Source organism: Chiloscyllium plagiosum, unplaced genomic scaffold (assembly GCF_037043375.1).
Source record: "Chiloscyllium plagiosum isolate Xiang-an unplaced genomic scaffold, Cpla_swu_hap1 HiC_scaffold_35, whole genome shotgun sequence".
Taxonomy (NCBI): domain Eukaryota; kingdom Metazoa; phylum Chordata; class Chondrichthyes; order Orectolobiformes; family Hemiscylliidae; genus Chiloscyllium; species Chiloscyllium plagiosum.
In genome coordinates, this window is record NW_028270173.1 from 41,446,356 (window position 1) to 41,518,444 (window position 72,089).

Here is a 72,089-nt window from a genome sequence, read left to right on the forward strand (position 1 = left end):
ATATTTCCACCTTTTAGAAATAGCATGACTTGAAGGCGGAGTGTGAAAGTAAAGTTACAATCATTTAGATTTGAGAAGAGGAGAATTTTCTCAGCCCGGGAATGATTATTCTGCAGAGTTCATTGTCGCTGGAGGTCTTTGGGGCTATAGTCAAGCCAGAGTTAGATAGCTTCTTGAGTATTCTCGGAGACCAAGGATTAAAGGGAGATAATCAGAAAATGGGCTGAGAAACATATCAGTATGATCACGTTCCAGGATTAACTGGACGGCCTAAACGGCCTAAACCTGCTCCTACATTACATGGTCTTCTGGTCTTCTGTCCCGTTTTCCACATGTACTAGAATTAGATGAGAATTTGCGTATTTGTTTTTGCGACATTGTGTTTTCTTCCACTTTGCTGGCAAGAACAGGAAGGCAGATTACTACCTAAATGGAATCAATTTAGGTCAAGGGGCAATACAGAGAGATCTGGGTGTTCTTGTCCACAAGTCAATGAAGGTAAGCATGCAGGTACAGCAGGTGATCAAGAAGGCTAATAGCATGCTGGTTTTCATAACAAGAGGGACTGAGTACAGAAGCAAAGAGGTTCTTCTGCAGCTGTACAGCGCCATGGTGAACCACACCTGGAGTACTGTGTGCAGTTCTGGTCTCCAAATTTGAGGAAAGACATTCTGGCTATTGAGGAAGTGCAGCGTAGGTTCACGAGATCAATTTCTGGAATGGCGGGATTACCTTACACTGAAAGACTGGAACCACTGGGCTTGTATAGCCTTGAGTTTAGAAGACTGAGAGGGGATCTGATTGAGACATATAAGATTATTAAATGATTGGACACTCTAGAGGCAGGAAACATGTTTCTGCTGATGGGTGAGTGCCGAACCAGAGGATGCATCTTAAAAATACGGGGTAGACTATTTAGGACAGAGATGAGGAGAAACTTCTTCACCCAGAGAGTGGTGACTGTGTGGAATTCTCTGCCCCAGAGGGCAGTGGAGGCCCAGTCTCTGGATTCATTTAAGAAAGAGTTGGATAGAGTTCTCAAGGATTGTGGAATCAAGGTTTATGGAGATAAGGCAGGAACAGGATACTGATTAAGGATGATCAGCCATGATCATATTGATGGTGGTGCAGGCTCGAAGGGCAGAATAGCCTACTCCTGCAGTTATTGTCTATTGTCTATCGTCTATTCCAACACATTAATTAAATATCAAAATTAATCATGGCACTTCAAACCCACAAAATAGTCCAGAGTGTTTCGATTTTCTGATTGAATATTTTGATTGATTTGAAAACCAAGGATGTCAGAAAAACTGATCGTGGGTCGAAGACTAATTTTCCATTTATGTCTGTTTTAGCCATTTATTTGAATATTGTACCTTAGGAAACAAAGACACTTTGCAAATGATTGAGCCGCAGATGCTGGTTTTGCTTAAATACTGTGTCTGCTTGAAATCTAGAATTACAATGAAAAGAACAAATTGTATAATCTAATCAAATTTTGAAGTTTCTATGTAGAGAGAAACTATGTTAATGTTAGCAAGTTTTGAGAAATTTGTAGCTCAGGTTGAGGTTCTGGATGTGGGTTTGCTTGGTGAGCTGGAAGGTTCATTTCCGAACGTTTTGTCACCCTATCAGGTAACATCTTCAGTGGGCCTCCGGATGAAGCACAGCTGATAATTCCTGATTTCTATTTACATGTCTGGGTTTATTTGGATTGGTGATGTCATTTCCTGTTGTGATGTCATTTTCCTGTTATTTTTCTCAGGGTGTGGTAGATAGGATCTAAATAGATGTGTTTCTTGACAGAGTTCCAGTTGTAATGCCAAGCTTCTAGGAATTCTTGTGCCTATCTCTGTTTGGCTTTTCCTAGGATGGATACATTTTTCCAGTCAAAGTGGTGTCCTTCCTTGTCTGTATGTACGGATACTAGTCATGTCGTTTTGTGGCTACCTGATGGTCATGTACCCTGGTGGCTAGTTTTCTGCCTGGTTGTCCAACATTACATTGTGCGAGCAAACCTATATCCAGAACTATGTTAATGTTTCCAACTGTTATAATTTATTTAGAATGGTGAGTCTTGAACTGTTGAGATTCGGCTGCATTTTCTGCTTTTATTATAAATACAACTTGTGCTGTCTGACATAATAGAAGGTCTGGGGTCTAAATGCTATCTTTCTCTTCATGTATCATAGAACATAGAACAGTACAGTACAGAACAGGCCCTTCAGCCAACGATGTTGTGCCGACCATTGATCCTCATGTAAGATAAACCTAAGGTATGAACCCTCAAATTTCAGTGACCTTATGCATGTCCAGCTTTCTCTTAAATATCCCCAATAACCTCGCTTCCACAACTGCTGCTGGCAACGCATTCCATGCTCCCACAACTCTCTGTGTAAAGAACCCACCCCTGACATCCCTTCTATACTTTCCGCCAAACAGCTTAAAACTATGACCCCTCGTGTTAACAATTTATGCCCTGGGAAATAGTCTCTGGCTATCAACTCTATCTATGCCTCTCATTATCTTGTACAGCTCAATTAGGTCCTCTATCTTCCTTCTTTTTTCCAATGAAAAAAGTCCGAGCTCAGTCAACCTCTCTTCGTAAGATAAGCCCTCCATTCCTGGCAGCATCCTGGTAAACCTCCTCTGAACCGTCTCCAAAGCATCCACATCTTTCCTATAATAGGGCGACCAGAACGGGACACAGTATTCCAAATGCGGTCTAACCAAAGTTTTATAGAGCTGCAACAAGACCTCACCGCTCTTAAACTCAATCCCCCTGTTAATGAAAGCCAAAACATCATACGCTTTCTTAGCAACCCTGTCCACTTGGGTGGCAAATTTAAGGGATCTATGTACTTGCACACCAAGATCCCGCTGTTTCTCGACACTGTCAAGAATCCTGTCTTTAATCCTGTAGTCAATTTTTAAGCTCGACCTATTAATGAGCAATAAATAAACAACAAAATAAAAGATTGTTCCACTTTTTTTGTAAATTTCTGTTTGTATACTAGATTGTCAATATTCTGGTATCCTTTCTGTGCTAGTCATTTTAAAACACCACTTCCTAAGGGTTGGTTTGCTATAATTTAAATGTTCCCGCCAATTATTTGCTATTTTATAGGTTGTTAATATTATTTGTAAGTTGACAAGACATTAGCTCTCACCCATGCACTCACTGACGAAATTATCATCCAAACTTCAAGAATACAGCAATCTACTTCATTTGAGTAAAGTACTTTATAATGTATAAAATTAAACTGAAATACATATGGATAACAGTCAAATGGCAAACATCAGATTGCATTGGTTCTCAAGGCACACCCCTCACTGCTTCATCCCAGTGATAGCATGCAAATCGAAATCTGAATTAAAAATGTTCTTCTATTTTGAATAAATAGCTTAATAACTGTCTTAAAAACACTCTTTAATAGACTATGTCAAGCATTCCAACCAATCACATAAATAAACATACGTTCCTTCAGGCAAAAGTGAGGACTGCAAATGCTGGAAACCAGAGTTTAGATCAGAGTGGTGCTGGAAATGCACATCAGGTCAGGCAGCATCCAAGGATCACAAGAGAGGACGAGAGCTTCTTCATGGTCAGCATCCTTGCAAGAGGATTCGCAGTAAGGTTAAAATCAACTAGACTCCTTGGATGCTGCCTGCCCTGCTGTGCTTTTCCAGCACCACTCTGATCTAAACTCTGGTTTCCAGCATCTGCAGTCCTCACTTTTGCCTGAAGGAACGTATGTTGACTTTAACCTTGATTTTAGTTGATTTTTACCTTACTGCGAATCCTCTTGCAAGGATGCCTACCTTGAAGATGTTCTCCTCCTCTCTTGTGCTCCTTGGATGTTGCCTGACCTGCTGTGCTTTTCAGTACCATTCTGATCTAAACTCTGGTTTCCAGCACCTGCAGTCCTCACTTTTCCCTCGTTGATTTTAACCTTACTGCAAATCCTCTTGCAAGGATGCCTACCTTGAAGAGGGTCTCCTATCTCAGGCCTCTCTTCCTGATGAAGGGCTTTTGCCGGAAACATCGATTTTCCTGCTCCTCGAATGCTGCCTGACATACTTTCCTTTAATCCATTACATTTTGGAAATTCGAGTACTGCAATTAGACATGGGCATAGCTCCACCAATTTAAAAACAGCCATCCTTTCCAAGAAGTTCAAAGTTTGGGTGAAGATTTGTAGCTCGGGTGCAGACGACAAGCAACATGAATTCGACTGGGACAACACTACCATTTTCGGGCAAGCCAAACAACGAACAGCCAGGGAATTCCTAGAAGCATGGCACTCATCCACAAACTCCATCAACAAACACATCGACCTGGACCCAATATACCGGCCACTACAGCGGACAGCTGAAACTGACAACCGGAAGCGGCAGGGACAGGCCACTATAAATGCCGGAGGAAGCACCATAGAAGCGCTTCACAAGAGGCTCCCGAGCACTGAGGATGTCACCTAGACAGGGGACGAAACGTTTGCAACAAAAATTTCCAGCTCGGCGAGCATAACCAGAACATTTCCAAGAGGTAATGCACTTCATCTGAGTTCTATTCCTTCTCACCTGCACCAAGTGAATGCTTCCTTGGGTCATAGAGTCACAGAAACAGACCAAATGTCCAACTCGCCCATGCTGAACAGATATCGTAAATTAATCTAGTCCCATTTTCCGGCACTTGCTCCATATCCCTGTAAAGTATTCCTACAAGTGTACTTATCCAGATGCCTTTCAAATATTGTAATTTTACTTGCCTCCACCACTTTCACTTGGAGCTCATTCAATACTTACACCAAACTTTGCGTGAAAAAGTTAACCCTTAGTCCCGTTTAAATCTTCCCTCTCTCATCCTAAACGAATGGATTTCATTTCTGGACTCCTCCAAACAACTGAAAATACTTTGTCTATTTACCTCTACCTACGCCCATCATGACATTAATAAAAATATTTAAAGGTCACCCTCAATCCTTAGCTTTAATCAAACACACTTTATATTACGACTTAAAATACAAAAGAAAAATAACTGGCATAGCTTTAACTTGTTTGAAATAATTAACAAGATAATGCATCGCTTAATGACTAGGCAGCATTCGATAAGCAAAACCTCAGCAAGACAATTTAGCAAAACAGTTAACGTTCTCACGTGCTGCCTGTTTCCAGTGCAGCAGAACGGAATATCGACAGGAACAGTCTGCACCTCTCCTTTAGAAGAGGAAGCCTCTGGTCTAACATTGCAGCAGCACAGAACTCAGGCTGTTCGCTCAGCAGCAGTAGAAATCTCCTCACTAACAGAAAACACAACTAAAAAACGCTTCTTGAGATCAATCATTCTTCTTTTATCTTTATATATATTTTTAAAGAAACACCAGTAGAGAATTCACATGCAATTTAACGATTGCCTGTTTGAAGCAAACATTCTGACTCCTCTGTCACAACATCTCAGTGCAAGAGAAACAGACAGAACACATCTCCTTTTAAGACACAGTAGCGTCACACCTGCAACTTGCAAGAAATGTGAAATATTTGCCAACAGAATATTGTAAAGCTCTATGTTACAATACCGTGTTGGTATTGTGATATTGTTTCCCACGTGCTTATTTTCGCTAGACTACATCCTCAGTCTTGCTAAGTATACATGGTTAGACTCAGATGATATTTTAATTCTGACAAAACATGAAGTTAACTTGGAGCAGGGATGTGAGAGAAATTGTCGCGTTTACATGTTAATCAATTGAAACCTGCACCTTCATTCTAACCGATTAAAGACTTAGTAACTATCTGGGTTTGTTCAATGCATTCGCACAAGTCGCATGACCCTTTGATCTTTTACCAATACATTCTGTGTCCAACGTATTCTCTCCCACTAGCTTCCTGAGGGAGGAGCGGGGTCTCCAAAAGTTTGCAGTTTCACACAAACCTCGTGGAGTCTCACCCTGTGTTAATTTTTTTAATACTTAGACAGAACAGGTTAAGAGCTATTTCGAAGATTTTAGGACATTCATTTGCATATCAGCTGTTATTTTGTTTATAACTTCCGGGTCTTAATCAGCATTTTTGAGCATAGGTATCTGTCTTCACTATTCGGAAGAAGTTTTGTACCCAACAATCTAGAATCCATACACAGCACACGCTCTATATGAACCTCAGGGCATTTTGTGATTCTCACCAATGTTGTCTAGAATAGTACATGTTGCAATCTTTTGCCAGTGAATGGCAGGCACAACTGCTTTCCGTGTTTATTACTCCAGGGTAATTATTGTCTCATGGAAGTGATAAAGAGGAAATAAATCAATTGGAAATTCAATTTGTTCTCGAACATGATTCACTGCTGATTTACTTAAGAGATTGATTTTCATGGGCTCTTTAATTTCGATGGCGCATGCTAAGTGGATGGAAAAGCGTTTAGCAAAACTTTAGATCACAGCAACAGTGGACGAGATCGTTGTTCGATTATGATCTAAACCATTCTTTCATAAGTTTAATTCAGTCAGTATTTTGCTTTACTTATTTTTAATATCCCAATATTCGTCATCCATTTAAATAATTTTCTGCACCAAGTAACATGTTTTAAAAGATAGCATGGAAAACGATTGTTATGTGAATCATTTACTACAGTGTGGAAGGTGATAATCTCTGAAGAACCGTTTGAGGAACGTTCAGCTTTGGATTTACACAATAAAGGAACCCAAGAATGCAAGGTCAAAATTATGTATTAAATTTCAAGCGAGACTCCTATGCACTGTCTGTGTTACCAAGCATACCTAACATTCAGTGTGATGGATGGCCGCGTTGAAGTTTTTAATATATATCTGCCTATGTCAAAGAAACAAAAACGTTCGTACTTATAGATTAAAAACTAGGACACGCATACTTAAAACTAAAAATCATACAACACCAGGTTATAGTCCAAAAGGTTTAATTGGAAGCACTAGCTTTCAGAATGCTGCTCCATCATAAGGTAGTTGTGGAGTGTAAGATACTTCATATCTCAATGTTTTAATGACTGTAAGAGTATCGTTTTCAACCTTTCTTTTTTAGACAACTCCTCCTGAACAGTAACAACTTAGGGTATCATCTCTGACCTGGCTCTATTGTAATTAGTCTTTTACTACATAAAACAATTAAGCTCCAATTCAGATGCTGCCTTGTCATTAAAATAGAAAGTGGTTGATTCCCAACACTTAGAACATTTCTGGATATGCTTTATTATGTGAAACGAAACATTATAATATCTCTTCACAGCACATTTGATATCTAGTACACTGGAAATACATAGGAGATTCCTCCCAGTTAAAAAAAAATGCTTCCGTTGGTGTCGTATCCTATTTATGTGGCAATGTCTAAGGTATCTTTTGGAAATTCTGAAGTATTGAATGCATTGGTGACTTTTAATCCTCCCTTTTCGATATATGGTCAAAAGACAAACAATGACTGGGGGGGCGGGGGGGGGGGGTGGGGGGGGGGGTAGGGGGAAGTTTGTTGGACGTGGAATGTTTATAAATACTGAAATGTTGATTGATTATGGTTTATGTTTTGCTTATGCTCTTTGTTTGGAATAAAATAAACGACAAACTGCTTTGTGAAATAAATTTTGTCATTTCAAAATGAACAACTGTTGTCTGGAAGTAGAATTGAAACTATTTTAGTCAAGTTCTCGATCAGTGAAATATAAATGTGAATGAAAAACAAAGGTTATTAGGAAAGAGGCGAGATAGGGAACATGGTGTACAAAATATTGTGTAAATGTATGTCATATTTAGATGATAATTTGAGTATTCCAATAATTGCAAATATTCCAAGTACAAAATCATTCTCAATTTCCAATAATTTATTTCTTCTGTGCGGATCACTGAACGAGATGAATTTATTTTTCAGATTGGTGAAATTGTTTGGAAGTTATTGCTTCCATCAGATTCGAATTATTCCTCACTGAGTGAGCTACGTTAATCAAATTCCATTAATAACTATGATAATTTATCTATTTGTTTGGTGACTTGTGCATTATGGTGCGATGCATTATTTCCTCTGGAAATCAATTTGAAACTTTAATCTGCTCATTTATCATATAGCATATTATATTCCTTTTTCTATTTGCTACAAGTGAAATTGAACCTTGGCTTGCGCATTGTGATACGGACATGAAAAGTATAAAGTGTAATGTCATTGACCATATTAAATATGAAAGAAGTGAACACAATGGATGCTGTTACCGAAACAAAAATGAAGATAACAATCCTGAGTCAATGTGTGGCTTCAGTCTAAATTTACTTGACGTTTGTGATTTAATCAATTTTCTCCAACAAACATTCACAGAATTACAATGTACTGAGTCAAATGAAAATGAAAAAAAATCTCAATTCTTAAAATGACCTGATATCATTCTAGTGTTGTGGCTGACTGGGGAACATCGGAACTGCCCCTTCAGTAAGTGTACATACATCAGCCTACAACTTGTAGAACCACAGGAAATCACATCACTTTCATGTCTCTAAAACAAAGAAAAAATTCCTTTCGCACTGTTGTCAAAATGGTGCACAGAACTCCAGATACGACCAGTTATTCATGCTGCTTGAGTGTTTTCTTTGAGTTGGGGCCTGTTCCATTTAATGAAATGGTAACAAATATTCTGCTTGGATGCAAAAATTAAAGAAGTTCAGATATTTAAGGTCTGTCATTGGGAAAATATTGGAAGCTAATTTTCAACAACTAAATAGAAAAACATATGGATAAGTTGAGAAATCAGCATGGTTTTGTGAATGAGAAATCGAGTTGACCAATGTTGCTTCTGGGCAAGAAGGTGGCAGAGTAGTGTCCTCACCAGAGATTGTCTGCTTCGACCACTGTTCTTTCTGCTTTGATCGCTTTTTTAAACTTTATTTCTGTTACGTCTTTAGTTTTCTTTCTCTCTACTCATCTGTTGCAGAGAACTTAGTCGCTGGTGGTGACAGCAGCGAATGCGGGCCTTTGACCATCAGTCCTGATATTGCTGGTCGTGGTGAACACTTCATCAATGTTGAGAGTGTTACCAGAGCAGGATTCTGTAGTGAGGCAGCTAACATGGCAAAGGAAGGTCGCTGGGGCACAGCGTCAGCCTGGATTATGGCGTAGTTGAGGTGGTGGCCAGCATCAACTGTTGCCTGCCACTGACCTTCTGGCGGTCATTAATGGGTTAGTGTCAGTGAAAGATGGCAGCTACTAATCACGAAGGATGGTGGCATCAACAGCAAAGCCGCAGCTGGGTCTGAAGCCTTGCAAATAGTGGTGAAGCCTTGCATAACTGATGGAGGTTAGCAGCGGTGGTTAGCAGAAAAGGAATCCGGTGCGCATAAAGGGGGTCTTAGCCCAGTGTGGTGAATCATGCCAGAGTAGCGGAGAGTAAGCCCAGTCTGTGTAATCCGCGGTTGGAGCGTCTGCAGGCCCATGGCTTCAGAAAGGACTATAATGTTTGACGTTTTAACTTTGTTACTTTAGTTTTATGTTTTTTTTATATATAATGAGATTGTAGTGTTGATTTTTAAAAAAACTTATTTCTTTATTTTTCTCCTTCTACTACCAAGATTATGTACCCAATTGTTTTGTACCTAAATAGCGCAGGGACTGGCGCAATTGTCCAATTTTCACTGTACTCTTGTTCTCTACTTGTGTACACTTGACAATAAACGTCAGTCGAAATCTAAAATCCAAAAAAAAACCTGTTGCAGTGGGAGGTAAAACCTGATGCATATAATGTGCAACAAATGTGAGTACACTAGTTAACTTTCAAAAAGACGTTTGGAATGGCAATGCAAACAAAACAAAAACTTTTTAATGACTTGAAAGATTGATTGGTTGACAGGAAGTAGAACCTCGGCAGAAATGCATTTTTCTTAGCAAGATGCAAGCTACTGTGTGTCAGGAAATGTGGTTATGTCTCAATTACTTTTAATATAAATAGATTACTTAGATGAAGGGACATAATACATGTGTGATAGAATACATTGCTAGGCGAAGTGATGCGGCAAGTGGAGTATACTTAAGAAAACAGGACACGATACACTTTGAGAAGATTAATATAAATCAAATTGTACCAATGATGAGAAATTTCAGAAGACACATATGTAGACAGATCTGAGTGTCCCCTACAAGATCACAATGGGTGACATGCGTCTACAGACAAATTATAATGAAATCTCATACAATATTATCTTTTATGACGAAGGCAACTGAAAATATAATTGATCATGTTTTCATTGCCAAATTACTGGTGAGTTGGCACCTAGTATACTGTATGCTATATTGATCATGTTATTCTGCGCTTGACGAAAGTGCATTGGCTGCATTTTAGAGGAGACTTCATAGACTAATGTCTGTAATCTGGTGGACTGGCAGTGGTAGTCTTGTTAGGATAGTTTGCAGTGACTTGGTAAGTTGCCACTGGCATTCAGAGAAATAGGATGTGATGACATTTAACAAAAAAGACCTTTTTATCTTCTGCATGATATGAATATAAAAAGGTTGTTACATCGTCTGAGACAATTGAGAACCAATGATAACCACTGAAAAATATCTTCGATTTTGAATGGATAAAAGGGCGAGGTGTTTTATCTGAGATTGCTGAGACTGTTTGGAACGCACTTCCTGAATGGGGGGATGTGGGTGTTAGTGGTGTGGATGCTATGTACTTGAATGCTTTTGAAGCAGGGGTACATAAATTATTGCTTGCACAGCCGGTGAAAGATTGTTCGGGTAGGGCTTAATACGTACATGCAATTTCAATAAGGCCAGAGTTGAATATACTCGGGATGGGTGGGATAGGGTATTGGTGCATGTGTCTGAGACGGTGCTTGTATACTTTCAGGTTTTCCAAGAAGATTCATATATTTCAGTTTATGAAATTTCAGTCGAATTTGATTTTGATTTTCAGATTGCTGGAAGCCATTTGCCAGTCAGTTCAAATGGTGGAACAGATTACTTTTAGGTCACCAATTCCAGTCACTTTCCAAAGCAAGACGTGGCAATGCTGCTCCGTTATAAGGTTTTTGTCCTTGTTCTTTTTTCAGAGTTGTAAAAAAGTGGGTTTTCGAGCCAATTTAATTATTGTTAACACGCACTGCCTCAGGCAAAAGGCTTTCAAGTTTATTAAAAACTTGTACAATATATGGTGAGTGGCCAATTCTCCCAGTTCAGATTTACTCTGGTTTGGTGTGGTACGGCTTGGGTTTTAGCAGTCTGGCTGTTCAGAACAATCAGTCAGACAGTATTGAGGCAGCTGGTCAAAGAACAGCTACATGGACGAAAGTGTATCATGCTGAATATCTTTGACATCTCTCTCTCTCGCCCTCCCCCCCCCCCCAACCCCCCCCCCCCCCCTCTCCCTCCCCTGAAAGATCTTGTGTTTTATTTAACCTTTTTTTTTTGCCAAGGGGTGTTTTTGGGGATTGTTGGAGGAATTTGGGACACCATCATTCGGTTGGAATAGTCTGTTGGGTTTTTGGATTGATTAGGTTATTTTGTATTCTGTTCTATTTTGTTTGTCTTTCAATCAGCAATGTTGCAAATACGTTCTATTTTGTTTAAACCAAAGTGGTTAGGCAGGCTGCATCATTCTTGAAATATCCATACTGCACCTGCTTAGAACAATGAGCAAAGTTAAGGTCTGGGCTACTTACTTGAAATTTTTTGAACGGTTTGGCTTGTTCCATGACGAAGGTGAACAGGGTAATCATTAGAAGGTCTGTTGAATTGTGAAGAAAGCTGCAAAAATTCTGTCTAGTTCCTGTTTCAAGAGGGACATGACGCAAACAATCAATTTTGCCTTAATTTGAGTAATAACGAAGAGACTTCCAGACACGGGCGGCACGGTGGCACAGTGGTTAGCGCTGCCTCACAGCGCCAGAGACCCAGATTCAATTCCCACCTCAGGCGACTGACTGTGTGGAGTTTGCACATTCTCCCCGTGTCTGCGTTGGTTTTGTCCGGGTGCTCTGGTTTCCTCCCACAGTCCAAACATGTGCAGGTCAGGTGAATTGGCCATGCTAAATTGCCCGTAGTGTTAGGTAAGGGGTAAATGTAGGGGTATGGGTGGGTTACGCTTCGGCGGGCTGGTGTGGACTTGTTGGGCCGAAGGGCCTATTTCCACACTGTAATGTAATGTAATCTAATCTAATCTAATTCACAACTTAATGCCTGCAGCTTCACCAATGGGCGTTTGAAGAGGTGTGTGTGTGTGAGCGCGCGTGTGTCTGTGTGTGTGTGTCTCTATGTTTGTGCAGAGTGAATTTGAACATGAAAGGGAGACACTTAGAGTTGTAAAAAAGTAATTAATTTCTTAAGTAAATGATACTTTTATCTCTTGGTAACATCTCAACCACTGTCCCTTTCTACCCTGGGTTCTGCAATCAATACCAAAAGGTATTGCATCGGACAGTAGGCAGCTAGCCAGAATGGAAGCTTTACTAGTGTTGTCAACATGTCGCCTTACGTAGGAGACTTCTTCACATTTGTTCGTCATGGAGTCAGTGTGAAAATGACGCTTTTCCAAGATACCTTTGTCACAAAGCTGGTCCTTCTTTTTTGAAAAGCTTTTCCTTGGTTGAACGAGACTCTGTCTTTGATATATTTCAGAGGGGCAAGAAATCTGGCTGGACTCCGATCAACATGGTTTGGTACAGAGATGGAAAGGCTTTTGAGAGGCCTTTAGTTCACAAGAAAATAGATGAAACTTCAGGCCCAAGTGGTCATGCTTTAGCGATGACGTGTACAAAGAAAGGGGAGTGATCAGGAAGAAGGGCTCATGCCCGAAACGTCGATTCTCCTGCTCCTTGGATGCTGCCTGACCTGCTGCGCTTTTCCAGCAACACATTTTCAGCAGTTAAAATATATTAGTCAACTTTGTCATCTTATTCTGGGTAATTTTCACTGCACATATACCGAAACGAATTGCAAAGTTAGGTCTTGGGCTGTCCGCTTAAGAATCTTTTAAATGGTCTGGCCTAGACCATAACAGATTTGAAATGTTTGCGGGATTTTAAACAGTGAGTGGTAAGTGCTCGTGTCTTTATTTCGGGTGTTGGTTTGGTTGGGTAGACAAAGCTTGGGATAATAATGGCTGTTTCAGTCGCTAAAAGTTTTTTGGATGTTGATGCGGTGACTTTGGAAATTTTGGAAAAAGTGAATAAGACTAAGTTGCAATATTTAGCAGAGAAACTGGGATTGGAACTGTGTGCTTCTGCGAGGAATGGAGAGATAATTACATCAGTAGTTCAACATTTAAACTTGCTGGAAAAACCATCAGAGTCTTTGTGTTTCATTGTGGAGTTTCGTGAATTTTTTTTGTCTGTTTTAAAATCTAGTCGCCCACCTAGCTATCTTACTCCTGGTAATTACGAATGCACACTTACCAAAACCAATTGCAAATTTAGGTTTAGGGCTGCCTGCTTAAGAATGTTCTAAGTTGTCTGGCCTCGTTCATAATACCTTTTATATAGCTCAGATCTTCCAAGTTGGATTCCTGATTACTTTAATTACAATTATTTGTGAAACTTGTCCAATTCCAATTGTTTTACGAGTGTGAGCAATCGTCAGATTCTTTTGATTTCTGCAAATCCTTCTCCTTTTTAAAACCTCTGCCATTTTTAGCCCCGTGATTGGTTTTCACTGTGTCTGGCTTGCCATTCTGTTGATTCTTCCTAAATGCTGCTGAAAGTTGAATGAAGTAACTAGACTACCTCAGAGAACAGCTGTCTACACTGTCTCATGGATGGCTTACAACTAGCGCTTTACACATCTGTTTAAAGTCACATATCAGGTCTCATATTTACAGCCTTATTCAACTGAAACTTTCAAAGTCTCTCGGTAGATACATTGTGCAGACTGTTTTTAATGTTGGCATATTGTTGAGGTCAGCAGACACGTGGGCCTTCACGTAATTTAGATCTAATTCTAGGAGAAAGTGAGGACTGCAGATGGTACAGTCGAAATGTGTAGCGCTGGAAAAGCACAGCAGGTCAGGTAGCATCTTAGATGCAAGACAGTAAACGTTTCGGGCATTTAGTCCTTCATCAGGAATGTGGCACGTGGGGGAAGGGGGCTGGGAGATGAATATGAGGATGGGGTCGGGTGTGGATGTGGTAGCTGAGAAGGCAATAGCTATATGCAGACGGGGTTAATGGCGATAGTTCGAATGGGAGACTGGAGCAGAAAGGTGGGAAGGAAGATCGACTTATAGGACATTTCAAGAGGGCATACCAAATTGGAGGGTTGGCTCTGTCTTGAGGTCCAGAGAGGGGAGTGGAGGAAATTGGTGAAGTCGACATTGATGCTATGTTGGCGGAGGGTTCCAAAGCAGAAGATGAACCATCCTTCCTCCAGACGTGGGTAGCGTAGATTTGTCAGCAGAAAAGGCGCAGGACTGCATGTTCTTGACGGAGAAAAAGCAAGAGTTAAAGTAATCGACCCCCGGGTCGTGGGGCGATTCGGTGCGTTTCCCAGAGATGTTCCCTTAACGTTCTTATTAAAGTGTTTAGTCGCCTGTTCTCCCGACAGCAGCATTCTTCATCAGGTTTCACAGCTGTTGACAAACTCGAATATTTTCCACTTATACCACCATGCAAGATTTGTTTTGTATTGTATTTTGTTTCGAATCCTGCCATGATTTTATAATCATGGGGTCTCTGCAACGAGTTGAGAACTCGTGGCAACACAGCCCTCTGTCTCAACAAAACAATAAAAACTGACAGCCACAGTAATCGTGTAATTGATTGGAAAACATATCTTATATAGTGTTACCATGTAATAATAAAGGCAGAAAAATGTTTAAAGTAAATTGCCATTAATCCATCTCCAATCTGTCGATTTACTTTGACTTTCACCCTTCACAAACCTTGTATTTAATCTGGTCAGATTCAAACGTTTGCACTACTACTTTTGGAGTGCAGATGTTAAAATATTTTGCTTCCAAATATGATGACTTTAATGTTCTCAACTTCATCATTTTTAGAATGAGTATATTTCTGTAAAATATAATTGCTGAAGATGCAGGAGTAAACACGTTTCTTTCCACATGTTTGTTCAGGACAATCAAACTAATTGTAATTGCTTTGCAATGTTTGTGTTGCCGCTTGAGATTTCTCCTAAGCATAAAAGAGGCGACAAATTGACAGCAAGAGATCTGCGTAGACCGAAGACAGAGAAAAATATTCCTTCTGAAAATGGGAAATCCAGCAATCATACAGATAGAAAACATTTGTTACCCTGTTCTTGCAATAGTTGGGGTTCCAGGTAAGTGGCGAAAATTATTGAAATGATAATATTGTTACGATTACTTTTTAAGTGAATAACAAACTCTTCTGTGGCAAAATGTTCTGTTTAATTTTGATGTCATGATATTAGTTATCATCATCAATGAACCAATGTCAAGTCTCCATTTAGCTATCATACTGCAAATTGAATCATTTGAATTGCAAGACAACTTATTCATGAATTTGGAAGAATTCACATTTAAGTGCATTTAGAAGGAGATATATACATTAACGAAATAGTGGCTTCTGCGAGTTTAAACTGCAAAATGTTTGAAAAACTCTGATGGCCAGTAAAAATACGGTGTGTTCATCGCAAGTATTATGACATGGGATAATCGTCCTGCTGAATTGTAAAAAAGCAAAACAGAAAATATTTATCCAGTGCAGTAATCGGTAAATGTTCGAGTGGCCAAGAACCATTTAAAGTAAAAATTAACAACTTTATTTATTAAAGTACAACAAAGAATAATTACCTGACAAATGTGTGCAAGTCCTTACTCTAACCTCGCTTCTATAATACTAGTCCGATAAAACTCACAGTTAAGATTTACAACACAACACTTCTAATCTAAAAACAAGGCTGTTTTCGGTTCTTCTATTTGGATTTACCTGTGTCTTCTTTTCTTATTCTTAGGAATTTCATTTTCACCGATTACTGAGCAAAAAAGGTACTTTTCAGGCAGCTATTTTTTCAGGCAGTCTTTTACACGCTGGGGCTTGTCAGTTCTTCTCCCAAGTGTTCAGTTTTCCCTGGTCTATTCATCTCAAAGCATCTGATTATTTTGTTGATTTTAAGATTGTCAATACAATAAATTCAAACTAGATTTAAGTTTGGTATTTTTAGGGGTATAATTTAAACTGATTGTTCGAATTTGCATTTATTTTTTTGTCTCCAGGCAACGAGCTAATCGAGTTGTTCGACCAAGTGTTACATTGTCACATACTGTGAACACTTGTTGCTGTGTCCATAGTTCTGCTGCTTTTAAGTCTCTTAAGTACATCTACGTCTGCGTAACAGTAAGGGTGATGATTAAAATTAAAAACATTGTTCACAATTCCAGAAAAAAATTGAACTGGATGAATAATTATGTTTAATCGTAAAAAAAGGGGAAAAATGTCACAGTCCTCATGTGATTATTCTTCCAATACAGCTTCGACCAATGAACTCAAAAAGATGATTTTCTTTTATTTCATTCTTATGACATTTAATTCTACATTAGGAAAAGACTTCTGTTAATATCGTTTTTATATACATTTCACTACTAATACGTGAATGAGCACCTTACATCTGAGTCACGAGATTTGTCCGTGCTCAATTTGTTCAACTATCAATTTTTTACGTTTCTTAATGCTTTTAGTTTGTAAGAGTAATTGCTGAGCATGCCTGACCTGGTCTAAAATAGCGTGCCACCAGTTGACTCATCATCCTGCCTTGGAAATGCTTCAAACTCGCTGGATCAATGTCCTGGAACACACTCCCTCACACCATTTTACGTACCCAAACTAAATGAATGTCATCGGTTCAAATAGGCTAATTTCAAGGGCATACACGGATGAGCAAAAAAAAACCTCAGGCAGCAATTCTCATATGTGTCATATGGTTGAATATATAAACATTCAGAAACTAAATGTTGTAGCAAAGATCGACTCACAATGATTCAATGATTTGAGAAACAGTGTCTTTGATGACTTAAAAAAGTGACTACTATGCTGAGTTCCGCAGCACCATTTTATGCTGGACCATTTCAGCTGGCTTTCAACACCAAATGCTTTGGTGTTGAAGCAATATTTCTGCAGAAAGGGAAGATAGGGTCGAAACGACCAGTCATTTATATTTCTTGTACGTTAATTTCGTGACAAAATAAGCATTTAATTGCGGAGAAAGAGCCTTTTAAATTTGTTATTTGTGCTGTTTATTGTATAGAGTATTAATTTTGTAATTATCAACAAAATTCTTCATTCGCATTCTGTCTTGATATTTTCTGTCATGTTCTTATAAGAAGAATTTCTGATTATTTTTCATCGAATATTAATTTTTGAACCATGTTAACAGATGGTAATTCATAGCATAGGAACTGCCAATATCAATAGGGAGGAAAATGGAGCTCGTGATCCAGTGCAAGTGAATGATAAGTTATGATTGTTACTTAATATGTTATGTGAATATGGCTACCTTCAGGCTGACTTATCATTGAAAAAAGGATAAGTTTTGTGATTTAAAAAAAGAATTGCAATACAAAAGTTAAAATGTATATCAAACTTGTGTCTTTTGTTTAGGAAACTGTGCATAATAAACTGTTATAGCCCAGCAAATGTATTTGGAAGCACTAACTTCCTGAGCGCTGCTCCACTGGGTGAAGGTTCAGCGCTTCTAAAGCTAGTGCATCCAAACAAATATGTTGGATTATCACTTGGTGTTGTGCGACTTTTAACTTCAGACACCCTACTCTGACACTGGCATGTCCAAATCATGCGCAAAATAAGTATGTCATAAAATGGTTTATAAAGTCGACCGCCTTACCTACTTGCACTTCTCTATGACTTTCACTAAAATGGAAGGAAATCATGACAATTAAAGGTTGTATTTCTCTGCGTGGTGGAATGTTATCTGAATGTATTTATACATCGATTTAAATCAGATTTATAAAGCTCTGAGGATGATTTGTTTCAGTTTCCTCGCAATATTTGTAGATATGGGATTTTACAAGCTGTTCAATGAAACAAGGGACAGAAACCCATTCTTTCAGAACAAAAGAACGATCTCGAAAAAAAAAAACGTGAGTGGCCTGGTTCCTTTCAGCGTAGTGTACAAATCCTGTTAGTTTAAAAAAAAACTTCGATCTCAGGAGTGATATTAGCCTCGCAACTTGCGATTGAAATGAATCATGATTCGCCTTAATGTATCAGTGGGGAATATCAGATATAACCAAAATGAGAAGTCGACCATTCTATCCCTTGAGTCTACTAAATTTCCGAATGAACTTGACATTCAGGTTCGAATTCCACAGTCCTATGCACACCTGAAAAACGTTGATCTCTTTACTTACCATCTGTAAGTTACATTCCCGGAGCTCTTCCGCGGCCATTTGAAGAGGAGAGCTCAAATGCATAGGTCTATCGAAGAGACGACAGGTATATCCTTATTCCTGTCTGTAAGTAATGAAATCTAAGCGAGGAAATCTTATCTTCCCTTCTTTAGGTCCTTGATGTGCTTGGTAAGAAATTGAGATCCGAGCAGAGATCTCTGCAGGACATCACTTGTCACAGACAACCAATTAGATAAAGCCCAATTTATGCATTAACTCTGCTTATGGGCATCTACCCAATCGTCTATCAATGTGACTGTGTCACACCTGTGATGCAGACTTTTATTAATCACAACAATGTTTCTTGTCGCAGCTTATCAAATATCTCATGTAAAATCCAACTCCATGAAGTTGTGAATTCAGTTAAAAGCATAAGTTTAAGAAACCCAAGTCAACAATATTTAAAGGATGTTATAAATTTGTTATCAAAAAAGGGAAATTAGCGACAGACCAGTGCCTTGAGTGAGTGCAGAGTTTCTAGAAAGATATCAAACGCACACAGTCTCTGATTCCATGAAAGTCGTACTGTCTTTGCAGGTTTACAAAGTACATCGGCAATTGGTGTTAATCTCAACTTCCACTGGGTATTAATCTCGGGTAACAAAAACTTCTGAAGATCCTTCTGAACCTCCTGCGCCATTTCTTTTATTTTGCTCTAATCATTGATTCCTCCTAATCATTCTCTCTTTGTAGTTAAAATTTTCCAGCCCAGAAAATATCTGAGTAAGTCTCCGTTGCGTCCCCTGCAGTGGAATCACATCATCCTCTAATGCTGGCTGCACAAACATTGGACCACAAGTTATGCTTAACTCATCAGTCATTCTACCAGAGAGTACAGATAAACGTTGAACTTCTAAGTGTGTTGATTTTTTATTCATTCATGGGAATAGGGCAGAACTGGACGGTTTTTGTTGCCAGCTGCTAATTGATCAGAGAGTGTTAAGAGTCACATGCAGGCCAGATCAGGTAAGGATGGCAGTTTCCTTCCCTAAAGGGCTTTAGTGAACCAGTTGGGTTTTTCCAACAAATGACTCAGGGTCATCATTAGACTCTAAATTCCAGATTTTACTGAGTTGAGATTACATCACCTGCCGTGGTGGGAATCGAGCCCGATTCCCAGACCATTACTTGTGTCTCTGGAATAAGAGTCTTACGATAATATCGCTAAGTCATTGCCTTCCCTTCCAAATCAATATGAACACTATCAAGCGAAGGTCTCGTTTCATATTTCAGCGTTGTTACTGTATAGTTGAAATATTTTCATTATGGGATTGATGTTGAATGAAGTCAATATTCGACCAGTATCATTCTTCTAATGGATATCTTAAATTCATCAAGTCCAATGCGAACTGCATATATTTTTGCAATGAAAGTCAGTGTCGACTGATTTTCTTGTTTTTTTTGTCAGAATTACAAACTAGTTTTATGCTTGTTTGCAGCTAACATTGTAACAATTGTGATTCTTTCCCGTGGACGTTGCAACCTCTCCAAATGCATCACCCAATACCTAGTTGCCATGGCAGTCGCAGATTTATCTGTAATGGTATTCGACGTAATATTGTACGAGATTAAGGATTCATATTTTCCGTATTCATTCTTCAACTACACACCGATTTGCTGCGTGAACATATTCCTGATTATGGCTTCAGTTGATTGTTCTGTCTGGTTAACAGTCGCCTTCACCTTCGATCGATTTGTGGCCATTTCTTGCCAAAAGCTGCGAACAACCTACTGTACCGTTAAAACAGCAACTGTGGTTATTGCAGTGGTTTGCTCTCTGAGCAGTTTACAGTCTGTTCCGGGCTATTTTGCAGTTGAACCCCGAGAAATAATTGATAATGTACCATGGTCCTGCTCCATCAAAGCGAGCTTCTATACATTACCCATCTGGCAGGCATTTTGGTGGCTGGACACGATTTTAACTCCATTTGTCCCATTTGTTCTGATAATATTGTTTAATGCAATGACCATCAAACATATTCAACAGGCTAACAGAATCCGACGTGCACTCCGAGGAAAATCTGGTGATCAGAATTGCAAAGATCCAGAAATGGAGACCCGCAGAAAGTCAATGATTATATTGCTTGCTATATCTGGCAACTTCATAATTTTATGGATTATAACATTAGTATCTTATGTATCTGTGCAATTTACAGGTGCGCAATTGTTAGTAGCAGATTACAACGACCCATTTACTATTCTTGAACAATCTGGATATATATTGAGAACTTTGAGCTGCTGTACAAATACGTTTATTTATGCTGTTTCCCAGAAGAGCAAAGAAGAGTTAAAGAGTATGATTAAATGTCCTGTGGCTGCAATGCCTTTTTCACATAAGTTAGACAAATAATTTCACAGAAACCAGATAATAAAGATCATAATCTTATCAAATTACATCTCATTATACACTGGTACCAGGTTTCTTTTGCTGTGAGGTATTGACAAGACAAGTCGATAAATGCTTTAAAATTGGCTACTCTCTTGCTTTCACACATGTTGTTTGTTGGATGCAAGTAAAATGTGCTTCTTTCCCCCAATCCATTCCCACCAAATCTAAACAGAAACATTTTGTTAACATGGATTGGCACAGAAATATATACTTTTTTGATTGTTCATGTGCGTTGGAATTAAATGTGGTGATTTGCATGATTTTCTTTGTTTTACCTATGAGGTTGTTTAATGTTGTTGTTAATTTAAAGTCTAAATGGATTACTCCCAGATGATACACTGTTTCCAATCCATGTACAAGTTTTAGCGTTTCATTGTCAGTGTAATCCCTGTTCCCATTAGTATACGTTCAAATAATTTAAATCAGAAATATAGGTAACAAATGTTATATTGATGTTGATAATTTCTGTAAAGACGCAGTAAACTCATTGTGATAGTGATGCCTTATGAGAAATGCAGCTGCCACTGACTTGTGCTACATTGAGGTGGTAATTTACATATCATTTAACACATACTGTCGACAGTTACAAATATACTCTTGAAGGTTAAACAGATAATCTGTAGATATAATCACAAAGAAACAGCAAACACATCAATAAAAGACCTTTTTTCCATTGTCTGTGCGATTTCTCTCTGTAGGACATGTTGAATTTTCAAGGAAAAGAAATCCCTTGATCCAATTAACATCAATTGGAAGGAGCTTTGTCGTAGTGTAGTTTTGTCCCTAATGCTGAGTCAATTGATTCAGATTTAAGTTATACCTGCTCCAGAAACGTGTACACGTCTGTACAGTTCAATTAGAAAATATGCTCACTATCGTTGAAGAGTTGTCTCTTCAGTCACCAGCTATTCTATGCCTTGTCCATTGCAATGATTAAATAAGGAGTAAATGTAAAGACAATTGTGAGGTGATCAGTGATATGTAGACATATCTGTTTAAAACTTATTGAGGCACCAGGCAACATGTTTCTGCAAACATAATTGGGTAACTATTACAATAAGACCGTAAGACCTTTTCCAGCCCTCCAACAGTATTTTAAAGTTAGGAATATTTTCAAATTGCTTTGGCCCCTGGGTTATCATTTCTTGGGCATATCGATCTCTTAATTAATTCCCACAGAGTCAAATGTCATGCGACTTCGAGATTTTCCCTATGCCCAACTCCTGTAATGCTGAAACGACGACAATCTTCAAGCTTTCAAAACAATGCATTGGAACTTTTCAACAGATAATTGAAAGTGATTCTTATGTACCTCAGCGTCACAAACTTTCTGTACATTCACTAAGATTATTATTGAAATGTGATTGAAATACACATGTCGAATTTTCAACAGATACAAATACAATTTTTAAATTGGAAACAACGAAACACAAGGCATGAATTCTTTGATTATATTGTCAGGCTCAAAGCGAGTGAGCGATATTAGGGTGAACAAAACGTTCAGGGATGCAGTCTAGCCCCATTATTAAGCTGGATACATTTCCTTGTGCACAAAGTTTCCTTGCTGGCCGTTTGCACTGATAGTTGATTGTGCACATTCTTCAGTGGCTGAATTCCAGAAGTGCCCTGTAATTCATAAGTGTTCAAAAAGGTTAGTTCATATGAACATGCCAATGTTCATGTATGAAAATTACATGTGGTTGATGGACAAGTAGCATGTCACAATATTGGTGCCAATGTTGCGGTCTTCCTCAGCAAGTGGCGATTTGAACACGCCAAAAACATATTCTGGTTTCCACGTGGTATTTTAACGACAGCTGGTCTGGATATTTTTAATCAATCTGCACATATGTGCTTTGACGCACCTCTGATGCTTGTGGTAAATGATCCAGACCGTTTTGGCTCAAGTTAGAGACATTCCCATCATTCCACAAGAGCCTTTCTAACCAATAGTTTGCACAGTGAGTTTCATAAGGTCACAGCTAGTGGTGAGGTGAACTGCGAATAAAGAGCGTTTAACGAGGAAAAATGAGCATCAATTGGAAACTCTAAACAACCGCTTCCAAAATATGCACATAATGTGGGTAGGTGATCTTCATCGAAAAACGCTCCACCATTTCTACCACTCAACTTGCATTACCCCATATGGCCCAGAGCCTGGTAATCCGATAGTCTAATGAAAGATCGTGGAGTTTGAATTCAATTTATTTTTGGCTTACAGGTGACTCTAGATCCACTGAAATGTGGTTGACTCTTAACTACGCACTGGGAAATTACGGATAGACATTATATGCTGACCTATCCAGTAATGTTCTCATCCCATGAATTATCGCAAAAAAATGATTCTGCACATGGTCCTATGACGTGGGCATTTGTTTTCATTACGCTAGTTGATATAAATTAGCATATCTCACAAACATCGTAACTCTTACGTCAAAATATTTTGATGTGATTCATGACTGTTTTCTTCGACTAATTGACCATCTTATACAGAAAATTATGACTTTTCCTTATTTTATCGTTATTGGGTGGATAAGCTGTCAATTGTTTTCCTTCGTTGTCAGATTAGTCGTCTTTCTAAATGTTTCGAGAGTTATACTCCGGCCATTGGCAGCAGCAGATCTACTCTTTCAATTATCTGAAATAATTATTTTTTGAATAAAAGAACATTGTCCGAAATTACATTTTGAATTACACTTTTCTGTGTTCCTTTAATTATGTCCTCACGTCTAATATAATTATTTACTCTGACTATTTCTACAATCGCGTTCAGCTTTGAATATCTATTTTCATGTGACTCCAAAATCCAAGAATCAAATAATCCACAGGAAAAAAATCGTGATCATAGCAACAATTTATGGGCTCTTTATTTTGCATAACATTGCATCTTCTTGTGTAAATAAATCAATAAAAGTAATACATAATGCACTGGTTTTCTTTTTTAAACCTTACGTGCTACAGTGAGCCCGCTCAGATGGCTTACGTCTGCCATCAGTCATATGTTATTGTCAACTACAGTCAGAAAAATACGAAAGATGCAGAGGAATTGAGCCATAGGAGAGCTATTGAAATGCGGCTCAGAACGTAATCTTGTGGTTTTAATTTATTGGAAGATATCTGTCAAATTCTGTGAACAAATTTGACGACAGTGACTACGACCATTGCAGCAAATTCGAATAAAATTGTTCAGCTTTTCTGTTGTTACACTAACGGAGGCATTTACGCAGTGACACAGACAAAATTTAGAAATTACCTAAAGAAAGTGATTAGGACTCTCTGAAGTGAACAAATAAGCAAAATAATTACCAGTCCCAGTAACTTGAGAGTCTAGTCGAAACCTCGCTGTCTAGTGCTTCAACTGTCAAATCTGAAAATTTCTGCTAAATAGTCTCCAGGGTACAGCAAAATAAAACGCAGACTGTTTCTTACTAAAATTGGCAACATTGTTGCTCTTTCAATGCACAACATTTATTTTTAACCATAGTGTTTCATCATCATAATACCCTGACGCTCTGTTATATGACAGAGAATAAATTAAATTATTTAAGTTTCCCCAAAAATCTGCATCATTTGTATGTGGCCAGAAAATTTCAATGATGCAATCTCTCTCTCTCTCTCTTATTATGAACATGTAACATGCAGAACCACACTAAATTCTCAGCGACGTAGGCTATGGCGAGCTGAGTTATAGAATTGTGCACGATATAATCTCATGGCAATTTCCCCAATTTGCACAAGCTAAAGACTAAACATTTGAAACCGATCAATGATTTCCAAAGTGAAGCACTTATTTTAGTTGAATGCGTGTTTATCATTCAGATTGCATGCTTTACCAAACTCAACATGTAAACTACCTATCCGGAAAATTCCAGTTGGAAGCCAGAGAAGGTTGCTGATGGATCCTAATCACCACTTGCTCCAAATGATATTCGTTCAAGTGGCATTCAAGCGGAATTCACCAGGCACAAATATCTCCAGAAACCTTCAAGGGCACTGATCACATACACCACCCCTTCTTGGACAATGATTTCCAGCATGTGCCAATCACTAAGACACCTCAGGGTACATGTGGAATACATTTGTAAAATGGTATTAATCTTCAATGCTTCAGCTCGGGCTGCATCCACATCCACAATTGTAGTCCTTCAGCAATGGCACTTTGCACTCAGGGCAGCCAATGAAGTAATGGTCTGAACCAGGCTACATCTTGATGTCATAGCATTCACCGATTCTAAGTCTTTTTGAATCGTCATAAAATCACTGATTAAACTTGTTTGGCTGTTTTCATTTTCCTCACTCAGCCAGCGATACCTGGCTCACTTATTGCTGACTTTATTGACGTTAGCATAACCATAAAATATTGGAGCTTGTCATGCTTGCCAGCAGGCCTTTGTCCAGTGATGAGGAAACAACACTTGCTTCGGGTTTTCTGCTGCATCAAGTGAAGTGGAACTCCTGTTTTGGGCAGTCAGAATCAGCATCCGAATGACAGGCAGCACACAATCCATTTTGACACTGATTGTCCTAATATCGGGATTATGGACATGGAATAAAAATCAAACATCTTTATGGAAGATTAGATCAAGTGGTTTCGCTGTTGAAGTTGTTCCGGAGCAGAGGCTTAACAAGTGAACAAGTAGGCAGAGCAGAAAACGTGCCGAATGAGTAATATTTCAAGTTTGGATTAGGTAGTTTGTGGGGGGAATATGCGATATAGATTAGCGATAGTAGCAAAACACAAGACTTGGTGAGGAACTGGTGCAATATGAGGCACAGATGGAGTGTCAGTTAACAGAGAGACGTAATGTCATTTTGGCAGAGCGCAAACTGACGTTGAACCTTTTCCAATAGGTCTGGGCATTTTTTTCAAAGCGCTGAGACAAATCCTACATGGCGAACAAGCTCGGAACAGAATGGCATAGCACGATGGCACTTCTTCCACAGCTCCTCTTGAGAAAATCTAACTGTCCACCATTCAGTTTCAGCTGGATCTCCAAGTTCTTAACGTAAGATAGGAAAAAAAACCCTCTGTCTGTCACTGCAGATTGACCGTGCTTGTCGAGGTTAAAGTGAGGATTGCAGATGCTTGAGATTAGAGTCGATAGTGTGGTTCTGGAAGAGCGAAGTAGGTCAGGCAGCATCCGAGGAGCAGGAAAATTGACGCTTCAGGCGAAAAGCCCTGCATCGGGAAATCCTGCTTGTCCAGCTGCACATCAGCCTATTAAAAATAGTGACACCACCAAGGATTTCGTTCACTTCTGCGATCTTCAGTGAGTCGCCAGTTGTTTAGGAAACACAGCGTGGCACGTTGCTCCTTTCAGGGCTCAAGTTGCAGATAAACCGAGAGTTTGTTCACACATGGCAGAAAACTCGCTCGACCTCACTGACAGTGTCAATGCACCAAACTCGACTCGACACACACTTCAGCAAAATAGGTACACTCTGCTCTAAGTAGCATGTCCTAAGCTATCTTAATACCTCATTTGGAACAAGTTGCTATTCGCTAGGCCCAGTGATGGTCAGTGAACGATTTTTTCCGCCATCACTGCATATTGTGTTCTTTAAATATGTAGCAAAATTATAAATTACTGCAAACGAAATTTACAGTTTTTTTTTTCATTCACATAATTCACTGGCACTAGCAAGACCGTCTCCAATTACTAATTGCCCAAAGGAAATTTTAGAGTCACCACATTCCTGTAGACCTAAATAACATGTATGCCAGACCAGGTCAGGATGACAGTTTTCTTCCTAAAGGACATTTGTGAACCAAATGAGTGTTTCTAAAAATCGACAACGGATTCTTGGTCATCGTTAGCTTTAATTCTAGATATCCATCGAATTCAAAATCCAATATCTGCCATGCCAGGACTTTAAAGTAGTCCCCCAGAAAATTGCTTGGATCTCTGGATTGGGAGCTAGCGAAAAGATCACAAGGCCATTGCACCTCCCACCCCGCCCAAACTTTAATATTGTACTTAGTAGAATAATTAATATAATAATTTTATGATTATAAGTAATATATACATATGATTTACAGATTCGACAGCAGTGAATTAATTAAACATAATCTGTTGCTGAATAGTCTCCTCCAATCCCTCTGTTGCCACGAATTACAGGGTCGTGACCTGCCACATGATTTTAAGATTGAGATTATAAGATTTAATTCCATATTACCCGTGAATTTCGCCTTAACGCTAAGATGACAAATTCACGAGAATGTAATTGAATTGGAAATTGATTTCTAAATGAAAATAAAGGCGAGCATTGGTTTGCTTGACTCAGTGGCAACTTGCACTGTGGCCATTATTGCTGGCATGACAGCAAAGTAACTCGGAATCATGGAATAAATAATTTGAATTTAGAAGTGATATTAACTTTTTGAAAATGTAATCATGCAATGTAAATCAAAAAAGAACAGTATTTTGGCAGGAGGTTGCAGCAAAAAGACAACAAATGAACACAGCAACTGCATTTTAATTCCAGATGACATGACAATTCCATACTTTCTTTCTGTATACAAAAAGTTATCATGCGGTGCAAGACTTCAATGGATCACACCACTTCAATTGCGTACACAATGCTCTGATCCATTTTGTTTGGCAATTATGGAAGTTAACAAGAATGGGCTGAGACTTCCAGGTGTTTGGTAAATTTCACATCTAATATTTTTTGTGAGGAGCCGAGATCACAACAGACTAGTTCCTATATTTAATCGTGTCAACATCTCGAATATTGCAATATGTCAGTTCATCGCTTTCACACTGTTTAACATACTGTATACCACCTTCTGGACATAATTTTGGAAGCTTCAATCTCACGTATCTCAAATATGTCCTTCAACAGATTTATTTTGTGTTCAAGGCACCAGAGTATGCTCCTTATTTTTAAGCAACCAATTGCCACGGACACTCCACAAATCTGAATGTTTATTCAAAATAGAACATAGAACATTGAACATTACAGCACCGTGCAAGCTCTTCAACCCTCGATGTTTTGCCGACCTTTCATCCTACTGTAATATCAAACTAACCTTCAGGTTCAAATCCCTCTAACGCTGTTTTTCAAGGAGAGGGATTAAAATAGGTGAAATCAAAAATACAACCACAACAACTTTCTAAGATCTCATATTTGAAGGTGATGTAATGAAGCAAATATTCTCAAGACAGTCGAAGTGAAAATGACTCATGCTCAATGCGATTGTTCAAAAAGTTGAAACTAATGCCAGTCATTGTGGAATTCTGCAATAGTCCTTTGAGGATTCTGCAGACGTATAAGAAATCCTTGCGAACACTGAATACCTGCCTGCATAGAATCGTAAAACAGCTACTTTCAGTGCAGCAATGGAACAACCGATTATCATACACATAGAACGTATTTATTACCCTATTCTTGCAACCGTCGGCATCCCGGGTATGTCTCTGAAAATCCGTTGTTAATTGTTGTTAATTCTATTTAATGCGATCACAGCTCCTGCTGACGATCAGATGCTTCGTTTTTAAAGTGTTTGATGTGCAGAAAGTAATTGCTATCATTCACCAAACAACAACAACTTTTACATCTCAACTCGATTGATTTAACTGGCAATATTATCTATTCCAATGTTGGAATGTCACCTGTATTTTATTTTCATTTGTTGACAGAAGTTGACATATTAAATTTACCTTCGCTTTTGGAAGAGTAAATGTAAACTTTAGATTGTTATAGATACTCAGATTGTCTAAAAGAATGTGCTAAGGGAGAAGTGAGAAAGAGCAAGTGTCACATTTCCTGAAAGAAATCGACCTCAGTCTAGAATTTTACTCCACTCCTCAGAGAAGCTGCTGGAGCTACTGTGATTGTTTTTCGCATTTTATGAGGAATGCAACATATTTCGAGCACATGAGCAGGGGAATGAGATCAACAAATTCCACTTCAGTCAGCGACTTGTTTACACAGTTTTACCTTGAATGAATTTATACTATTCACTATAGCTGATCTTTGAAACAAGTGAATCTACATACTTCTTTTAGCTTGTAAAACAAACACTGTCTTCAAAGCAGCTTAAACTTAATACTTTTCCTTCATTTAAGTCTTTTGATCATGTTGTCACTAGCCTCCAGTACAGGTGAGATTAGAATGTGGATGTACTGACTTAGAACTGGAGTCTAACACTGCAGCAGAACACCTGTTTGCAGATGTAACCTATATAGTTCAGGCGTGTGTATTTGACAGTCATCCATGTGGGGCCTGAACAAAACACTCTATCAGTTTGATCTACTTTGTCCACTTATTTCAACTCTGCTGAAATGAAACCACGCAATTTTCGGCTTTTTTAAAATCCTCATGAGTTCTTTACTGAACTGCGTATATCACCAGCTGGATCTTTCAGTTACACCATGCTGATTGGATATTTCCGTGAAGATGTTTCATCTGTATGGGCTTTTCCATTGTTGCACAGGAAGTGGCTGTCTGTTTTATGATTTCATAAAAGGCAGGTCTTCAGTTTTCACTCGGGTCTCTTACATATCTGGAGAATCCTAAAAACACTATTGAGAATTTCAGAGTAACAAGGAACGTATTGGTTCACATGATCTCAACATTCTGCATTAAGTCACAGGTATATTGTAATGGGTTTCCTTTGCCATTTTTATGCCGTCGATAAAACGTCCTCTTTTTTAAATTTTACCATCAGTCTTTAATAAAGCATATCATCAACGTTTTGCCTTTCCTTTACAAAACCAGAAAGTGGGGTATTTATAATTGCCAAGTGTGGGTTTGTTTATTCAATTGCCTAGTAGCATCTTTCAAATGGAGAAGCTTCTGGAATATCGGATACGTTCTAAGTTCAACTATGGAAATTGATACAAATATCAATAGGCTGCAGTCAGAAATGATCGAACTCATTTAACGTTAACCAGATCAATACAAAGCAATCTGAAGTCATTGAATATCCTTGGGTTGTGGACACATTATCGATTGAAATTAACATTTTCGCCCTTTTACTCGTAGAAAATCATGGGAACAGTCTTTCCAGAGAACAAAACTATTTCATCTGATTTCATTATTTTGAAGCTCTCACAGAAGTGTAAGCACCAGAATAAACCACACTTGATTCCTTAAAGAGCATAAATGTTCACTGATTAATAACTCACTATGGTAAGAGTGACATTTTTTTTCTTTGGTTCCTTTCAGCTAATGTGGCAACAATTACGATTCTTTGGCGTGGACGTTGTGACCTCTCCAAATGTGTCACTCGATACCTGGTGGGCATGGCAGCTGCGGATTTATCTTTGCTTCTATTTGCTGTAATACTATATGAGATTAAGGATTCTTATTTTCCACATTCATTCCTCAACTACACCCCAATTTGCAGCCTTAACATCGCCCTGTATCTGGTTTCTGTTGACTGGTCTGTCTGGTTTACTGTCGCATTCACCTTTGATCGATATGTCGCTATTTGTTGTCAAAAGCTCCGAACAAGCTATTGTACTGTCAAAAGTGCAAATGTGGTTATGGCAGTGATATTTTCTTTGAGCATCTTACAGACCATGCCACTCTATTTTATATTCAAACCTCGTGAAATAATTGATAACTTACCGTGGTCCTGTGGTGTGAAAACAAGTTTCCACACGTTACCAGTATGGATAGCGTATTGGTGGTTGGAAACTATTTTAACCCCGTTTCTTCCTTTTGTTTTGATATTACTATTGAATGCAGTAACTATCAGGCACATAGTGCAGGCAAACACTGTCAGAAGGGGGCTCTGGCGAAAGAACAAAGGTCAGAATCTTGATGACCCTGAGGTGGAGAGCCGGAGAAAATCAATGATTATATTGCTGGCCATATCTGCCAATTTTGTACTTTTATGGAGTGCATCTTTTTCATTCTATATTTCTGTACAGTTTACAGATGCCGAATTTTTAGTAACAAATTACAATGACCCATTTACTATTCTGGAACAATCCGGATATATTCTCAGAACCTTGAGTTGCTGCACAAACACCTTTATATATGCAGTTTCCCAGCGAAAATTCAGAGATGAGCTAAAGCTAATGATTATGCATCCCCTTACTGTTGTATTGCATTTATGTAAGTTACGTTTCTCACTGAACTAAATGACAAGTCTTAGAATCTTAGTAATTTGTGCCTTGGGCCGACAAATCGTGCCATCTTCTGTCCCTTCTCTTCTTCCTGTCCAGATACATAAATCCTAATTTTCCAACATATCCCTTTTGCCATGATTTCCCAATCACAGTGCATTTTCTGTCCCTTTGGCGACATTTTGCAGCCGTCCAAATTCTTCCTTTGTTATCTTTCTCTGTAGGTTCACTAAAGGTGAGATCAAAGAAATCGGTACAATCTATCAATTTGTTTCTATATATCGTAAGTAATTAAAACTCGTGCGGATCTGAACAGTGCTGCTACAATTTCAAACGTGAAATGAAATTATCTGGGTCTTTCGTTCTTCTCAATTAACTCGCAAAATATCGATGCAAATGGGGGTCGGACGTTGGGTGGGGATGGACGGGGAGTGGTGTTGGTGCTACGGGGTTGGGGGCCGATTGCGGGAAGAGGTTAGATGGTGTTGGGGGCAGGCAGGGACCGGGTCGGAGTGGACGGGATTTGGGAGAGGGCGGTGGGGCAGGTTTGGAACATATTGGGTGGGGCGGGCAGGCGGTGCGAACGGATGGGGCGGGGTTTCACGCTCAGTGTACTTTTGCCTCGTCTCCTGAACGGGGAGCAGACCTCACAGAAAACTCCGAGCCCCAGGGAAAATCAATTAACTCAATAATCAATTACGCACACAAAACAGTGCCGACCCATTTCATCCAGATGATCGAGCTTCCTCTATACAGTGCCATGGCATGTGGATTAAAAACTTTGCAGCACTTTCATGGAGAAACTCATCCTATCTCAATTGTAAATGGACGCTCTTTTACTCAAACAATCCGACCCATTGAGCTCGTTTCTGCCCCGTCCTTTCAACATTTTCACGTAATTTGTGACATAATCCTCACTATATTCTCACTATAAATTTATTCCTGATCAAGGGCTGAAAACCAAAATGTCAACTCTCCTTCTCTTTTCGTGCTGTCTGACCTGCTGTTCTTTTCCAATGCCACACTTATTGAAGTTCGTTCATGTCTACTCAGTGCACAGAAATCAGAAATGAAAGATTTGTTGGAGATAAATCACGACAATTCCTGGCACAAGGCCAAAGTCTTTACCTGCAAAGGATTTTGTAGCACTTCAATTGCTCGGTTTCAGTTTATCTTTTGTGCTACTTCATGGATAAAAGCTAATCCATCTTGTAACTGACCATGATGTAGCGACAATAAGTTAAATTGTGGGATTGTGGTTGGTGAATGGTGCTCGGTCGTGGGACCAAGAGGAAAAAAAATGTGATAGCTGGCACAGATATTCCAATATGCAACATTGTTACTATGCGAAGCTACTGGACAGTTATAGCGTAGAGAAACCCTTTGGGCTTGGCTGAACTGACATGGCCACATTGAACGGTGGATCAGTTTTCAATTGCTCAATAGCGTACTCTTGCTCAACATTCAATTTGTCGATGAACTCTATGATACTAATCTCAGTATTACCACATTCCCAGAAGCTTTGCCATTGTTTTAAAGTTCCAACGCAGTAAAAGTTAAAAACCACACAATAGCAGATTATAGTTCAATAGGTCTATTTGGAAGTATTAGCTTATGAGGCACTGCGTCTTCATCAAGTGCTTATGGAACCGGACCATAAAACACAGAAGTTATAGCAAAAGGGTTAAAACAGTTTGATTCCTTACAATGTAGGAACAGGACTTCGGCCCAACATGTTCACACTGACACTCTGAAGGTTAACTCACCCAGATCAATTTCCCTCTGACGAATGCACCCAACACTATGGGCAATTGAGAATGGCCAATTCACCCGGCATATTTTTCGAACCTAGAAGGAAACTGGAACAAGCCCATGCAGACAAAGGGAGAATGTGTAAACTCCACACAGGAAGCCACCCAAGGCTGGAATAGAACCTGAGTCCCTGGTGCTGTGAGGAAGCAGTGCTAACAACTGAACCACCCTGCCACCCCAATGTCATGCAGTTGTAATGATATTTTAAACACAGAAGCTTTCATCTTTTGGAATGGGTTTTGCTGGTTTCGTTTTTTTTAAATATGTTAATTCCAGAACTCATTTTAAGTTACATTCTTAAAGTAGTTCCAGCTTTTCTAAAAAAATATGTGGCATCTCAGCTAAGGCAATTCATTGAAGCTGTGATGATAAAGGCTGTCTGTGTTACAATGTTGAGTCAGACTGGTTCTATTCCTGAAGTGGGACTTACAGAATCTTACATGGCTACATGCAGGTTTTTGAACAAAATAATATGTAATTCTGCAAATACAAATTCAATCCATGAACAGATGTGCAGCAGAGACAGAGTATATGTGTGCAAGTGAGCGTGAGCATGTGGGTGTTAGCACATGTGCAATAGTGTGTGTATGTGTGAGTGTGACCTTGGTCAAATTTGTGTGTGTGATGGGGTATATGCCTGTGAGAGTGTACGTGGATGGGTGTCATTGCAGGGAATGTACGTGTACATACAGGAGAGAGTTTGTGTATGAGAGAGGGTCTGTGAGAGTGGACGAATATGTATGAGTGTGTATATGCGTGCTTGTGTGTGTCTGTGAGAGAATGGATAGTGCAGTGGGGTCACTGTGACATTAACCTAAGTTCACGGTTGAGGCCATCTCCATCGGTACCAAACTTGGCTATGTGATTGGCCGCTTTGTACTCATCCCGAAGTCTGGCTTGGAGGATGTTCCCCCAAGGTCCGAGGTCAAATGTTCCAGACCGCTGGAGAGTTTCCCAACTGGGAGAGAAAACTTTCACTTAGTGATTGTTGTGTGGTGTCCATTCATCCGGTTGTTATAGAGTTTGTTCTGTCTCGCCAATGTACCATGCCTCAGGGCATCCTTGCCTGCATCATATGAGATAGACAACTTTGGCAGATTCACATGTGTACCTGCCGCGCATTTATTGGACGTGCCCCTACATGTAATAGTACAATGATGGTATCCATGCCGACACTCTGATACATCTGACAGCGGCTGCTGTGACGGGATTGTACGGTGTTGTAGTCAATGTTTTCTTGAAGACTGGGCAGTTTGCAGTCAACACTGATCTGTTTGAGCTTTGGTGGTTGTTTAAAGGCGAGAAGTGGAGGCGTGGGGAAGGTCTTGGTGAGGTGCTCATCTTCAACGATTATGCGTTGCAAGCTGTGAAACGCAAAGCTCTCTCACACACACACGCACATGCAAGCACACAAACACATGGAGACACATACACACTCCTACATAAGCACACACTCACGCAGACCGCCTCTCATACACAACCTCTCCCACATGCATACCACACAGTCAAACCCACACACGCACCCTCTAACATGTTTATACTCCATCACAATCATACACGTACTTGAACAAGCATACACACACTTTCACATGCACTTACTCCTACTTGCACAAACTCACATGGACGCACTCTGTCTCTCATGCAGATATGTTTATGGTTTGAATTTGTATTTACAGAATTGCATGTTATTTTGCTCAAAAACTACATAAATACACGTAAGATTCTGTTAGTGCCACGTTGCAAATAGAACCAGTCTGACTCAACATTGATACTCAGACAGATGTTAACCTCACACCATGAATGCATAGTCTGAGCTGAAATGGCACCTATTGTTAGAAAAGCTAAAACTATCTTGAGAATGTAACTTTAAAGGAGTTTTGGGATTTACACATTAAAGAACAGAAACTCGCAAATCTCATTCTAAAAGATGAAAGACAAACTAAGTTTGTTTAAGATATCATTATAACTGTAAGCCTTTTGCTATAAATCAGTGTGTTATGGTCTGTTTCCAAAAGCAGCTGATGAAGTGGCAGCACCTCGAATGCTAGTGATTCTAAATTAATCTGTTGACCTATAACCTGGTGTTATGAGATTTTCAACTTTATCCATCCCAGTCCAACACCGGCACCACCAAATCACGACTGAGGCTAAAAGGAGTACGTCTGCAACTAAGCACATGACAGAAGACTGCTGGTTCCGTCTGGCTAACGTTTGGAATAAAAATCAAACAGGACTTTGTTTTATTCTCAAATAACTGGTGTTCATTCAGTGAAAGTTTTAGTCGCTCATGTCAAATGGACGCTAAGTATTCAAATTCAATTAAAATGGTGAAGCACCAATATTGGAGCAGATCGAGTTTCAAAGATTTTGGAGGACGTTCCAGGGCTAGATATTTCACGGAGAAAATTAGAAATCCAGCACGAATAAGTGGGGCTTTAACGACATGTTATGACTCAATGTAGGTGTTAGCATCAGTGTGTTGCTGAGAAGTTTCATGGAAAAGATGTGTGATCTGGCTTGACTAATTCTGTCACTTGATTGTCAGATACAGCGTTTTCTTTATTTAATCAGAAATATTTCACAAGTTCAACGGTCATTTGATAAAGAATTTCCATTATTAAAATAGACATATATGATACAAAGCAATACAATATTTTGCATTTTCCTTTATTATCTATTTGTGAATAAAAGATGAAGCTACCAGCTTAAAATTTTGTGTGAATAAAACATAAATTGCAATCACGAATCTTCCTACACCCTGCCGTCTGTACAAATCTGAAAATACAGACTAACTTTAGCAAACAATGTAAATATATTCCTGAGTTTGAAACTATGATTTATGTTGATTGCTCTGAACATTATGAATGGTTATAGGGGAAAGTGTTCCAATTCAAACAGTTCATAACGCAAAAAGTCGTAACGCTGGTTCAGAATTTAAAAGGCATTCCTTGATTAATCAAAATAGAACTGTTGGCGTGGAGTTTTTACATTCTCCTCTGTATCTACTCCACCTTAAATATACGTTAAACAATAGTGCATCCATTACCTTTTGATAAAGGGAATGATAAAGTTTCACCACCCTCAAAGAGAGAAAAGAAAATCTATTTCCTCATCTTTGTTTTATTCGTGTGCTTGCAAATTTTAAGCTATGACTCGCTAGTTCTACACATTACCCCAAGAAGTCCCGTCCTTTCAATTTGACATGACAAAATCCCCTCAAGATCTTAAATACTTCAGGTCAGTCACCTCCCAGATTTTGAAAGTGCACAGGGCACAGGCCTACCCTGGCTAATCTTTGCTCAAAAGTTGATCCACTTATTCCTAGCATTAGGCTACAATACTTACCTGATTAGTTTCCAATGCATGAACATTCTTCCATACGCATGCAAATCAATAATATACACAGTATTCCAGATACATGCCCACCAATGCTGTACATAATTGCAGTTTCACCTCCCAACCATCCCACAATTTTTTCCGCTCAATAACGTGTGACATTCAATTAGCTTTCCTGATTGTTTGTGATAGCTTCACATCAGCGTTCGGCAATCCATGCACGAGGACACGCACGTTAATCTGTTCCTCAGATTCCTGCAACCACTTATCATTTACATGATATGTTTTTTTTTGCTTCCTCTTCCAAAAATCAACTATTTCATACACCACATGCTGCACGCCTCTCCAATTCTATTCCTTTTTCTCCAGATCTTTGCTAAATCACATGGACAACTAAGTCCCCCTTCGAGCTGTTTATGTCCTCTTCATTGTACATATGTACTTGAAAAAAGTGCCAATCTGTTGGTGCTACCAACTTTCTTTCCAAGCAACGTAAAGTAAATGCCTAGCCTGTGTTAAGTTGAACACAAACAATGAATTGCATGGAAGCCCTGCAGTTCGTGCAGCTTCAAGCCGAAACAGCATTAGCTAATACATGATGCCCTGGAAAAGAGGCCCCACAAATACCTGCATACTTGATGATAGAGAAACCCAAGGAAAGCTAAAATAATTCCAATCATCTTCTGTCAAGTGAACAGTCGAATGGAAGATTTATCTCAACTTATTCGTCAGTTGCTCAGCATTACAAATGATGTTACTGAGTGAATTAAGTTTGGTCCAGGCGTGTTTGAGACATGCCTTAAGGAACTGAAGTACTGAAAGTATATGCAACCTGACAATGTTCTAGCAATAGTAGTGAGGGTGTACATGAAAGGTTAACCAGCCAAACTGATGCAAAACTGGCAATGTGGATATTTCAGTAAATATAATAAATATAAATAAGTACGTCTAAAATAAAATGTATCCAATCCTTCTAATCATTTTACTCTTAATCCTGATAAAGTGATGGAATTAATTATCAAAAGTACTGTCCAACTGCAATTTCTCAGGGGTTGGGGATTTTATGTCAGAAAATGATTTCTTTCCTTAATACATGAGAAGATGCAAATACGCTGTGCAATGGATTATTATAAATGTGGAAGAATGAATGCAACTCAAAACAAAATCACGAAGAACACCACCATTCAGCCCATCATAGCTTCAGTTGTGCATGCCATGTGTAATATTCACTGCAGCAAAGGTTGGATTGGTGATCTGAAATCTCGTTCCTTACCTGTCATCTGCATTATTTAAAATGACAAGGGAAGCCAATGCATGGAAGCAATGCCAACTGCAGATTTTGCTACAAGCCACACATTCTTCAAATTTGGATCTATTTTGTCATTTGTAACACCTGCGTCGTTATGTGAATGGATCTATATTTTTAAGTGAACTGTGGGCCTATTTAATGTACAGAGGACTGCAGCCTGTCAAGGAGGTAGCTGACAGGACACTTACTTATCTGTAAAGAAGTGACATTTATCAGTTTGCATTATCTTTCATATGGATACGTGTTTACCTTTAACAGTCATCTCGGCCACACAAGGTTTTCGACAAATGTTATGTGCGTAAATGTCATTCCTGAATGAGTTACACACCTTTGTATTTTATTTCCTTCTGAGCTTATATCAGGTATGCACAGCGCATTGAGCAGATATATTTATGCTTCGACAGTACTTAGAAATGTATTTTCAGAAAATAATCTTCTGAATTAGTACTGCATCACATGTGCCTGCAACAACTTTGTAGTTCCATTTTCAGTCTTCAAATTAATTAATTTCTTCTTGAATGTTTTGTGATATATTTGCTTTTCCTGACTGGAGCTCTTTGACCAATGGTAATCAAAAAGGATCATTACTGGAATATCTAGTATTTGGAATTTATATATCAATAGTTTGGATGAAAATGTAACTGATCTGATTCAAAAGTTTGCAGATGACATGGAAATTAGCGGCATAATCGATAGTATGAAAGGACACTGGAGAATGCAGCCGAATATAGGTCACATGGAATGTTGGGCACAGCAATGGCAGGTAGAATTTAAATCAGACAAGCGTGAGGTGATGAATTTTGCGAGGTCAGATACAAGAGGGATTCCTATTGTAAATGGCTCGGCCCTCAGCAACATTGAGATACAGAGAAAGCATAATGTTCACGTCCATTGTTCCCTGTGGCAAGGCAAGTGGATAAGGTGGTACAGAAGGCAAATTGTATTCTTCCTTTCATCAATCAGTGCATTGAGCATAAAAAGCTGATATAACGTGATGCAACTGTATACGAATCTCATCAAGCCACATTTGATGTAATATCTGCAGTCCTAGTCGTCAAACTATAGGTGAGATGTCTAGGTTTGGAAGTGATACAGAAGAAGTTTACCAGGATGTTGCCTGAATTGGAGTATATTAGCTAAAAAGGCAGGTTCAATAAACGAGCATTGTGTTTTACAAGAGCGTCAGAGGACTGGGGGCAATCTAATGAACGAATATGAAATATTGAGAATGAACATAATGTATCGTGTGGATGGTCTGAATCTCTTTCGAGGGTGGCAATGTTAATGTTCAGGGAGGGGGAGAGTTTAAGGACAGAATCACATAAGTTGTTTTGTGCAGAGGATAGGAGGTGGCTGGAACACGCTGACAAAGGAGAAGTAGAAGCACGTTGGACAGCAAAACTTAGAAACATCTAGACAGATGGAATAAAAGGATATGCATCATGTGCAGGCAGAGATGATAGTCTAGAAGAGTATAATTTTCAGCATATTTCTAGTGGGCTGACGGGCCTCTTAACGTTCCACACTGTTCTGTGTTCTATTTATAACGCATATTGATTAATTGTTTCAGATTCAGAAGTCATGTTTCTAAGTCTTAAAACAATTTATTATGATAAATTTCATGCGCTATTTGCCCCAAGGAAGATGCTCGTTGATTACAATTTATTTCATTTTTCATGCTATAAATTGACACAGAAGCCAAATGCGTGTCTCTGCATAATTTTGGATAATAAGTTCACTTTCACACAAATGACAACAATTTAACTATACGTGTAATATTTCACATTGAATGGCTGATTTGCTCTGGCACCATTGGTGAAGCTCTTGCTTGAAGCTTTGACAGTTTGAATGTACAGGGATAATATTGGGCGTTGTATTTGTGGAAGTAAAAATAAAGTTTTTTTGCGATTTTATTCTCAACTATCCTATGCTACTGATTGGCAATATACATTGTACATACGTATTCGAAGAAATTATTAATGATTTAGCATGCTTGCAAAATACGATTATAACCAGTTTATTTCATTTCTTGCAGCAAATCTGTTGACAATTGTGATTCTTTCCCATGAACTTTGCGACCTTTTGAAATGTGCGACCTTTTATTTCGTGGTTGATCCGCCTGTTCTGGTATTTGATGTAATATTCTATGAGATCAAAGATTATTACTTTTCATATTTATTTTTAAACTATAAACCAATTTGCACCCTGAGCATTGTCCTAAATATGGTTTCTGTTGAGTGCTCTGTCCGGTGAACTGTTGCATTCACTTTTTACTGATTTGTGGCTATTTGTTGCGAAAGGATGCAAATAAGTTATTGTACTGTTAAAACAGCAACCATGTTTACAGGAATGGTTTGTTTTGTCAGCAGCTTACAGACTGTTCTGACCTACTTTGCATATGATCCTCCAGAAATAATAGACAACCTGCCGTGGTCCTGCTCTGTGAAAGTCAGTTTCCATGCAATACCCAGGTGGATTGCATATTGGTGGATGGAAATTATTTTTAACCCCATTTCTTCTATTTGTTTCTGTCGTAGTTTTCAATGTTCTGACAATTAAGAGCATTGTACAGATAAATAGAGTTAGAAGAGGATTCAGAGGAAACACTGAAGACCTGAAGTACAATAATCCTTAAATGGAGAATAACAGAAAATCGATGACTATCTTACTGGCCATATCTAGAAACGTCGTCAGATTATGGACTGCAACATTAACAACTTACTTACTTGTGCAGAGGTAAAAATATTAGTAGCAAGTTACAACGACTCATTCACAAATCTGGGACAAACATGCCACATACTTAGAACATTGAACTGCTGCACAAACCCCTTGTATTATGCAGTTTCGCAATGGAAATCAAAGGTAAGCTTAAGAGTTTGATTATGCGCCCGATTTTTCTGCTAAACTGTCTCTTTAGTCACGCTGGTACTTCTGTGAACAAAACAATAAATAGAAACGTATTTTCAACATTTTATGATAGAGAACAATCTAAAACAATACACCATTGTGAACTTCAGCAATACTTTCCTGCATCGCACGAACAGAAGCCAACACCTCTGTATTTTTAATTTATTTTGCTGGCTTCCGGGACTTCACTTTGCTTAATTTAAAAAAATACAATTACCCATCTTACTTTCTAAACTCACAAGCATGTTTTAGTTAAATTGACACAACTTCGGAATTATTTGGCACGAAGAAGAGAAGCATAGAGTATTTTCCAAACCGTAAAAGGCTTCAGAAATCTCTATTACAAAGGCATTTCTTCTTCAGGATTCTCTTTAAGCTAACAAGCAGTTTCCAACAGCAGTGAAGAAGACAAATGCAATGTTACTGTTCATTTCAAGTGTGCTGGAACATCGAACATAGAACTAAACAACGCAGAACAGTGCCTTCGGTCCTTGATTTTGGCTGACTTGGGAACTAATCTAAAACCATTCCGCTTACACTATTCCAACATCATCCATATGCATATCGAAGGACTGTTTAAATGTGTATAATTTGGCTGAGTTAACTATATTGGCAGGCGAGGCATTGCACGTCCTTAACACTCTCTGAGTAAAGAACCTACCTCTGACATCTGTTTTAATTCTATCACCCCTCAATTTGCAACTATGCCCCCTCGTACATGCCAACGTCATCATCCTCGGAAAAATACTCTCACTGTCCACCCTATCTAATCCTCTGATCATCTTGTATGTCCCTATTAATTCTCCTCGTGGACTTCTTCTCTCGAATGAGAACAGACACAAATCCTTCAGCCTTTCCTCATAAGTACTTCCCTCCAGGCCAGGCAACATCCTGGCAAATCTACTGTGCACGTTTTCCATTCTTCCACGTCTTTCCTGTAATGGGGCAACCTGAACAGTCCACAACATTCCACGTGAGGCCGCACGAGCGTTTTATACATTTACGACATGACATCACGGCTTTGAAGCTCAATTCCTCTACCAATTGAACCTAACACACCGTATGCCTTCTTAACAGCACTATCAACCTGGGAGGCAACTTTCAGACGTCTATGTCCATGGACACGAAGGTCCTTCTGCACATTCACACTACCAGGAATCTTCCCATTGAATCAGTGGACTGCCTTCCTGATGCACTTTTAAAGTGAATCACCTCACATTTACCTGTATTGAACTCCATTTGCCAACTCTCAGCCCAATTCTGCAGTTTATCCACATCCCCGCAACCTGAAACATTCTTCCATAATGTCCACCACTCCACTGACTTTAGTGTCATTTGCAAAATTACTAACCCGTACACCTATGCCTGCGTCCAAGTCATTTATAAAAATGACAAATACCAGTGGTCCCAAAGATCCTTGTGGCACACCACTAGTAACTTGACTCCACGCAGAATATTTTCCATCAATCCGCACTAGCTGCCTTCTCACAGAAAGCCACTGTCTCATCCAAAACTTTAAATCACCTCAATCGTATGCCTCCGTATTTTCTCCAAAAGTCTCCCATTTGGAAACTTTCCGAAAGTTTTACTGATTCCATGTACATCACATCAACTGCCCTACCCTTGGTCACCTTGAACACAGCCTACCCTTGTTGAAACCAATTTGACTGTCTCATATCAAATTGTTGCTTGTGAGATTATTATAAATCCTATCTCTTATACTCCTTTCCAAACTTTTCCTACAACAGATAAAAGACTCATTATTTTTGGATTAGTGGTGCTGGAAGAGCACAGCAGTTCAGGCAGCATCCGAGGAGCAGCAAAATCGACGCTTCGGGCAAACGCTCTTCATCAGGAATTCCTGAAGGGCTTTTGCCTGAAGCGTCGATTTTGCTGCTCCTCGGATGCTGCATGAACTGCTGTGCTCCTCCAGCACCACTAATCCAAAATCTGGTTTCCAGCATCTGCAGTCATTGTTTTTACCTAGAAGGCTCATTAGTCTATAATTAACTGGGTCATCTCTACTTCCCTTCTTGACCAAGGGCACAACATTTGCAATCCTCCAGTCGTCTGGTACTAAACCTCTAGAAAATGACAACTCAAAGTTCAAGGCCAAAGGCATAGTCACCTCCTCCCTAGCTTCCCAGAGAATCCTCGGGTAAATCCCATCCTGCCCAGGCAACTTATCTACTTTCACACCTTTTAGAATTGATGACACCTCCACCTTACTAACCGCGATCCTTTCGAGTCTAATAGCCTATATCTCAGTCTTCTCCTGTGTAATATTCTTCTTGTCCTGGGTGAAAACAGATGAGAAATATTCATTTAGCACATCTCCGATCTCCACAAGGTCCACACATAACTTCCAATTTCTGTCTTTGACTGGCCCTCTTCATGCCCTAGTCATCCGTTTATTCCTCACATACCCATATAAGCTTCTGGGTTCTTCTTTATTCTACCTGCTATAGACTGATCATGTCTCATCCTTGTTATTCTTAACTCTGTCTTGAAATCCTTCCTATTTAATCTATAGCTCTCCATCTCCTCATCTGAACCATCTTGTTTCAATGTCACATAAGCCTCCCTCTTCGGCTTAACAAAAGATGCAATTTCTTTGGTAAACCACGGTTCACTTACCTTATTACTTCCTCACTGCCTGACAGGGATATACCACTCAAGGACACGCAATATCTGTTCTTAAACCAGCTCCATATTTCGATTGTCCCCATCTCCTGCATTTTGCTATCTCATTCTATGCAGGAGCAGAAATGGGATTCGGAGGCTGCATATGATTCTGCTCAGTCTGCACTTGGAATTATGTAAGCAGTTTTCTGCCTTATGTCTCAGTAGTTGTGTACTGGTGTTGGAGGAGATCCAGAGGAAGTTTGCAAAAAGTAATCTGGGCATCAAGGGAATGTAATATGAAGAAGACCGTTGAGGAGTCTTGTTCTGAAATCAAATGAATTTCGAAGGATGAGGGTGGAGGGGTAATTGCGTAGGGGGGATTAAATTGAAACATAAGTACTACTAAGAGTTCTGGCTGGTGTGAATGCTGTGAATATGTTTGCACGCAATAGAGAGAGCATCACCTGAAGGTAGAGCGCCATAATGAAGTGACTACCATTTAGAAATGACATGTGGAGGATGTTCTGCATCCAGATTGTCTGTACTCTGCAGAACTCAATGTGACACAAGGCTGTGGATGATAAGTCATTGATGAAACATTAAAGACAGAGATAGTGGATTTTTGAATAGTCGAGCGGATCAAGTTTTGAGCGGTGAGTCTTGGAGAATGAGATTGAGCACTTCAGGATTATCAAATGGTGGAGCTAACTCGATGGACTAAATGGCCTAATTCTGCTGCAATATCTAATGGTGTTGTGGTCTTCTTCCCCTTCTTCTGATGCAAAAGATTTAGATGTGAAGTCAGATATTTGTGTTTGTGTTGTTGTGTATTCCTTTCCACGTCTAATTAAACACATGCAGTAAATATCTAAATTAATCATGATCCTTCAAATCCGTAAAGCAGGTTGTGGCTTTTAGATTTATTTATTGGATGTTCTGAATAATATATAATCCAATATGGCAAGAAGTGCTGATTGAGGATAAATGACTTGTTTTTCATTTATAGCACCTTGTAGCATTGATTTGAACATTGCAACTAAGAAAACAGAGGGAGTTAGCGGATCATTAAGCCTCAGAGTGTGGTTTTGTTTCAGTGCTGTGTATGCTGGAAATCCAAATCCCCCAAAAAAAACAACTGGCTAATCTCATTATGTTGACAAGCTGCTTAGAAAAGACAAACTGAGTTAATATTTCCAATTGTTATGGCCACATCTTAAGCGTGAGCCCTAAACTGTTGAGATCGTCCATCATTTACCGTTTTATTAAACGTAATTCTTATGCCGACTGCTATCTCTCTGTTCCCCTTTGTGGTAGGTTTGGTTAAATATAATTCGGATACACCCGCCACATGTTTGCTAGATTATGGGCGAGTGACATTATTTATAAGATGACTAGTTGTGAGTTCCCATATATACGTTTATTGATGAATTTCAAAGAAATATGAATAGTGAACATTAGTATGGAAACTTTCGCAATGCAGCAATCTACATTATATGTAAAGGATATTCTTGGATAAAATTAACTTGAAACAAACATGAGTAACAGGCAAGTGGATCACGTCAGATAGCAATACTTCTCAAAGCACGTCCCTCATATTTTGCTGTGTCACCACAGATGTCAGTTACATTGTAGATCTGTCAATCTAAAAAGAGGTTACGTTCTTCCCTTCCAAACACCTAACGTCATTATTGTCTTAAAGTTCACTCTTTCATAGACTATATTAAAGGTTTCTACCATGTGGCAAATCAACATACTTTCCTTGTGTCCAGTAGATTCCTCAAACTCAATTGCTGCAGTGAGAAATAGGCACGGCTACAGCAATTGAAGGACAACCAGCTTCACCAGGAAGTATTGCACCTGTTCTATTTACTCCCTGCTTTCTAACGTTGCTCACTTAAATCAAAGGAATACTACTTCTTGGCCTTTGAACACTCGGAGCTCGAGTTGAATTCAAGTGTGACTTGCTCAACGGATTATTCCCATATCTTGACGGCTCTATAAACTTTTATGAGCTCTGCACCTCGTTAAAGCCCTGCCTGGACCTACTGACTCTTTAGTCTTGCCTTGAATCTTAACTTGACAGGAATTGCTAAGAACTTTTGGACATTGCAGTCAGCATCAGTTGTCGAGAAAACTGTCGCCTTCACATCAGCACACCTTCTCACTCATGTTCTCTCATCCTGTAAATTTTAAAAACTGACAAAACTTTGAAATACTTTGCGGAGACCCTTCATCTCAATGAGTCAACTTCTACAAAATTGACAAGCTTGTGTCCATTGTACCAAAGTAGTACTCAATGCAAGTAATAACTTACGAGAGTCGAATTTGATAACCACTTTCATGCATAATTTTCAAGCATTTCAGGCTTAGACTGTTCTGATGGACGAAGAAGAAACGGATTTAATCACAGGCTAATTTTGAAAGACGTGTGTGGTATTTTTTAAACGAAAAATATGAAGGAATGTTATTTTCTGTGAAATAGACAACCTCATGCTCATAAATGAAACTCTGCAGTCCAGTCACACTGAACTTTTGGAACGCTTGGCAACACAACCAGTGCAAACAGAGTATCAATTGAAATTCATTACTTGATGTTAACCTGTCAATCTTGCTTTTTTTAAAAATTGCATACTGCGAAAGCTAAATTGTCTGTCAAACAGTTCTTCACAGATTATCACATGTCGCTTCAGTAATATATCATAACTGTTTTTAAAAAACTGTCTCAAAGCAATTATCATTTCTCATACTATATCCAAAACATGTTGCTTTGTGCAGAGAATTATTGAAACTTAAGACTAATATTGGGATGATTAAAAGAAGACAAGCAAAATGCTGGCCGAATTAAACTTGTTTTATTCAAGTCCAGCTTAGAAGATAATCAAATATCGATCTCATTCGGTGTTGTTGTGATCTGAAATTTTGACACATATTTTTCAAAACCTCTTGGCAATGGGACATCGAAATTGCAAAGACCGGAAAAGTCCATTTTCCATGCAAATTATTAGTCAACAATATTAAGAATTATCTCTCAATTCATTTCTTCGTTATTTATGACTTCTGTAAGTAAATAATGATCCTGATACAACACGCATGGTAAACACTTGTGTCTGGCATTCAGTGAGAAAATATTGAAAAGTGTACCGTTGCAGACTACAATTGTGACCGTTCACAATTCCCTACTATTGACAAAGAGTATTTGGTCTGTTGAGATTCTAGTTTGCTCAGACGGATATTTCTCTGAAATGTATATCATTTTAAAATGCTGATTTAAGGCCGGTAATATGCATAGTGTTTTTTTTCAAAAAAAGTACAAATTAATTGCCTGGACTCCTTGAAACAGCTCTTACCCTAGAGTGAGAATTCTCATAAGCATAGCAAGGCTGAGGACGGAGCTGAGCGAGAATTTGCTGTTCAGAAATTATTTCTCTTTACAACACCAGGTATTGCAACAATATTCTATTACCAAATGCTGTTACATTTCTTGCGAGCCGCACGTGTACCTACACTGCCTTTAAGAGAGGTGTGTACTGTTCTGTTCCAAAGTAGCTTTGGAATAGTTCCTTCAGACAGGCAGTGTTTTAAATAATTGCAAAACTTTCCTTTTTTTTTCAAATATAAAACATATTACTGAATAGACTGAAGAAGGCTTTTAGATTTACCTTCAGTTCATGAGAGATTTTCTTCTGATGCTGCTCTAACAACCTGAGTTGGCAGCTCACTGAATCTCACACAAGAGGCACCCTCTTCGAAGAAAAAGAGACAGACTGTTTCTGACAGTAATTTGTTCTGCTGGATTGGAGAGGGGCAGCACGTGAGAATCTTAACTGCTTGGCTAAGTTTTCTTGTCAAAGATGTGTTTCAAGATGCTGCCTATAATGCAACAGAAAATGACTAGTGGTTAAGTAATAAATTATATTGTGATGTATTACAAGCGCGTTAAAATCGCTGCCCTCTCTTTGTATTCTAACTGTGTATTAAGAATAAAATGTATTTAGATGAAATCGAATCAGAGTTGCATAACAGCACCTGACGGACATGGGAACACCGCAATTTATATTTACAAGTCAACACCATGTTGACTTGTAAATATATCATCACATCGTCACTGTTGCCAAATCAAATTGATGGAAATCCATCCCTGAGGGCATTGTGCGTCATGCATTAGGTTTTCGAAGGCAATTCACCAGTAGATTCCCAAGGGTGACTTTGGACAGGCAATACATTATCTCCAGCCAAAGACGCCTATATACCCCAAAATAATAAAAGTTATGTGAGGCCATGAATGATAACACTGCTGGATAGATGTAGATACTTCGTTATTTGTCCTTTGATACTGTCATGTGCCAAAAGCACTACTTCCACTCTTATTTTGCCTTTTTTTTTTACCGTACATATGGCATCTGAAACTTTGAACATAGAACTGCTGGTCCTATCCATCACTCAGCCAAGTGACAGCTGTTATGTCACAGCTCAATTTTCCCAAACATGTCCTGAATTCATCAGCCTTACCTGAAAGACTGCGTGCTTTGCAATAGATGAAGTTTTATTTCTTCAGAGTTACTTCATTCTCTGATTCCCTCCCGTCTGTCTTTTCTTGTTCACTTACTATTTACAGATTCAAAACTATTCTCCTCTGTTTTTCTAATTACTCTTCAAACTTGGTTTCCCCCGACTCCCCTCTCTGATACTTTAGAGGCTCATTCACAGAATTGACACTTTTCCCCACTATAAATTGGTTACTTTACTGTACAGGTGAATCTCACTCTTTTTGAACAGGTTTTTTTTTAATACCAAAAAAGATCCAAATGTCCAAGAACATAAATTCCTGAACATTACACCAGGTGTTTCATCATTGGTCTATCTCTGTTATCCTTTAATGCCCATTCTCATTTGAGATTGAAATTTGCAGTAAAACAGAAATTACTACGCTTGAGATTCTGTTTTTAATTTTCTATCTCACGTTTTATATTAATTCTAAAAAGTTTTAATTATTTCCTTAACTATTTCATTTCTATTAATATGTCTAATCTATTTCAGGTTCTCACTCTCCCTTTTAACAATATGCTTGAAATACTTTGAGGCGTCCTTAATCCTGGTGTCAAGAAAGCAACATACTATCCAAGATTATGGACACTGCTTACCGTAGTATTTCATGTCAGTGCCCTTGACAAGAGAAACCCCGTAACAAATATTCTTTTCAGTTTTGTCAAACCCATCCTAACATAGGATTCATTCTTAGTTTCCAAGATATGAATGTATCTTTAATTTTGCTCTGAAAGACTGAGCTTTTCAACAGTATCCAAAGCTGAGTACTATTTTGAGACAGAAATATCAACAGGAGACTTCTGAACTACGTTTTTATCTTGCCAGACAGTCACCCATCTATCTGACTGATCCTTCTGTATAATCACTGCTCGAAATGTATTAGCCATCCATTTCTGCGTCTCTTGTACAACTCAGTGCAATTAAGCCTAAAAAGCAGAGGCTTATAATCGCAACTTATATAAAATAAACTATCAATCTTCACCCAAAGAGACTGCGTTGTCAGCGAAAGAGTCCCGCTAAATTTGAAAAATAACTTTAAATGCTCCGTGTCAGCTAAACAATCGAATTTAAAAAAAAAATCAGCCTTGCTCAAGTGGCCCAGTGTTCAACTTTCAATCCTCCGTTGAAAAAATATCTCATCCCAGAGGCGTCCATGTGTTTTCCTCCCCAAAAGCTCCATAAACCCAAATGTGCTTAAAAAAAAACTCTCATCTGCAATTTAGATAAAGTATCTTCAGCGATGATAAAATGTTATCTTTAACATGTTTTTTTTTTCAGAAAATTATATAACCACATTCATAATCCACTACAACATCAATTTTGGTGTCATCCAAGTTTCCAAAATTCTCTTCCAAATCGTTCATGCGATTGTGGGATGAGAAAAAAGCTTTTTGTCTACTCAGCGAGTGACAGTGTTTGAAATATACTGCCTTATTTACAGGAGGTTTACGTTGAGGCATTCAAGAGGACACTGGTTGATTATTTAAATCGAAAGAAAATGCAGGGTCATTGAGAAAAAATCACAGGAGGAGATTATTACCCAGTCAACGAACACAGAGGAGTGCTGAAAGGCCTCTTCCTACATCACCAAAGTTGTGTAATACTTTTTTTTGCTCTTAACGTGTCTGTAATCCTTGGCAATCTCTTTATGGTCTCCTCATAAGTTACATTCCCATTTAGTTTGTATACCAGCAAACTGGGGGAATCTTGCAAGGTGTGACTTGAGGAGTAAACAAATCTCAAATTCCAAAACCGCCACTTCCACAATCATTTTCACGCCATAGTTATTCCTTTCAAGTGTCCAAACTCAATCATGATTATGTGGACACACTTGAAACTGGAGCAGGAATATGATACAATGCTACAAGTCTTCTCCACCATTCAACTGAATCATGACTGATCCCCGACCTCAATGCCATTTACCTACACTATCCGCTTGTCGATTGATATCGTCAATATCTGGTAATATGTTGATCTTTGCCTTGAATGTACTTAATGAGAGTCTGTACAGAATTCCAAAGCTACTAATTGAAGAAATATCACCGATTCCAGTCTTACATCGTCTCCCTTTTAAATCTAGGATATTTACCCCGTATTTTAAATTTAACCTCTCCTCCCTCTTTCCCACAGATTTGCGTGGACCAAGTCTCCCTTCGTGACATTTCTGATTAACTCATGTTATCTGATTAACTTGCACGTTGAAATGAATGGTAATCTACTCAGATTTTCCACTTCATTACCGCATGTTCCAGCCATTTTCAGGTACTGACTACTTCTGATTTTGCACAAGAATTATTTGCAATTGTCATGAACCCTAAGTTCAAAATGTACAATTGTGGACCTGCTGGCTGATCAAACATCGAGACGGAAATATGCACCAAGATATTTCACGTCCATTCCTACATAATAAAGGTGACGGTGAGTTGTGCAGCTCCAGCTAAATTTGCAAAATAACTTTAAATGCTCGTAGTTTATTTACTTGCAAAGATTGGTGTGCAATGAAATTTCAGAAGCAGCATGATCACATAAATTGATTTATATTGCAGTAACCTAGAGGTTTGGGGTGTATTCAGTCCGTCACTTCCAATGTGATGAAAAGATAATATATCATCACCATTCTACAAGCTGAATCAAAATTTATACTGAAAATTAGCAGTTCATTAAGAACTTAAGAACCAGGAGCAGGAGTAGGACGTCTGGCCCTGCGAGCCCACTCTGCCACGCAATCGCTCATGGCTGATGTTATCCTGGCCTTAGGCTCACTTATCCGCCCTCAGACCATAACCCTTAATTCCTTTCCTGATTAAAAAAATCTATCTTAGCTTTAAAAACATACAACGAGGAAGCATCAGCTACTTCACTTTTGTGTGAAGAATTTCCTCCTCAATTCACTCATAAATCTGCTCCCTCTAATTTTGAAGGTATACCAGAAGAAACATTGTCCTTACTTCTACCTTATCTATTCCCCTTACATTTTTATATATTTCTATAAGATCCCCCCAGTCGTTTAAATTCCAATAAATATAATCCTTGTCTACTCAATCTCTCCTCAAACACCAAACGTCTCAATTCTGGAATCAATTTAGTGAATCTTATCTGCACTCCCTCTGGTGCCAGTACATCTTTTCTCAAGTAAGGAGACCAAAACTGCATTCTGTACTCCAGGTGTGGCCGCAACAACACTCTGTACAGCTATAAGATAACCTCCCTGCTTTTGACTACGAGAGTTATTATATCCATATTGGACATATAATCAGAAATTTATCAAACTTGAGCAATGGTTAGATTGAGTAAATCACTCACACCCATGGTTTCTGATGATTTGTTTTATACGCAAGATGTTCTTTGCAGTCAACACCATTCTCAAAACTCGCTAAGACCATTTCCCTTTAACTGGTTACCAACAGAATTCCCAAATAAAATAGTGAAGCATTGCGCAAATTTATTCGGTCTTCTTGTTCAGTTTGAGTGCCCACAGAATTGACATTGACACTTCTGCGGTAATTGTGAAATGATCAGCACTACACAAATGTTTCTGTAATTCTTGAGCAATGTTGTAATTCATGTTTGACATAATTGTATTTAAATGCAAATCTATTTCAGTGTTATTTTAATGATTTACAACAAATGGAGACTGCTAAAAGCCACCTATTCGAATTTTTGAAGCATTGTTAATGTCAGTTAGGCGAAGCAAGTGGCGGCCAGTTGAACACAATATTGACCAATGAAAGGAGAAATATAATATATTTGAGCTCATTGCCTCACTTTCAGTTTTCTTCCAACATTTGATACAAGTATGTGTAGAATGTTTGTAAGATGCGAGTTTGCAACGGTGAACTGCCATCAGTTTTTCAGACAGATGACAATCACTTTATTTGAATTCATTTTTCTGAAACTCGATACATATCAAATCAATTCTCTTCTCGCTAATCCGTTCATTTCCAATTAATACCGAAATCTACACTCGAGGTTTTTCTATTATTATATCATGTACCTGATTATGTAATATGGTATCTGGATAGTTTGTGAGGATTCTTGATTATTTGAATTAGGTAGCTCACTGAGTATATGAATTGTAGTGTGCAAATTTATCTGAAATTGTTGGTGTCTCTAGAGCACTGCAACAGTGATTAAATTGTCTAACCATTGTTAACTAAGTGTTTAATATTTTCAGATTGAAGCATCTGTGCTGCTGTTTTTTGGGTGTAGAGATTGAAATGTTATATTTCGGACTTGTGATCATAACAACTATCCCGAATTCGACACTTTTAAAATAAGGAACATTGAGTATAATTATATTCCTTCAGCAGACAATTGGAATATTGCTTGGAGTAACCTGTACAGGAGACTGAAACGCATGCAATAATTATGTAAAACACATATGTCACGTGACGTAAAGCATAAAGGTGAGCTTAGTTTACAAAAAAACAACATTTTCGTGCAGAGAATGCAAACTATGAACACTACCAATGATCATGGTTCAACCAGTAGTCATGCAGATCGAAAATATTTACTACCCTATTCTTGCAGTGGTTGGCATTCCTGGTAAGCATTTTATAATCAACTAATATTCATGGTCAAATCTATTGATCTGGAGTAGTTTTATGATATGTTCTGTTTGCTTAAAATCGTTTGACATGTAGACATTTACTAATATAATCAATTAAATAGTAAAAACAATGCCTGTAATTTGAGAAGTCTTAATACAGTAATTTGCCAGCACCACAGGTCCTGCTCCCTTTATGGAATTTGCAATATAGTCGTTTTGTTTCATTTGTAGATGGCTTTTCTATTTTCAATCTAAGATTAAATATTGCAAAAGAACTCTAGATGCTGCAATTCCGAAAATCATCTAATACCTGTAGAAAAAGGCAAACAAACTAATGGAAAGAGTGATTCTTTTTAAAAAAAAGACTAACAACTAAACAACTGGCTTCCTCTTTTTATCAAATACACCCACAATTTGTTGCGACTGATAGATTTTAATTGATTGTATATGCAAGTGGTCGATACTACTTGCATCAGGTACTCCTTTTTCAAATATTTGATCCATTTTTCTTTCAAACGTATGAATCAAACGAACAGATAAGATTTTGTCTTTCTTGGAACAAAAAAGCTCATTTCCACATATCAGGAAAACGAACTAATTTGTGGAAATTTAAACACCTCAAATTATTGGAGATTGAAATGAGCAGTCGATCTTTTATTTCATTTCGTAGAATTTTTTTTCAGTGCTGAAGCAATGGGCGATAATACTGGTTCGGAATAAAAAGTCATGGTGAATCTTGTTTTACACCACTCCCAAGCTGGCAAGTACCACCATAAATAGGGCACAATATTTTTAGCAAAAAATTGTGTGCCAACTGGTGGTCCTAAAACTATAGGTAGAGTTACCAAATTGCTTCTATTTTTGTTTTCTTTGAAGCAAATCTAGTGACAATTGTAGTTCCCTCTCGCGGATGCTGTGCTCTCTCCAGATGCATCACTGCATATCTTATGGCCATGGCTGTGGTTGATTTATGTCTGCTGGTAATTGATGAATTGCTCTTTGAAGTTAAAGATTCGTACTTTCCCTATATATTCTTAAACTACACTCCAATTTGCCATATTAACCTAGTCCTGTCTTTTGTTTGCATTTGTTGTTCCGTGTAATTGACTGTAGCATTCACCACTGAAAGGTTTGTTGCTTTCGGTTCTCAGGAGCTACGAATAATCTACTGCATTAGTAAAACTTCAACAATAGTGACAGTCGTGGTGTGTTGTTCGAGCAGTTTGCAGAGCTCTCACTTCTATTTTATGTATGAACTCCTTGAATAATTGACAAATGTCATGGACTAGTTTTGTCAAAGCAAGCTTTTACACTTTGCCGATATGAGTTACATTTTTGTGGCTAGACACTATCCTAACCGTAGATCATCCTTTGGACTTGGTATTTCTGTTCAATGCGCTGACCATCTGGAACATATTACAAACAAATAGAGTAACAAAATGACTCCAAGGAAAAAGCAAAGATCTGAATCAAAATGATCCAGTGGTAGAGAACCGGAAAAAAAAACAATTATTTTATTGCTCACCACATCTGGTAGCTTTTTATTTCTGTGGAATGTGGTACTCGTATTTGACTTTTTGGTGCAATTTGCATACATAACGTTTTTAGAATCAAATTACAACGATCCACTTACTCTTCTGGAACAATCTGGATATATTCTTAGGTCAAAACGTGCCGCACAAACACACTTGTTTGTACATTTACACTCCAAAAAGTTCAGCAACGTTCATGTCTCCTCAGATATTGAAGTAATCCATGTGGAAATGCAATAAACCAGTACAACATCCAGAGAAGTGGGGAGGAACATTCCTACTAAACAAATGCCATGCAACCTCCAGAAAAATAGACGATAACATCCGCCCATTGACATTCAATGGCACTACCATCACTGAATAATCGAATCCCCACAGTGTGGAAACAGGAATTTCGGACCACTCTGTCTGTCCAGATCTTCTCAATATTCACATCTCCTGATCCCCGCACTGACCATGCCTGCACACCTAAGTTGCACAACTCTGGACATTTAGTATTGCCAATCTATATAAGCTGCACATCTTTGGATTGTGCGAGGAAATCAGACCACCTGGTGTAAACCCACACAGATAGGACGAAAGCGTGAAAACTCCACACAGTCACCTAATCTGAAATAGAACCCAGGTTTCTGACAATCTGTGGCAGCCATAGTAACCGTTGAGCCATCAAACTGCACCGATCTGAATCTTTCATTATCAAAATCCCTGGACTTACCATTGAGCAAGTTCATCTGGACTCACCACATCAGCACAGATTTTACAAAAGCAGGTCAGAGGCGAGGAATGCAGCAGCGCATAATTCACCTCATAAATCTACAAAGTTTACTCGACAAAGCAAAAGTCATTAATAAAACAGCATACTTTCCAGCTGTCTGCATGGGTGCAACTCCAATAACACTTACTAAGCTTGACACCATTCAGGCAAAGTGCCAGGAAGTGTTCGTTCCCACTGTTACCCACGCTCAGCAACAGCAGTATGTCCTCCCAACAAGATGCCCCCCCCCCCCACAAATTAATCAAAGATGATTAGACAACATCGTTCAATCCTAAAACAACATCTATTTAGAATGAAAAGGGCAACAGGTACGTGAGCGCATATCCCTCTCCTGCTTTCCCACTGATATACCTATCCAAATGTCTTTTTATTATTCCTTGGCAGTTCATTTCATGTAAGAAACACACTTGTGTGAAAAACGTGTCCATCATATCTTTTTTCAATCTTCGTTCAGTTTCCCCTTAAACCTATGTTCTATAGTTGTGAACTCCCCTCCTTGGGATAAAGATTTTATCTATTCACCTAACTAATGACTCTCACGGTTTTATAAACCTACGTCAGTTCATCTCTCAGCTGCCTATACTCCAGATAATGAAAATTTCCAAGCCTAACCAACATTCATCTGAGTAAAACTTCATCTGCCATTTCTTGGTCCACAGGGCTAGTCGTAAGATGTCCTTGTAATTATGGATTCATAAATTCATACACCATTGAAACAGGCACTTCATTCCAGTCAGACGAAAGTGAGGACGGCAGATGCTGGAGATTACAGTCGAGAGTGTGGTGCTGGAAAAGCACAGCAGGCAAGAAGCATCCGAGGAGCAGGAAAATCAACGTTTTGGGCAAAAGCCTTTCATCAGGAAAACGACTTGACTTGCACAAAATCATGTTGACTACCCCTAATCATTCCTTGCCTCTCCAAATGCATTTAAACCCATCCTTCCAACAATGTATCCGCCACAAAAGTCAGACTCATAGGTACATAGCTCCTTCACTTCTCCTTACCTATCTTCTTTCACAAAGGCACAACATCAGCAACTCTCCAGTCTTTGGGCACCACACCATTTTATTAGATGACGCAAATATTTCTGGAAAATACACCGCAATTTCCTCCTTAACATATCACAAAAAACTTGGGGTACAGGAGGTCCTGTCCCACAAATACATACACTTTTATTTTTTCTAACACTGCAGCACTCCATCTTCTGTAATTTCAACTGCTATTTATTTCTCTGAGTTCCCTGCGTCCACATATTTCTCCACAGTAATTTCTGATGAGAAACATGAGTTTAATATCGCTTCCATCTACTGTCTTTCAACACAAAGAAGACCTTATTGATTTTAAGAGGGTTTGCTCTTTCTCTCTTTGCTCTGATTGCCCTTACTGTTATTTACTGAGTCTACCTAATAGCCAGACGTGTATTCCTGATCTTCCTTTAAGAACGCCCCGACTCTCCTCATCATTTTTCAAGGGGTTCATTTGAACTCAGTTGCTCAGATCTAATGCATATTCATTTTTCTAATTCTTGATTAGAATCTCGATATCTTTATTTCCAATTGTTCTCTTATCTTGCACACTTACCTTTCACTCTATCTCTGAACTCCCGTTATCACATTTTTATAGCAACCAAATTGCAGACGTCCCTTTACCTGCGACCAGTTACTGCAAACAAGTTTGCAAATTATTGCTTCATTCCATTAAATTTTGTCTTTATTCAATCAAAAGTTTCGTTTCTTATGGAAGGCTTATGTTTTTCCATAACTATTCGAACAGAAATACAATAACGATCACTAGATGCACAATCGCTCGCCTACTGTCAATTCAGTCACATGACCTGTCTTATGATCAAAGAAAAGGGCAAATTTGCTCTTTTTCTATTCGCAGCATTTACAAATTTATAAAGAAAACTTTCTTGAATGCATTTAACAAATGTTTCATCATTCAATCCTTTAATACTATAGCTGACCCAGTCATTGTTCAGAAATAATAATATTCGACTGTTACAATAGTTTTGTTCTAATTCATATCTGAGATTTCTCGACAGATTTGTCATTACAATTCCCTGTGACTATTGGGTGGTCTATCGTACAACACCATTGAGACGATTGGTTGATTGTTATTTCTAATTTCAATCCATATATTTTCACGAGACAAATTTTTGGAACTATCTTCTCTCATTTACAGAACTCATATTTTCTATCATCAAAATATACCACTCATCTTTTGTATCTTTCTGTATCCATTTCCTGTACCACCTGAAACACAGAATATTGAATTGGCAGTCCTGTCCACGCCTCAACGAAGTTTCTGTAATGGCTACGCTGTCCCAATCCCATATTCTCAAACATGCCCTGAACTCACCGGCCTTACCTGCAAGACATCTTGCATTGAAATAAGTGTAGTTTTAATTCTTCAGATTGACTTCGTTCTCTGATTTTCTCTTCCCTGTCTTTTCGAGATAACGCATTCTTTTCACGCTCAAAGCCATTCTCGTGTATATTCAGATCTACTCTGCTACTTTGGATCCTTCCATCACATCGATCTGACAGTTTCGAGATTCAGTTAATGGAATTGTCAAGTCTTCCCGCTAGATAAATAAAAGTAAAACGCATCTTTTTAGACAAGTTTTTCTTGCCGGAATTGAGATGATAATGATTCAAGAACCTGAGTCCCTGAAAGTTACAGCACGTTTAGCCATCCAGTTGTCTCCATTATTCTTTTAGCTCATTTAGCTTTGCAATGGGAGTGCGCCAAAGATTACGACTTTTGAAGTTCTGTTTCTTAAAATTCCATATCACCTCTTATATGAACTCTGTAAAGCCTTACTCTTTTCCCCAAACTATGTCATTTTTACCAATATGTACAATAATTTCCGATTTCTCACTCTCCCCTTGAACAATATGCTCAAAGCTCTTGAGACAGGACTAATCCAGGGACCAAGAAACCATGCTGACTACCGCAAAATCTCCTGTCCCTTCTCTTCACAGGAGAGCCACCTGTAACAATTATTTTTCTAAATTTTGTAACAGCACATCGAACATAAGGTGGATTTTACGTACACAAGGTATGGCAGTCTGTTTGAGCTTCCTCTGAGAAGCAACGCTTTTCATCACTGCCCAAAACTAAGTGTCTGTTGGAGAAACGTATAGCCACAGGCGACTACTGAATTCCGTTTTAAAATTACGGAGAATCATCCATCTATCTGACCAATTCTGCTGCTTAATCACTTCTCTGAATATACTTGCCTTTTAGGGTGTAGGTTTGCTCGCTGAGCTGTAGGTTTGATATCCAGACGTTTCATTACCTGGCTAGGTAACATCATCGGTGGCGACCTCCAAGTGAAGCGAAGCTGTTGTCTCCTGCTTTCTATTAATATCTTTCTCCTGGATGGGGTTCCTGGGGTTTGTGGTGATGTCATTTCTTGTTCGTTTTCTGAGGGGTTGATAGATGGCATCTAGGTCTACGTGTTTGTTTATGGCGTTGTGTTTGGAGTGCCAGGCCTCGAGGAATTCTCTGGCATGTCTTTGCTTGGCCTGTCCCAGGATAGATGTGTTGTCCCAGTTGAAATGGTGTTTCTTTTTCATCAGTGTGTAAGGCTACGAGGGAGAGAGGGTCGTGTCTTTTTGTGTCTAGCCGGTGTTCATGTATTCTGGTGGCTAACTTTATTCCAGCTTGTCCTACGTAGTGTTTGTAGCAGTCCTTGCATGCAATTTTGTAGACGACGTTGGTTTTGTCCATGTGTTGTACTGGGACTTTTAAATTTGTTAGTTTTTGTTTGAGAGTGTTGGTGGGTTTGTGTACTACTAGGATTCCAATGGGTCTTCGTAGTCTGGTTGTCATTTCTGAAATTTCTTTGATGTATGGTAAGGTGGTGAGGGTTTCTGGCTGTATTTGGTCTGCTTGTCGTGGTTTGTTCTTGAGGAATCTGTGCACTGTATTGTTTGAGTATCCATTCTTCTTGAATACGTTGTATAGGTGGTTCTCCCCTGTTTTTTGAAGTTCGTCTGTGCTGCAGTGTGTGGTGGCTCGTTGGAATAGTGTTCTGATACAGCTTCGTTTGTGTGTGTTGGGATGGTTGCTGGTGTAGTTTAGTATTTGGTCAGTGTTTTTCGGTTTTCTGTATATGCAGATTTGCAGTTATCTGTTGTCCTTTCTTTTGACTGTGACGTCAATGAATGCGAGTTTGTTGTCGGTTTCTTCCTCCTTGGTAAAGTTTATGCCTGTGAGGGCGTTGTTGATGATGTTAAATGTCTGTTCTATCTTGTTTCGTTTTGTGATGACAAAGGTGTCATATACGTAGTGGACCCAGATTTTTGGTTTGATGGTTGGTAGGGCTGTTTGTTCTCTTCTTTGCATTACTGCTTCTGCTATGAATCCTGATAGCGGAGATCTTTTGGGTGTGCCGTTGGTTTGTTTGTAGACTATGTTGTTGAAAGTGAAGTGGGTGGTGAGGCACAGGTCCACTAGCTTCATGATGTTTTCGTTGGTAATGTGATTGATGATGGTTGGTGTGTGTGTGATGGTCTCTTCGAAAAGTGTGGTAAGTGTTTCCCTTGCCAGGTCTATGTTGATGGAGGTGAACAGTGCTGTTACGTCGAATGGGATCATTGCTTCGTCTTCCTCTATTTTGGTGTTTTTGATGTTTTTTTGGAATTCCTGGGTGGAGTGGATGGAGTGCTGTGAATCTTCTACCAGGTATTTCAGTCTTGCATGTAGTTCTTTGGCCAGTCTGTAAGTTGGTGTTCCAGGTAGTGAGGCTATAGGTCTGTGAGGGGCTCCTGGTTTATGGATTTTTGGTAGTCCATAGAATCGTGGGGTGTTGGTCCCGTCGGGTTTCATTTTCTGGAATTCTGTCTTGTTTAATTGTCTAGAATTGTGTAATTTTCTTAGGAGATATGTACTTTTGTTTCCTCGTTGTGGGGTCGGGTCTAGCGCCACCTGTTGGTAGGTGTTGGATTCTGCGAGTAATGCTTCGGCTTTCTCTGTGTAGTCCCTTCTGTTCTGTTCTGTGAGCCGACCTTTATCTGCAGGTAATATAACGATATTTTTGTCATTTTTTGAGGTTTTCTACGGCTTTCTTTTCTTGTGTGTTCAATTTTTTTCCTTCCCTCTTTTGGCAGAGTAGGTGAAACTGTCTGTCTGATCGTTTGTTGTGTTTCTTCCGTGAGATTGTTGTCCTTCAATGTGGTTTCTCATGCCGCTCGGAAATCCTTCTTGTCAGCGTGTCGGTAATTGAAATGTAATCCTTTCAATAGTACTGCTTTTTCTGTGTCTGATTGGGTCCGGTCTGATAAGTTCATTATCCATGCCCCTGTATTATCGGTTTTGTCTGAAGACGAACTTCAGAAAACAGAGGAGAAGCATCTACACAACTTTGTTAAGAAGAACGGATACTCCAAATATACAGTCCACAGATTCCTCAAGAACAAACCACGACAAGCAGACCAAATACAGCCAGAAACCCTAACCACCTTACCACACATCAAAGAAGTTTCATAAATGACAGCCAGACTACGAAGACCTTTGGAATCCTGGTAGCACACAAACCCACCAACACTCTCAAACAAAAACTAACAAACTTAAAAGTCCCAGTACAACCCATGGACAAAACCAACGTCATCTACAAAATTCCATGCAAGGACTGCTACAAACACTACGGAGGACAAACAGGAAGAAAGTTAGCCACCAGGATACACAAACACCAGCTAGCCACAAAAAGACACGACCCTCTCTCCCTCATAGCCCTATACACGGATGGAAAAAAACCCACCATTTCGACTGGTACAACACATCTATCCTGGGAAAGGCTAAACAAAGACGTGCCAGAGAATTCCTAGAGGCCTGGCATTCCAACCACAACGCCATAAACAAACACACAGACCTAGATGCCGTCTATCAACCCCTCAGAAAACGAACAGGAAATGACATCACCACAAACCCCAGGAACCCCATCCTGGAGAAAGATATAAATAGAAAGCAGGAGACAACAGCTTCGCTTCACTTGGAGGTCGCTACTGATGATGTTACCTAGCCAGCTAATGAAACGTCTGGATATCAAACCTACAGACCAGCGAGCAAACCTACACCCGAAACCTCAACCTGAGTTACAAACCTTCACAAACCTTGCATATACTTACCTTTTAGGTCTGTGTATAAGATCATTAATTGTAAAAAGAAAGAGTTTGTAATAGAACCATAAATTACTTTTCTTTACGCAAAACCTTAATATTACCCATGAAAAAATCGAAATAAAACGATTTTCCTGAACAATCGAATTGAAAAGGGACTCCCACGCAAGTGGTTCAGAAGACACCTTTTAGCGTTCAGAACATAAATCGTGGAATATCACAGTAAAGTGCAGGCTTGAGACCCTCGATGTTGTGCCGACTGGTGGAACTAATCTGAAGCCTATCTATGCTACACTATTCAATTTTCGTCCATCTGTTTAGACAATAACCATGTAATGTTCTTAAACTTGGTGGGTCTACTATTGTTGTGGGCAGGGCGTTCCACACCACGACTACTCTTGAATAAAGAGCCTACCTCTGATATCTATCATGTATCTATAACCCATCAATTTAAGACTTTGTCCTCTTGTGCTAGCCACCATCATCTGAGGAAAAAGGCTCTCTCTCTCCACCCTCCCTGAACCTCTGGTCAACTTATATGCCTCAATTGAGTCAACTCTCAATCTTCTTCTCTCTAACGAAACAGACTCAAGCCCGTCAGCATTTCCTCATAAGGCCTTCTCTCCATGCAAGGCAACATCCTAGTAAATCGCCTCTGAACTCTTTGCAAAGCTTCCTTATCGTTCCTATAATGCGGTGACCAGAACTGCGGCCACACCAGAGCTTTGCACAACTGCACCATGACTTCGTGGTTCCAAAACTCAACCTCTCTTCCAATAAAAACTAACACCCTGCATGCCTTCTAAACAACCCTACCAAACAGTGTGGCAAATTTCAGGGATCTATGGGCATGGAAACCGACATCTCTCTGCACATCTACACTGCAATGAACATTACCATTAGCCCAGTATTCCTTATTCCTGTTGCTGCTTCCAAAGAGAATCATCTCACACATTTCCACATTAAACTTCATTTGCCACGTCTCAGCCCAGCTGCGCAGCTTAACCACATCCCTCTATAAACTCAGCATTATTTGGCATTATCCACAACTCCGCTGACCTGAGTGTCATCCGAAAATTTACTAAGCCACCCTTCGACACCCTCATCCAGGTCATTTATAAAAATGATAAACCAGCAGTGGACCTAAAACAGTTTATAAATCCCATCGAGCCCACGGGTTTTAACTATTTTCACACTTTCTAGATTTGCTAATACCTCCTCCCTAATTCCATCAATCACCTCGAGTCTAGTAGCCTGTACCTCAGTATTCTCCTGGACAACATTGTTTTTTTTTCCAGTGTGAATACTGAAGAAAAATATTCATTTAACGCTTCTACTAACGCCTTGGACTCCATCTTGACTTACCACTGCGATCCAGGAATGACCCTAATCTTACTCTAGTCCATCCTTTATTCCTGAGAAACGTATAGAAATCTTTCAGGTTTTCCTTGATCCTGTCGCCAAACGACTTCTCGTGTTCTGTCCTGGCTCTTCCTAGTTCTCTCTTCAGGTCTTTCCGGGCCAGCTTGTAACTGTCAAGTCCCCTAACAGAGTCTTCGCATCTCATCTGAACAAATACCTGTTTTCTTCCTATTGACAAGAGATTCAACTATTTTCAGTAAACCACGGCTCCCTCACTCAACCACTTCCTTCCTGCCTGCCTGGTACACACTTGTCAAGGATATGCAGTAGCTGTTCCTTGAGTAAGCTCCACATTTCAATTGTGCCCATCTTCTTCACTTTCCTCCCTCAACTTACGCATGCTAACTCTTGCCTAATCGCATCATAATGTGCTGACTTAAAAGAACCCCGTTCATGTGTAGGCCACTCCAATAACACAATAACACAACTCTGACATTTTAAGAATAAAAACTCACCTCCATCATTTAAAAACAGTTGCTTTCACGATGTTGCAAAGTGCTATCTTCTCCATATATAATTTTCTGGAAGAATGAATAATCTTCTTCAGTGTCCAATATACCAAAGAAAAAGTTCAATATGCAAACTTACTAACACGCCAGCTATATTCTCATCCAAATCTTTTACATGATCTTAGGCTAAGAAAGCAGAACGAATGCCCATTAATTGGCCTGGGTTTTGAATGTATTGCATTGTGCTTGAACAATGATACCTTTAAACATTCAATACAGCATTGGATGCTACTTAATAGAATCAAAGTACACGTTTGCAAGGAAAACCACAGGAGGGGTTTATTACAATGTCAAAGTGTGCAGACGAGAGGCATATGTTGGATGGTCCAATAGCTTCTTCCTGTACAATAATATTTCAATGATATTTTATCATTCATTTTTTTGCCCATATAATGTCTACAACGCTTATCCATCTGTTTGTAGCCTTGTAATAACGTACATTCCCCTATAGATTTGTATTTTCGTTATCTTGCATTCTGCACTCTCTGACTAGAGGAGTAATAAAGTTCCAAACTTTAAAGTCAACTCTACAGCCCCTGAATTGCTCCTTTCTATATAACAAATCCACGTTTCGTAGGATCTCGGCAGATTTGAAATCAGAACAAAATGTTGTCATGCAGCCTCCCAAACTAGACCTCACTCAACTCAATCAAGACCGACCTTCCATCTCAATGCATTTTATTTACATTGTCCCCGTATCTACTGATGCCTTCAATATCAACAAATATTATTGATCTCTGCCTTGAATGTACTTAATGGCAGTCTTTAGAGCATTCGAAAGTCTCTCAAGGAAGAAATGCTGTCACATCTCAGTTTTGAATGGTTTTCCCTTTAAGGAGAAAGTGAGGACTGCAGATGATGGAGATCAGAGTCATGAGTGTGGTGCTGGAAAAGCACAGCAGGTCAGGTAGCATCCAAGGAGCAGGAGAATCGACGTTTCGAGCATAAGTCCTACATTAGGAATGTTTTCCCTTTAACCAGAGACATATCTCTGTATTCTCGATTCCGCACATCGCTTCCTGCCAATATGGGGGTCTCACCTCCTGCATGCTCAACACACGCGACAGCTCCCTGAATTATCTATCTTTTACACAATGTAGCAACATTAGATTACACAATATGAAGTCACGTTACCAACTTATTTTGTTTACTTATTAAATGTATTGTGAACATAAATGACAAGCTGTTCTAGGCATTGATGTGATAGCAAAGAATGCACAACAACAACTCTACTTTCACAGGCAGCTCAGAAACTTTGGCTTGGCCATATGGTCCTTCATCAACTTTTACAAATGCATCATTGAAAGCACGCTGTTTTGTTCCATAACGGCATGGTATGACAACTGCTCTTCCCAGGAATGTAAGAAATTCCAGACAGTTGTGTGCAAAGGGCAGCCAATCACGGATGGCAACCTTCCATCCACGCACTTCATTTACATGGCTGGTTGTGTGGAAAGGTGGGTGAAATCATGGAAGACCCATTGCGTCCCGAAAATAATGTCCTATAAGCTCTTCCACAAACCACAGATACAGAAGCCTGAACACATGCAGCAATAGTTTCAGAAACAGTTTCATCCCTGATGAATGGACTCCTTCACCTCAAATAATGCTGATCTTGCTAATATTGACCTTTCGTAGCGCATGCTCTGTGTTGCTTAAACTGTATGCCTCTGTCTAACTTTTTTTTTGGGTCAATTTATGATCTCTATATCCTTGTTTATTATGACCTGTTGGGCTTGTGTATAAACAAAACTTTTCACTGTACTTAGGTGCACGTGACAACAAATCAATCAATTGATTTATCAATGTCACCACCCTGAAGTGCCATCTTGGATTCCAGAATAAATTACTGAGTAGATTATATGTATGATGAAATACTGAATATATAAATATTTAACTGATAGCATTGAAACTGAAACAGCTTCAAAAGTTCAACTCTGTCGAATTCATTGTTTCTACTTCTCCGGTCGTCCCTGCGTATCTCACAATATGTTCTTTCTCTGCTGACAAGATCAGTGCTGCTTCCATGCCTGCCACCTCGGAGGAGGAGAAGTCCATGGTGTGCACATATTGCTCCTTCTGTGACGTCGGACAATGACTCTGACGAATCCTGGCTCGCAAACGGTCAATGGGGACTCGGCTCGTCTGAAAACATTTCTCAGTAAAATACTTTTAGTCCCAAGTAAAGGGTGGCGCTGTGAATATCCCGATGAAACGATGCTTTGGTCTTTCATCTTCCCGGATGTCACAGCTCCCACACCAATCTGTACACCCGAATCACACTGGCACTGAATCAGTAAAAGAAAGTGATGTCTTCAACGAAGCAGACTTGAATTTTCAATAGATTAGGAACACAATAGTAGTAAATTTGGCCATCCTTCGGAATTTAAGCTTGAATTCCAGGGGGAACTTTAGTTTAATCGAGACATATTTATAGACTATTCCAAACCATGTACTTTTCCAAAGATGTCCTTCCCTAAGCAAAAGCAACTCTTCATGTGTCATCTCACCAGTGCCTTGAATAACTGACGTATACTCGACCTCGTGAAGTGTTATGGGTTCATGGATAAAGCGAGGAAAACCCATCCCTCAGGGCAAGATGGTGCTCATTTCCCTTCGAAATCGAAGCACCTGTTGCCCAGATTGATTTGTTTCCTACGTGCACCTTCCACCAACCAACTATGTTACTGTGAGATGCATTTTCAAGAATTATGTCTCCCACAGAGTGATCTTATTTTGCGAGTGTATTATTGCGAGTTTAGGAAAACTTGTAATGGTGTGGTATATTTGGGAACACCGATGTCTGTTCAGAAGATGCTAAAGACAGCGAGAGATATATTTGCCTCGCGTTGTGCATGCGTCATCAGTTGGCAATAAGGTCAAAGTTTGGGTCATTTGCAAAGTGTGAGTTGTCGGGTTTACAGAACTGATTTTCGCTTACACCACAGACAGGTGTTCTTACCACATCTTTGCCAACTCATCACAATACATGGTATCTGAGCCTTAGCAGCGATAATCACGTTTAATTCCCAAATCATTAGTCGCAAGCAATTCTCTGAACCACTTGATATCCATTCGAGATCCTGCCATTGATCGTCATTGTGCGCAGCCATATTGAATCGGCTGTTGAGTTCATGAAAAAAAACACTGCCAGTTTGGAACTGCCATTTATGGTTCCTTGTGTAGGTTCCTCCAAGTAGTAGATCGTGGACATCCTGCTGGATGGGGTGATGCAATGGTGAGATTTCTTCCGCGAAGAATAATATTCGAACGCCTGACACCAGTCTGTATATACGATTCAAAGGTTGGCATGCAAGCGAGAGCAAACTTAGCTATCAAGAGGAATGGTCTGCACTGAGGAAGAAATTCAATCCCGACTCCAGATGTATCCGTTTCATCATGTTGTTTCGGACATCTTACACCCCTTCTATCCCTATTACAGGGGACACTTGGCAGTAAGTCTGATACTCTATCTCTGTTGCAAATATATGTATGCTCTTCCAGACCTGACTTCACCCATCACATTGTATGCCCAGTAGGTGACTTCAACACAACATGTATCACCAGTAATCGGTGTTGCTTCCCACTTTCATCTTCCATAATATCCACTATTTCTCATTCTACGAGCAAACCTGCCGAGAATAGAACTGCAGGAATCACGCTGAGTGGTATGCTGACTGCCATTAACATTTGTACCCTTTTTGGCAAAGCATTCTGACCTGAACAGCCTGAGCAAGTGTTGCACTGACGGTTAAGGGAAACATTCTTGTTTTGCTTGTGTGGCAAATTATACTGCAATTCAATCTATTGTCTCTGACTGAGGGGGCAATAATTTTTAATGCAAGGAAAGGGGCGAATTCTGCGAGCGTCTACTCACGTTCAAAGTGAGAGAATGCTGTTACAGCCAATAAAGAGTGCTCAGATGCAATATCGTCCAGTGATTGACTTCGACAAGATAACCTCTGCACAAAGTGTCCTTGCTGTGGGAATGTGCACATAGTTGCTTGTGCACATCAAAGTGCAATGGCTGAATTCCAGAGCACCATGTAATCCTTGACAATTCATTGAGGCTAGTTCATACAGGCATGCCAATGTCTGTAGATGTGGGGTGCAATTGGCTGGCGTTCACGTAGGGTACCCAGACCATCAGTACGAAATATGAAGGCCTAGGAGAGCAAGCAGCGAGTTGAACGTGGCAAAAAAAACTACCCTAGTTTCCACGTCGAGTTTTAACACCAGATGGTCTGAATAATTTTACTCAATCTGTTCAAATGCACTTTGACTCACTCTGATTCTGGTGGTAATTGATCAAGAGCCCTTTGACTCAACTTTTGAGGCATTATCACTCTTCAACAAGAGCCTTTCAAACAACTGGTTGGTGTCGTAAGGTTGATTAAATCACAATCCATCGCCAGTGGGACTGCTAATAAAGCATTTAACAAGCAGCACTACGTGTCAATTGTGAAAGCCACCTAATTGTTTGAGAAAAGTGCACACAATGTGCTGAGATGATCTCAACTTCGAGATGACCTTAATCGAAAAATAAACACTTCCATTTAAAACATTCATCTCGCCTCAGCACATAGCATTCAGAGTCTTTTCAAGAGGACAGATGAGTCGTAGAGTCACTGGGCAGTTTATTTAAAATCTGGAGTAATGTTTTGGGACCTCAATAGAATCGTGCCACAGCATATCGTGGAAACAGAAGTCGATTATTTTGGACGACAGGTGACTCCGGACCAAATAAAATGTGCCCAACTCTTAACTACCCTCTTGGCAATTTGGTAGAGGCAACGAATACTGAGAAAGACAGAGAAACCGTCCTCCTGTGAACAATACATATTGTGTGGAATGTGTTCTGACAGAAACATTTCTTTCCATGATCATTACTCTGAAAAATATAAATTAATGTACTTCATAAATCATTACCATTATGACAGCAAACATGTGTTTTATGACCATGCATTTTCTCATTGTAATGAAGAAATTGTGACTTTTTTTGTCTCATCTTTATTGCTGCTAATGAAGAATTGTGGGAAGAGTAGCATTTACAAATATTTCACGAGTTACACACTGGCTGTTGGCAACAACATACAACCTTTTCTAAACCTCTGAAGCAAGTTTTTGTGTATAAAAGAAAACTATTTCCCAAATTAATTTCGGAGTTATATTTCCCTTATTGACTCAGATTCGCTAATGGTTTGATTTAAAATAAATACGACTCTATCCACTGCCGTTTTCAGCTTTGATTCTCTGTTTTCGTGTGAATCCAGAAAGCGAGAATCAAATATTAAACAGAAACAGGAAAAATACTGCAGTCATGATTATAGCAGCAGTTTGTGGTTTCTTTGTTTGACGGAATATTCCATCCACTTGTGTAAACAAATTGGCTAAAGTAATATATGATGCAAATGGATTTGTGTTTTAAAACCTGCATTAGACAGCGTGTCCTCTTGGATAGTTTAGCTTTGCCATCAGTCATATTGTATTCCCAATTATACTCAGGAGCATACTAAAGATCCAGAGAGATCAAGCGATGGAACCCCTATCAACTTACACCTCTGATTTTATCGAGTGATTTTAGTTTGTAGGCGTCAATTTTCAATGGAAATGTATCTGTTCACCTTATACAGAACAAATTTAACAGCAACAAATATGACCCTTGGTGTACATTCAACCAAACAGGTTCCACTTTTCTGTTTTGCACTAATGCAGTCATTTATGCAGTGACACAGACAAAGTTTAGAAAATACTTAAAGAAAGAGATTACGACTCTCTGAAGCGAAACATAAGCAGAATAGTTCCCAATGTCACTAACATCAAAGACAGACCAGTCCAGGGCTCGTTGTCATATGCTTTGTCTGTCAAAATCGAAAATGTGTATGTGGGCAGAATGCCTCAATGATGGAAACATATTTCGCACAACCTTTCTAAGCTCTCATTGACATGGGTTTGGCGAGCTGTAGTGTTGCACACAATGATCATCTCACCATCGAGACAATCTCAATGCAAAACTCCCTACTTTTCTCAAGCACTTGATCAACATGATCAATGATTCAACATTGACACACTTTTTGCTTGGTAAATGCTTGTTAATAGACCAGCTCGCACTTTAATGTAAGAACTAGCCATTCAAAAAATTCAACAGACAAACCGGCGAGGATTGTGATAGATTCTATTCGCCAATTGTTCTAAATGAAATCTATGCTGGATATTCAAAAGGCATCGGCTGGCCCAAATATCCCGCGAAGCATTCATGGGTAAGAACCATATGTCGCACAATTTCGTGGACATTGACTTCCAACATGTGGCGGCTGTGACATAACCTCGTGGTACATGAAAGATGATGCTACTCTTCAATGCATCAACACCTCGGAGAGTCCAAAAAAAGTGGTTTCATTTTTTTCTGGAGTGGAGGAAGCTGAGAGGACACTTGATAGAAGTCTGGGGCATGCATTTATGGTGAGAGGGTAAAGTTCAAAGGAGATGTGAGTGGCCACTAATTTACATAGAGAGTACCTCCAGAGGAGCCTTGATTATTTGAACGAGATGGGCGGGCATTATTTCGTTCCGGTAATTGATTATTGGGTTAAGTGATTCAATACATCTCGTCTGGGGCTCGGAGTTTTTTGATGTTTCCTTTTTCCTCGATCTACCTACCTTGCTCCCTCCCTCTGTCTCAGTGTTTATTTCTCAGCAGACATACACTTGTGTGTAAGGGACCAGCAGCATTGCTGAAGCGTCCCGCCTCCTTCCCAATCAGTTCGATGGGATTGACACAGCAAGCACTTGCTCAGTCCGCTCCCCATTCAGTAGACTGGACAGCAGCATACCGCGCATGACTCCTCGCCCCGACTACCCCCACAATCCTTCAAAACAACCCCCGTCTGCCACCCAAGCCAGCCCACCCTTCTGCCCACACAACCCGTCCAACCCACCTCCGGCTGCGCCCCCAACCCCGTGCAAACCCATGCCCTCATCAGCCTCCACACACTGTCCGCTCGCTAATCTGATCTGGCCGCACCGCCGACCCATGCTTCAGGGATTCATTCGTGATTGGAGCAGACAGGCGGTTCTGTGGCCACAAGCAAGAGGCCAGGACGGTGTGTTGACTCCAAAGTGCCAGGATCCTAGATGCCTTGAAACGTCTTCCAGACATTTTGGAAGGGGAGGACGAACAGCCTATGGTAGTAGCTGTTAGGATAAAAGAAAGCAGAATATATGCATTTAGGAAGAAAGTTAAAATGTTGGAACTACAAGGAACTATCATTGGATGACTCAACGCTAGTCAGATTAGAAACAGCAAGAAAAATAGGAGGAACATGTGTGTCTAAAGATAGTGTGAGGGAGAGAGTTTAAGAATCGTAGGACAATGGGACTGGTTTTGGGTGGAAGTGGAAACGCTGCAACCTGGACATGTTACAACTAGGAAGAACTCAGAGTGATCTTCGGCCTTCGGGTGTGAGGAGGCGTGAAAAGTGTTGGAATAATTGATGAAGTGCTTGGGAAGGTCCAAACGTAGTGTGTCAGGGTTCTGGAAAACAGCAGATTAGGGCAATGGACGCAGGTGTTGCGGGAGTGGTGAAGACCAAGGCAAACATGAGTAAGAACAAGAATAGGCAGGAAAACACTGCTGATAACAACAGGTCAGAAATCAGATGACACTAGGTTATAGTCCAACAGGTTTATTTTAAATCACAATCTTTCTAAGCCATGCCATTCGTCAAGTGATGTGCAGAGAGGCTCCGTGACACAAAATTGAAAGTGGAGAGATCAGATGGTCATGCAAATAATGTGAGTATAGTATCGACAAGTTGAATGATAAGTCTCTGCAGGTGATCAAACATGTGAGACTGCATGAATAAAATGTCAACAGCTAAATAGTAAGTGAAGGGGTTAACCTATAATCTAATTGATTGAGGCAGAAAACAGCAGGGACAGTGGTCTGAAATAGATGCTTTCCAATGCAAGATGAATAATAGGCAATTACGATTAATTTGGAGCTTTGGCTTGTACTTGGAATTGTGACATTATTGCGATTACAGAGACATATTTGAAACAGGGGCAGAACTTGAAGATGAATGTCCCAGGATTTAAACGTTTCAGGTTTGGCAGAAAGGGATGCTTAAGAGGTGTGGGGATGGCATTACCGGAAAAGAAGCATCTCACATCAAGACTGAGGGACAACATAGCAGTGGACTGTGCAAAGAGGCAATACTGGTGGAACCCAAGAATAGGAAAGGTGAACACACGATGCTGTGGGTATACTTCAGGACTCTGAACTGCCAGTGGGAGATAGAGGAAATAAAATGTCGGCAGATTTTGGAAAAATGTGAATGTAACATGGTTATCGAGGTGCGTGATTTTAACTTCCCATATGTTACCCGAGAATCAATTGGTGTTCTGAATTTGGATGGAGCAAAATTTGTAAAACAACTCAGGAAGGTAACTTGAGACGGCATCGAAGTAGTTCGACGAAGGATGAGGTTACACTGGACCTGGGAATATGGCGGTCAGATGAATGAACTCTCAGTGATGGAGCCTTTCGGGAGTGGCATCCATAATAACGTATATTAAGATAAGAACGAGTTTAAGATACTCATTACAGGGAGAACAGCAATCCTCGTTTGAAGGTGTTAAATTGCAGGAGGGCGAACTACAGCAATATTAGGCATTTCCTGCGAGAATTAAGGATAAGAATGGCAAGTTACACAACCTTGAATGGCCAGGGATGTTATGACCTTGGTCAAAAAGAAAAAAGGAAGCACATGTAAGGTCGAGGAGAATTGGAACAAATGATACTCTTTAATTACAACATCAATCGCTTTTCCCTCACAATCAAAGTACAAAAGAAATTAAACAAGGAATTTGAAGAACTCAAAGAAGCCATGAAAATTTGTTAACAAACAGAATTAAGGAGAATGAAAAGGCTTTTTAATTATGTATCAGGTGCAAGAATGAAGCCATGCAAAGGGTTGGCCCACACAAAGACAACGATTTGAATTTATGCGTGGTGCAAGCAGAAGTAGGTGAGGTCCTAAATGAATGTTTTGTGTTGGTATTTACCAATGAGAATGAATTGTTGGACGATTATCTCAGGGAAGGGAGTGTCGAAATCTTAAAGAGACGTTTCCAATGAAAAGTAAGAGGCGTTGTCCATCTTAAAAAAAAGAATTAAAGCAGAAAGGTTCCTGAATCCTTTTGGTATCTATCCCAGAATTCGGAATGAGCCAAAAGAACAAATTGCTGGAGTATTGACCGATCTCTTTGTATCCGCTTCGCCAGTAAGTGAGTTCCCAGAAGATTGGAGAATAGGCAATTTTATCCCAATGTTGAAGAAGGATGTGCAATGTTGCTGCTTCTTCAACAAGGTTTCGTTATCCTTCGTTTTTCTTTCCAAAGTGTTCTACGAGGTAGAGTTGACGAAATGTCTGGCATGATCTCTTGAAGAAATTTCTATTTTTTAAAATAAACTCTTGAACGATGACAGGGGATTGAACAGTTATCCCAGCTCAGCTTTGCTGTGGTTAAGTTTGGTTTCGTTTTGTATTTTTGCAGTCTGGGTGTTCAGAGCAAGCAGTCAATCAATTTTGAGAATGCAAGACCAAATTAACAGCTGCATGCAAAGACGTGTTCCACCTGAATCTCTCTGCCATCTCTCTCTCTCTCTCTCTCTCTTTCTCTCTCCTGTAAGCGCCTGCGTTTGATTTTGAACTTTTTTTTTTGCCAAGGGGCGTTATTGGGGATTGTTGCAGAAATTTGAACCAGCATCATTAAGTTGGGAAAATC

General features: G+C 39.3%; 2 protein-coding genes and 1 pseudogene across 2 annotated transcripts; all 3 read left to right on the forward strand.

Annotated features, from left to right (window-relative positions):
* Nucleotides 1-15,203: 15,203 nt before the first annotated feature.
* LOC148140704 (putative G protein-coupled receptor 139) lies at nt 15,204-24,765 on the forward strand. Its single transcript, XM_087979015.1, has 4 exons — nt 15,204-15,273; nt 19,819-20,716; nt 23,730-23,852; nt 24,588-24,765. Exons 1-4 carry the CDS (start codon nt 15,204-15,206, stop codon nt 24,763-24,765), a joined length of 1,269 nt encoding a protein of 422 aa, XP_087835141.1.
* Nucleotides 24,766-28,111: 3,346 nt separating this feature from the next.
* Nucleotides 28,112-30,865, forward strand: LOC148140705 (putative G protein-coupled receptor 139). Its single transcript, XM_087979088.1, has 2 exons — nt 28,112-28,181; nt 29,943-30,865. Exons 1-2 carry the CDS (start codon nt 28,112-28,114, stop codon nt 30,863-30,865), a joined length of 993 nt encoding a protein of 330 aa, XP_087835214.1.
* Nucleotides 30,866-70,643: 39,778 nt separating this feature from the next.
* Nucleotides 70,644-72,089, forward strand: part of LOC148140706 (putative G protein-coupled receptor 139) — a 22,281-nt pseudogene continuing 20,835 nt past the window's right edge.

What these genes read in the sequence shown, in the direction of transcription:
- LOC148140704 (XM_087979015.1), top strand. Translation starts at nt 15,204, where the DNA reads ATGGGAAATCCAGCAATCATACAGATAGAAAACATTTGTTACCCTGTT. An exon ending in GCAATGCCTTTTTCACATAA is followed by an intron (nt 20,717 to 23,729) that starts GTTAGACAAATA and finishes TACGTGCTACAG; the next exon opens with TGAGCCCGCTCAGATGGCTT. An exon ending in ATTGAAATGCGGCTCAGAAC is followed by an intron (nt 23,853 to 24,587) that starts GTAATCTTGTGG and finishes TTTATCATTCAG; the next exon opens with ATTGCATGCTTTACCAAACT.
- LOC148140705 (XM_087979088.1), top strand. Translation starts at nt 28,112, where the DNA reads ATGGAACAACCGATTATCATACACATAGAACGTATTTATTACCCTATT. An exon ending in TGCAACCGTCGGCATCCCGG is followed by an intron (nt 28,182 to 29,942) that starts GTATGTCTCTGA and finishes GGTTCCTTTCAG; the next exon opens with CTAATGTGGCAACAATTACG.